This window comes from Loxodonta africana, chromosome 3, assembly GCF_030014295.1.
Source record: "Loxodonta africana isolate mLoxAfr1 chromosome 3, mLoxAfr1.hap2, whole genome shotgun sequence".
Classification (NCBI taxonomy): domain Eukaryota; kingdom Metazoa; phylum Chordata; class Mammalia; order Proboscidea; family Elephantidae; genus Loxodonta; species Loxodonta africana.
Window position 1 is genome coordinate 194,396,176 of NC_087344.1, and position 72,089 is coordinate 194,468,264.

A 72,089-nucleotide genomic window follows, 5' to 3' on the forward strand; every position below is an offset into this window, starting at 1 on the left:
ACCACAAATGTTCTTAATGGCATTTAGAGTGGTGAATCCTTTCCAGAAGGTTTTCAGTGAACTTTGCCCAGATCCATCAGAGGAATCACTATCTACGGCAGTTATAGCCTTATGAAATTTATTTCTTAAATGATAAGACTTGAAAGTCAAAATTATGCCTTCATTCATGAGCTCCAGAATGGATGTTGGGTTAGCACACATAAAAACAAATTAATCTGCTTGTACGCCTCCGTCAGAGCTCTTGAATGACCAGGTACATTGTCAATGAGCAGTAATATTTTGAAATGCATCCTTTTTCTGGGCGGTAGTTCTCAACAGTTGGCTTAAAATATTCAGTAAACCATGTTGTAAACAGATGTGTCACCATCCAGCCTTTGTTATTCCACTTATAGAGCATAGGCAGAGTAGATTTAGCATAATTCTTGAGGGCCTTAGGATTTTTGGAATGGTTAATTAGCACTGGCTTCGACTTAAAGCCACAGGCTGCACTAGCCCATAATGAGAGAGTCAGACTGTCCTTTGAAGCTTTGAAGCCTGGCATTGGCTTCTCATCCCTAGCTATGAAGGTCCTAGACGGCATCTTCTTTCAATAGAAGGCTGTTTCATCTACATTGAAAATCTGTTGTGTAGTGTAGCCACTGTCATATATTATCTCAGCTAGATCCTCTGGACAACTTGCTGCAGCTTCTACATCAGCACTTGCTTGCTTCACCTCGCACTTTTATGTTATGGAGACAGCTTCCTTCCTTAAACCTCATGAACTGCTAGCTTCAAATTTTCTCCAAATCAGCAATAAGGCTGTTTAAATTTATCATTCATGTGTTCACTGAAGTAGCACTTTTAATTTCCTTCAAGAATTTTTCCTTTGCATTCACAACTTGGCTAACTGTTTGGCACAAGAGGCCTAGCTTTCAGCCTATCTAGGCTTTTGAAGTGCCTTCCTCACTAGGCTTAACCATTTTTAGCTTTTGATTAAAGTGAGAGATGTGCAACTCTTCCTTTTACTTGAACACTTAGAGGCCATCGTAGGGTTATTAATTGGCCTAATTTCAATATTGTTGTGTCTCAGGGAATAGGGAGGCCCGAGGACAGGGAACAAGATGGGAACAGCCAGTCAGTGGAATAGTCAGAACACACACGACGTTTATCGATTAAGTTTGCCGCCTTATACGGGCAAAGTTCGCGCCCAAAACAATTACAATAGTAACATCAAAGATCACTGATCACAGATCACCATAACAGATAAAATAATAATAAAGTTTGAAATATTGTGAGAATTACCAAAGTGTGACACAGAGACGTGATGTGAGCACACACTGTTGGAAAAATGATGCTGATAGACTTGTTCGACACAAGGTTGCCACAAACTTTCAATTTGTAAAATATGCAGTATCTGCAAAATACAATAAAATGAGGTATACCTGTGTTTTCTTTGCCTATCTTGCAAAAACACCTTGTTAGCAACAGCACCCTGACAGCACTTTTCCTGAGTACATGTATTTTGACGGGTGCAGATGGTTACTTTGTCAAGATCCCTTGGGGCATATGGTTTCTCATTCTGGTTTTGACCACTGAGGAAAAGTAGCTGTTATTCTGGAATCCAGATTAAAGTTAGATAGCAAGGTCACCATATTTTGCCTCTGTTTCACTGCCTGCACCAAAAGTTTTCTTTTCCTGAGACAAAAGACAGGCCTGGTGATCTGCTTCTGGAAGGTCACAGCCACGAAAACTCTATGGAGTAGTTCTACTCTCCACACATGGGGTCACTATGAGTCGAAACTGACTCTAGGTCAACTAACAACAGCAAGAAGGAGAACCAGTCCTAGAGAGCAACCCAATTCAGATTGGAGTAGGGGGGGACATGACTGAAGAATGGTGTCCTTAAGACAAAAAGATAATAACTAACGATATATAAATAAATAAATGTGATAATTTGGAGAGATTACCTGGTATGTCTGATTACATTTGTGGAGAGAACATTTTACAGCTGTAGGGGAAAGTTTGAGGATGTATTAATTATAGGTACTTAGAAAGCTGTTGTTGTTGTTAGGTGCCATCGAGTCAGTTCCAACTCATAGCGACCCTATGCACGACAGAACGAAATACTACCCAGTCCTGCGCCATCCTTACAATCGTTGTTATGCTTGAGCTCCTTGTTGCACGCACTGTGTCAATCCACCTACTTGAGGGTCTTCCTCTTTTCCTCTGACCCTGTACTCTGCCAAGCGTGATGTCCTTCTCCAGAGACTGATCCCTCCTGACAATATGTCCAAAGTATGTAAGACACAGTCTCGCCATCCTGGCCTCTAAGGAGCATTCTGGCCACACTTCTTCCAACACAGATTTGTTTGTTCTTTTGGCAGTCCATGGTATATTCAATATTCTTCACCAACACCACAATTCAAAGGCATCGACTCTTCTTCGGTCTTCCTTATTCATTGTCCAGCTTTCACATGCATATGACGTGATTGAAAATACCATGGCTTGGGTCAGACACACCTTAGTCTTCAGGGTGACATCTTTGCTCTTCAACATTTTGAAGAGGTCCTTTGCAGCAGATTTGCCCAATGCAATGCATCTTTTGATTTCTTGACTGCTGCTTCCATGGCTGTTGATTGTGGATCCAAGTAAAATGAAATCCTTGACAACTTCAATCTTTTCTCCGTTTATCATGATGTTGCTTATTGGTCCACTTGTGAGGATTTTTCTTTTCTTTATGTTGAGGTGCAATCCATACTGAAGGCTGTGGTCATTGATCTTCATTGGTAAGTGCTTCAAGTCCTCTTCACTTTCAGCAAGCAAGGTTGTGTCATCTGCATAACGCATGTAATGAGTCTTCCTCCAATCCTGATGCCCCGTTCTTCTTCATATAGTCCAGCTTCTTGGATTATTTGTTCAGCATACAGATTAAATAGGTATGGTGAAAGAATGCAACCCTGCTGCACACCTTTCCTGACTTTAAACCAATCAGTACCCCCTTGTTCTGTCTGAACAACTGCCTCTTGAGCTATGTAAAGGTTCCTCATGAGCACAATTAAGTGATCTGGAATTCCCATTCTTCGCAGTGTTATCCATAGTTTGTTATGATCCACACAGTCGAATGCCTTTGCTTAGTCAATAAAACACAGGTAAACATCCTTCTGGTATTCTCTGCTTTCAGCCAGGATTCTCTGACATCAGCAATGATATCCCTGGTTCCACGTCCTCTTCTGAAACCGGCCCGAATTTCTGGCAGTTTCTGTCGATATACTGCTGCAGCTGTTTTTGAATGATCTTCAGCAAAATTTTGCTTGCGTGTGATATTAATGATATTGTTCTATAATTTCCACATTTGGTTGGATCACCTTTCTCGGGAATAGGCATAAATATGGATCTCTTCCAGTCAGTTGTCCAGGAAGCTGTCTTCCATATTTCTTCGCATAGACTAGTGAGCACCTCCAGAGCTGCATCTGTTTGTTGAAACATTTCAGTTGATATTCCATCAATTCCTGAATCCTTGTTTTTCGCCAATGCCTTCAGAGCAGCTTGGACTTCTTCCTTCAGTACCATTGGTTCCCGATCATATCCCACCTCTCAAAATGGTTGAATATTGACTAATTCTTTTTGGTATAATGACTCGTGTATTCCTTCCATCTTCTTTTGATGCTTCCTGCGTCGTTTAACATTTTCCCCATGGAATCCTTCACTACTGCAACTCGAGGCTTGAATTTTTTCTACAGTTCTTTAAGCTTGAGAAACACCGAGCGTGTTCTTTCTTTTTGGTTTTCCAGCTCTTTGTACATGTCATTATAACACTTTACTTAGTCTTCTCGAGCTGCCCTTTGAAATCCTCTGTTCAGCTCTTTTACTTCATCAATTCTTCCTTTTGCTTTAGCTGCTCAATGCTCAAGAGCAAGTTTCAGAGTCTCCTCTGACATCCATCTTGGTCTTTTCTTTCTTTCCCGTCTTTTCAATGACCTCTTGCTTTCTTCATGGATGATGTCCTTGATATCATTCCACAACTTGTCTGGTCTGCGATCACTAGTGTTCAATGTGTCAAATCTATTCTTCAGATGGTCTCTAAATTCAGGTGGGATATACTCAAGGTCATATTTTGGCTCTTGTGGACTTGCTCTGATTTTCTTCAGTTTCAGCTTGAACTTACATATGAGCAATTGATGGTCTGTTCCACAGTAGGCCCCTGGCCTTGTTCTGACTGATGATATTGAGCTTTTCCATCATCTCTTTCCACAGATGTAGTCAATTTGATTTCTGTGTGTTCCATCTGACAAGTGTATAGTCACCATTTATGTTGGTGAAAGAAGGTGTTTGCAATGAAGAAGTCGCTGCTCTTGCAAAATTCTCTCATTCGATCTCTGGCTTTGTTTCTATCACCAAGGCCATATTTTCCAAGTACCGATCCTTCTTTGTTTCCAACTTTCTCATTCCAATTGCCAGTAATTATCAATGCATCTTGATTGCATGTTCGATCAATTTCAGACTGCAGCAGCTGATAAAAATCTGTTTCTTCATCTTTGGCCCTAGTGGTTGATGTGTAAATTTGAATAATAGCCATATTAATTTGTCTTCCTTGTAAGGGTATGGATATTATCCCATCACTGACAGCATTGCACTTCAGGATAGATCTTGATACGTTCTTTTTCACGATGAATGCAACACCATTCCTCTTCAAGTTGTCATTCCCAGCATAGTAGACTATATGATTGTCGTATTCAAAATGGCCAATACCAGTCCATTTCAGCTCACTAATGCCTAGGATATTGACATTTATGTGTTCCATTTCATTTTTGACAATTTTCAGTTCTCCTAGATTCATACTTCATACATTACAGGTGCCATTTATTAATGGATGTTTGCAGCTGTTTCTTCTCATTTTGAGTCACGCCACATCAGCAAATGAAGATCCCGAAAGCTTTACTCCATCCACGTCATTAAGGTCGACTCTACTTTGAGGAGGCAGCTCTTCCCCAGTCATCTTTTGAGTGCTTTCCCACCTGGCAGGGCTCATCCTCCAGCACTATATCAGACAGTGTTCCGCCGCTATTCATGTTTTCGCTGGCTAATGCTTTTCAGAAGTAGACTGCCGGGTCCTTCTTCCTAGTCTGTCCTAGTCTGGAAGCTCAGCTTAAACCTGTCCTCCATGGGTTACCCTGCTGGTATCTGAATATCAGTGGCATAGCTTCTAGCATCACAGCAACACGCAAGCCCCCATAGTACGACAAACTGACAGACACATGGGGGACTTAGAAAGCTAAACAAATAAAAATATTCAATTACTAAAACGAGAAAACAAAAAGTTGCACAAGAAAAGATGTGCGTTTATAGGATGCTGCATGGCTCAGCAGTGAAAAATAATGTAAGTTCTAAAAATAGATTTCCTTTTTACTAGGAGGGTGAGAGAAGCATGCGTGTGCATGTTGGTCTTTATGTGCACACAGATGGCATAAGTGGGCTAGGAAGCCAAGAGATAATGTCTAAAATTTAGGGCTCAAGAACTAGCATTTCATGTTCATAAAATATAACAGAAATATAAAGGTGTATAACACAAGAAATAGGTAAAAGAACCAAAAGTGATTTCTTCTAAGAAGCAAGAATCATGGATGGAGAGAGAACGTTTCTTTGTTTTCCATAATGTAGTACTACTGCCCATTTTTAATTCTGTATTTGGTTCATTTACCAAAAATAAAATTAAGAAGTCAGCACAACTGGACTAAACCAAAAGCTAAGACGTTTCCTGAATACAGCCAAATACTTCAAGGGAGAGAGTAGCAGGGGCAGGGGTCTAGGGGCCATGGTTTCAGAGTTCATCTAGGTCAATTGGCATAACAAAATATATTAAGAAAACATTTTGCATCCCGTTTTGGTGAGTGGCATCTGGGGTAGGTAAAAAAGCTAGTAAGCAGCCATCTAAGATGCATCAGTTGGTCTCGACCCACCTGGAGCAAAGAAGAATGAAGAACACCAAAGACACAAGGAAAATATGAGCTCAAGAGTCAGAAAGGGCCACATAAGCCAGAGACTCTATCAGCCTGAGACCTAAAGAACTAGATGGTGCTCGGCTACCACAAATGACTGCCATGACAGGGAACAAAACAGAGAATCCCTGATGGAGCAGGAGAAAAGTGCAATGGGGACCTCAAATTCTAGTAAAAAGGCTACACTTAATGGTCTGACTGAGACTGCAGAGACCCCAGAAGACATGGCCCCTGGACTCTCTGTTAGCCCAAAACTAAAACCATTCTGGAAGCCAACTCTTCAGGTAAAGTTTAGACTGGGCTATAAGATACAATGATACTGGTGAGGAGTGTGATTCCTAGCTCAAGTAGACACATGACACTATGTGGGCAGCTCCTGTCTGGAGGCAAGAAGGCAGAGGGGCACAGGAGCTTGTTAAATGGGCAAGGGAAATACAGGGTGGAGAGAAGGAGTGTGTTGTCACATTGTAGGGAAACCAACTAGTGTCACATAGCAATATATGTATAAGCTTTTGTATAAGAAATTGACTTGAATTGTAAACTTTCACTTGAAGCACAACAAAAAAAGTTAAATTTTAGCAATTAACAGTAACTGCTTGATGAATGGAACTCCAGTGGTACAGTGGTTAAGAGCTCGGCTGCTAACCAAAAGGTTGGCAGTTGGAATCCACCAGCTTCTTCTTGGAAACCCTATGGGGCAGTTCCACTCTGTCCTACAGGGTTCCTATGAGTCAGAATTGACTGGACAGCAATTTTTCTTTTTTTTTAGTTTTGGCTTGATGAACAGATATAGTATCTATAACTTTCTAACTAGAAGCTGGAACGAATAAATTAATCAAACAAAAGGCTGGCTAAGAAACAGCAAAGTTTAGTAAATGGAAACTGAGATGAGGTGGATCACTTTTGTGTGGCCTTTCTCACCATTGTCTTGTAACTCCCACCTAAGTGATTGGGTAAACTGTGCAAATAGGGTAATTGTGATCCACCAAGGGGATTACTCAGTTTTGCCATTCTGCTGTGCTTGAAATGAGCCATCCCAGAGGCAGCAAAGAGGGGATCCCATCATAATTAAGGAAGAATAGCTAGAAGTGAAGTGTGTCCTTTGGACCTGGGATGTCTGCACTGAGAATCTCCTGGAACTAGGACACAGAGAGAGAGTACTGTAACATTGAAGACTGTGAGAAGCAGTGGCAAAATAATGGTGTCAGGAGAGGCCTACAGAAGATGGCAGAGTAGCCTTTCCAGGCTACAGAGAAAGCTGAGTGCCTTTGAGCAGATGCTGGGGTGGCGGGAGGGAGGGGGAAGGAGAGGCATCCCTATGAGTACAGCTGGGAATAGGCTGTCCTGATGGAAGAGCTGCATCCTGAGCTTTCCTGAACCTGAATTGTAACCTGTTACTCCCCTAATGAACCCCATAATTGTGAGTATTGTCTGTGAGTTCTGTGTGGCCATTGCAATGAACCATCAAACCCATCAGAGAAGTAGAGAGTGTGAGGGACGGTTCATGTCAGAATTTGTAAAGATGGCAGAGAGAGGAGACATGTCTGACCTCTGTCTCATAGGAATCAGTCTTGGGCTGTTGATCTTTATTCTCCTTCCCCCTTGTGAAGGTAGAGAAGTCAGATACAGCCCCTATGTCATTTTTACAGAAAGTATAAAATAAGATAGCTATAAAAAAAAAAAACCCCACTGCCAGCAAGTCGATCCCAACTCATAGTGACCCAATAGGACAAAGTAGAACTGCCCCATAGAGTTTCCAAAGAGCACTTAGTGGATTCAAACTGCTGACCTTTTGGTTAGCAGCCATAGCACTTAACGACTACGCCACCAAGGTTTCCAAGGTGGCAGTAATACCCAACGATTTGCTCAACCATAAACATGAATGGTTAAAGCTAAGCAATTGAAACACATAGGCTCTCAGACTGAATTTTCATACTCTTATACTATACTATTTATAAAATAAGATAATGTGAAAGGTAGAAAATAAAGAACTTGAAAGGTATATCTAGGCAAATGCTAACAAAAAGAAAGTTTGTGTAACATTACTAGTATCAGAAAAATATTTAAAATGAAAACTGCTAAAGGACTCATAAACAAAATAAATCACTAGGAAGATATTTTATTAATGAATTCATAAAGTCCTAACAGCATAACTTCAAATGCATTATGCAAAAACTGATAAAACTACAGAGAGAAATTGAAAACACCCAATCATAGTAGGAGGTATTAGTACATTTCTCTCAGAGGCTGACTAATAATCAATAAATTAATAAAGCTTTAAATGGTTATAATGACACAGTTAACAAGCCTGATCTAAAACTCCAATGTCCATACAGAGACTGTTCACTCTTTTGGCCCTGAGACATACATCAACAAATTCGGAAACATTCGTACAACATAAATCATCTTCATGGACCACAATGCAATAAAGCAAGAAATGAACTGGGAAAAAAAGTAGCCAAACCCTTCTTCATTATCCTTCCTCCTAGACCTGAATATTTCCTTAACAAAAACTTACACAGCACTTACTATATAACCCAGAAAAACCCAGTTCTGTCAAGTCAATTCTGACTCATAGAGACCCTATAGGACAGAGTAGAACTGCCCAATAGAGCTTCCAAGGAGCACCTGGCGGATTTGAACTGCCAGCCCTTTGGTTAGCAGCCGTAGCACTTAACCACTATGCCACCAGGGTTTCCACTTACCATATACCAGCCATTATTCTAAGCACTTTTAAATTTTACTTATTTAGGCTTTACAATAACTATTTAAAGTAGGAATAAGGAAATTGAGGCACAGAGAGATTAAGCAATTTGCCCAATGTCACATAGCTAGTAAGCAACACCAAACCAAAAACCTAACCAGAGCCTACCTTTGTGCCACCCAGGAACCTTAAAGAAAACACAGAACAATAAGAAAGCTAAACCTTTGACAACTATCATCAAGAAAAATCACAGGGACATAATGAACAAAATCAGGTAGAAAAAAAGCATTTGAGCACTGACGCAGATAAAAAAGGATTATAAAACATACCTTGAACATCTTTATACTAATCTATTTTTTTAAGTATATAAGATGGACAAATTCCAAGAAAAATATTAGTTGTCATCATTAGATCAAGAAGAAACAGAAAATTCACTTCAATAATAACCTTAAAAAATAGAACTAGTAGTCAAAAACCTACTCTTTCAAAAAACAAACAACAAAGAGACACCGGGCTCACAGCACAGAAAAAATGTGAAATGTCCCCAGTAAATTTTCGCTACTAATTGCAAACTTTTGGTACTGAAAATAAAATAGGAATGGATCATTACAGGCTAATAATGGATAGAACTAGATGGTACCTGGCTACCACCAATGACTGCCCTGAAAAGGAACACAACAGAGAATTCCTGCTGGAGCAGGAAAACAGTGGGACAGAGACCTCAAATTCTCACATAAAGACCAGACTTAATAGTCTGACTGAGACTAGAGGGACCGTAGAGGTTGTGGTCCCTGAACACTTTGTTAGCCCAAGACCAAAACCATTCCTGAAGCCAACTCTTCAGACAGGGATTGGACTGGACTGTAAGACTGAGCTCAAGCATAACAACGATTGTGAGGATGGTGCAGGAGCAGGCAGTGTTTCGTTCTGTTGTGCCTAGGGTCGCTATGAGTCGGAACCGACTCAACAGCACCTAACAACAACAACAACATAAGACAGAAAATGATACTGGTGAGGAATGAGCTTCTTGGTTCAAGTAGACACATGAGACTATGTGGGCTAAGAATAGAAGAAAAAATTAGTAAATTGAATTCAGTAGTGCATAAAATGACCAAGTGGGTTTTTTTCTTAGAAATGTATGAATAAGTCAACATTAGAATAACCTACCAAAGTAATTCACCACCTTAACCAATTAACAAATAAGAAGCATATAATTATATCAATGGGTCCAGAAAAGGAGCTAGCTGAAAATGTAGCAGCTCATTCATGATAAACTTGCAAACGACCAGAAATAGAAGGAAATTTCCTTAATCTCATGACAGGTATCTGCCAGAGATCTAAAGCAAGCATCATATTTAATGGTAAATGAACTGTGAGAAGCATTGAAATTAAATCTAGGAAAGGACAAAAATGCCTCTATAACTGTTAGTATTCAATATTGTATTATAGTTCATGGTTAGATGCAATAAAAAAAATAAATAACGGAGATAAAAAACCAGAATGGAAAAGACAAAACTACCCAAAATGTAAAGATGATGTAATTAGTGATATATTTTTCTCCCTTTTCAGAAAAAAAATACATCCACTCCAGATTTTTTAGTCTTTTTCAGCCTAAACTCATGTTATGTCAGATAAATATACAATAAGAATCAGTTATTTTTTTAAAAAAAGGATCAGTTATTTTTCAGTTCACAATTTCAATATCTGGGTTTCCTTTCCTTTCTCTTGGCTTTCAACTCCGTTCTATTTCTATTTCTAATTTCAAAGAGCTACATATTTAAATAAAGCTCCCAGAGAAACTCTGAAAAATGGACATCGACAAATAAGACCAAAGACTAACTGAGTATATTAAGGTCTTGATAAGATATGCTGCCCAAATTTTAGACCTCCCTTAGCTGCTCCACAAGGATTTTGAATAATTCTAACCAGGTTACCTACTGGCCATTCCCTAGCAATGATAAATATCCTGTATATCTAGCTCTCACTTGTGGGACTCAGAATCTTAATGGCTTATGAGCTCTAGTATTTCCAGTTTCTCTTGGGTAAATGTTGAAAGATATTATGTTGAATTAAACCAAATCCCCAGCAATGGTCCCATGCTTGTCAGTCTTTCCCAGTTCACTGGCTTTGTCAGAGACACTACAATAAAGTGCTTTGATTTGGGGTATTCGTTTCTCAGTAGGCTAGTGCTTAGAATGGTAACCTTTCTTACTTTTGGAGTCTCTAAGAGAAAGCCACAAACGAGGCAACAGAACAAGGAATTACTGAAAAGCCCAAGACCCAGGGGAACCTGATATGTAATTCTTCTTCAACCTTGGGAATGGCCCATTATGGGCTCACATTATGAAAGGTAAACAAAAGGAGAATGTGGGAATGACTCCAATGAGTGCCTTCCTCCTGATTAAAAGGTTTTCAGCTTTTCCAAGGCAATTAATATGTGCAAAGCCAGCAGAACTGGAATGGAGTACAGATGTGATGTTCTCGGTTTCTACAATAGACTTGGTATGTGGGAGGTGCTCAATAAGCATTTGTTGAAGGAATCAGTCAACGAATGAGTTACAACTCCTGGACCATTGGAACTGGAAGGGGCCACAGACAGATCCAAGTCGCTCATGTGCTCCGAGCTTGAGTGACTTGGCTAGTGAAGCTGTACCCTTAAACGTGGTAAGGTTCTCAGGCCCTCTCTGCAAAGGTGGTCATGAGGCAGGAGCTGCTCTATCCACCGAGCAGAGCAGGACCGTGTCCTGATGCAAAGGCTTTGCTCCTGTGGGAAACCCCAAATAGTCAAAGTACTATCTATATAATTGGTTTGATGAGCCCTTTTTATAATGAAGTCCTCAGACATCATGGTGCTTGGGTCTTGCTGGTGCTGCCTTGGTGACAGTCACTGTGGCTTTGGGGAGAGAGACCCAGGTGTCCTGGAACACAGGAGAATGGTCCCCTCTGGCAGCCTGCTATCCAGACTTAAAGAGGCAGGGCTGTGGGTGGGGGAAGCACAGAGGAGCCAGGCTGCTTTCTGTGCCTGTGAGTTATTCCCACTTCTGAAGAAATAGGGAGATAAATGGACAGAACCTGATGGATTCTATGCCTTTCTTCTTGTCTTCCCTCTTTGGATGATTGTCTGTGTGCTGTGTCATCCACGGCACAAGGGGAGTCCTAAGAATCACCTCTTTGCGCACCCAAGCCTCACTCTTGAATTCCGAATGAACCTCTGCCTTGCCCAGTGAGACGTAAGTCACATTTCATGAATCAGTGAAGCAGGGATTCTTGTCTCTGACTAGATGTGGCCTCATGACCCTGGCTTCATGGGATACCATTTTCTCTTTTTCTTTTCTCTCCTGGGAATAATGTTAAGTAGAAGAAGAAAAAAAAAAAAAGAATATACAACTGTGCCACAAAGCTTAGGGAACAAAAAGCATTATAAATAAAGAAAAAAACTTTCAGAAACGTTTATCTGGCCACTAGCCCTGGAGCCTCTCAGGCAGATATTTCAAGGGGGCTAATCGGTTAATTTATCTAAAAATATAGTCTCCACGTGTGGAATCACGTCGAGTGCGTCAGGAGAACTGGGAACATCCAGTCCTGTCTGCCCTCTCCGTGACATGTATTGTTCGTAGTGCCTGGAGGCAAGAAATGGAACATACGACTTTGATTGAATAAACCTAATCCCCATGCCTATCTTTGTACTGGGAAAAGCATATTCCTGGAACGCAGACTTCCCCTCCACCTCCTCCTTTTCTCTGCCCCAGATCTCAGCCAGAGACCAGGAAGGTGACAGTCAGAGAATGGCAGGCTGAGGATTCCTGCGGAATTGCTGCAGCTCCAGGTGTGGGAGGGGTGCTGAAAATGATTTATCTATTCCAGCCAACATCCAGAAGTCCTACCTAGTCCTTGGGATTATCTTCCCTGCTTTAATATTGTGTTTCCTCCCCTGCTATCTCCTCCTTCTTCTCATTCCTACAAACGATGGAAGAGCATCCTCTCAGCAGCAAGGAGCTACACAAACGTTAGTTAGATGAAGACTACTCTAGTCTTCAATTCAGGCTTGGGAGAGGAGAAGTGTCAGGGAATTACCTTAATTCTTTCTGTTCTATGTGAAGCATAAAAGATAAAAAACACTGAAGTAAAATACTCTTATTTTGTTAAAATCTATGTTCATTTTTATTAATGGCAATCATTTATGGACAGCATACTCTATGCCAGGTTGTCTGCTAAATGCCTTACAGACCTTGTCACATGTAATCCCCCTACCAGTCCTCTGAAGTAGATATTAGTATCATCTCCATGTTACAGGTGAAGAAACTGAAGCCTAGAAAGAAGAAAAGGGAACATTGCCAAGGCCACATATGAAGTAATGGATCTTGGATTTGAATACAAAGGTGTTTGATTCCAGACCACAATCACCCCAATCCCTACACACTTCAGGATCTAGAGCTAGAAGGAGATTGGGTGTGGACTTTCTAAGCGGTAAGGATTGGAGATATTAACCACAACAATCATGAGAGAGAGTGTGTGTGTGCACACGTGTGTGATGTTGTTTTTAGGTGCCTTCCTGTCAGCTCCTACTCATAGAGATCTCATGTACTGCTAAAGGAAACATTGCCCAGTCCTGTGTCATCCTCACAATCATTATTACGCTTGAGCCCATTGCTGTAGCCACTGTGTCAACCCTTCTGAATGAGGATCTTCCTCTTTTCCGCTGACCCTCTGCTTTACCAAACATAATGTCATTCTCCAGTGACTGGTCTCTCCTGATGACACATCCAAAGTAAGTGAAATGAAATCTTGTCATTCCTGCTTCTAAGGAGACTTCTGGCCGTACATCCTCCGGAACAGATTTGTTGGGTTTTTTTGGCAGCCCGTGGTATATTCAATATTCTTCTCCTAACCACAATTGCAAATGTGTCAATTCTTCTTCTGTCTTCCTTTTTTATCATCCAGCTTTCGAATGCATAGGAGGCAACAGAAAAGACCATGATGCGGTCAGGTGCACTTTAGTCATCAAAGTGACATCCTTGCTTTTTAAAGCTTTGAAGTGTTTGGGTCAAACTAATACACAAGTAGAGTCCAGGTTATGGAGAGTGGGAATGGTTAGGACAGATGAAGGGAAGAAAGCAAAAATTTAATGTATTGTTTGGGTGTTGTGTAACAATAATTGTGCTAGGCAATTTACATACAGTAATTCCTATAATCTCTATAGCAACCCTATGCGGTAGACGTTATTTCTCTATCTTTTAGATGAGCAAATGGAGTCAAGTGAATTGAGCAAGGAAAACCAGGCATCTCTCCATTTAAACTGGGGTTAAATCCAGAAATTCCTGTAAATTTAAATATGTTGTTGGTTTTATCACTGTTTTCTTATAGCTGCTGGTATTTCATTCTCTGAAGAAGTTTCAGAGACTCGATTGTGCTTTACTAGAGACTAGAAAATAGAAGCAAAAACTACCCTCCACACAGAAGGAGGGAAACTCAGGTATTAAGTAGTTGGGGGCCATACGAAGGAAGAAAGACTGAAAAAAAGAGAGTTGTCTCAAGATGGCAGAATGTCCTGGGTCCACATGCTAGACTCTGCTCCATTGAGCACAGCGGTCTCTCCTCTCGCTGCCTTAGTCCATACATTGGCCATCTTGAATTTGAACTGTGAGGGGGGACGGTGTTTTATATTATGATTTACCAAGTGGGAGCCCTTCTGAGCAGAGCTAGAGCTGGCCTCGTACCTCCCAGGAGAGTGCCTCACACAGAGCTCTGCCCCTGGATTGGACTAATTCACTATTTAGGAATGTCCCGTGGCACTCGGTCTCTGATGATGATATGATGGCTCATTACTGGTCTAAACCAGGTGAGTTGGGGAAGAATTTCAGGGCTCTGCACACTCAGTTTAGTGCCTTCTCTGATCTGTATCTACTTCTGACCCATCTGGTTACTGTTTCCACTACCCAGTTTTATATGATTACTCTGTTTCCCACCCTCACTGTATCTGACACCAATGCCAGGACACTGAGGACTTTTGAGAGGTGGCTCTGAGCACTTGGCCAATTTCCGAATGCTGAGAGTTTCTGAAACCCAGAACTACACTCTTTCTGGTCCCTCCTACACATGGTTGATGATAACCCTAAAACAATCTATTTTTTTCAGGTTGGATGCTCAACCTTCCCATTTCATCTCTTTCAGACACAGATTCTCCCCAATGCCAAGACACAATTTCACAGCAGTTACAGAGTTTACCTTTGAAGGTTTCTCCATTTTTGGGTGGCAGCATCGGCTCATTCTTTTTTTGGTCTTCCTGGCCTTGTACCTGTTCACCCTTGCCAGCAATGCTGTCATCTTGATGGTTATTCACCTCAGCCACCAACTTCACACACCTATGTACTTCTTCCTGAGTGTGCTGTCCATTTCTGAGACCTGTTACACTGTGCCCATCATCCCCCGCATGCTGTCTAGTCTCCTTAGCCCACAAAAAGCCATCTCCATTCCTGAGTGTGCCACTCAGCTCTTCTTCTATCTCATGTTTGGTGTCAGTAATTGTTTCCTGCTCACAGCCATGGGATACGACCGCTATGTGGCGATCTGCAACCCCCTACAGTATTCAGTCATCATGGGCAAAAAGGCTTGTATATATTTGGCAAGTGGATCCTGGAGCATTGGTCTAAGCACAGCCATCATCCAGGTATCTTCTGTGTTCAGCCTGCCTTTCTGCAATGCCAACATCATTTCCCACTTCTTTTGTGATATTCGGCCCCTAATGAAGCTCGCCTGTGCTGACACCACCATTAAGGAGTTTATTACTTTGCTTATCAGTCTATGTGTTCTTGTTCTTCCCATGGTCTTGATCTTCATCTCCTATGTCTTGATTGTCACCACCATCCTCAAGATTGCATCAGCTGAGGGCAGGAAAAAGGCCTTTGCCACTTGTGCCTCACACCTCACAGTGGTCACTGTCCACTATGGTTGTACCTCCTTCATCTACCTAAAACCCAAACCCCACAATTCCCTGCAAGACAGACTTATCTCTGTGACTTACACTGTCATCACACCCCTGCTAAACCCTGTTGTGTACAGCCTGAGGAACAAAGAGGTCAAAGATGCCTTGCTCAGAGCTTTGGGCAGAAAATCCCTCTCTTAGGAGTTGGTCAGTCTCAGTAACGATAAAATAAAAAGAATTTGGTTAGATGTCAAGGTTAGGGAGCCAGTCAGATAAGAGGCAGTGTGAGGGCCCTAAATGCTTGATCTGGAAAGAATCTGGGGATGAGAGGTATTGAGTGAAACAAGGGACAAAAATTTAATAAAAGAGGAGATGGATGGGTTTGCCAAACTTGATGGGTGTATTTACCAAGCTTGATAAAAATCAAATAAGATAATGCATACCCAGGTACTGTTCTATATTGTCAGGCATTAATCCTGCTACCCTTGTCATAGGTATTATAAACCAGTAGGGAGGGTGAGAAGAATATGTTGTATCTTATCCTAAGAATTTATGTAATGTGGATCTGGACTCAGCCTGAAAATCAGGGCACTGAATATGACAGGTTCTCCATTGTCTACACACAATACTTCCAATGCCATATTTTACACAATTAAAGAAATTAGTCCATTAATTATTCAGTTGATGCCCATTACTATACATATAGACCCTAGACAGCTATGTCAGACAGCCTCTGATGGCCAATTTACAAGCTGGTTGAGAAGTTTAAATATTGAGCAGCTTGCATAAAAATTTTAAACATGACTTCCTGTATACAAAAGAAGAGCCCACATATTTCATACCCTTCCCCAACCTCCCTCTGCCTCCATCCTACCTTTGCTGAACTATTACAGCCCTCCCTTGGTTGGAAGGGGGCTTCCTTGGAGGTGATAGACACCCCCCATCAAGGGACCATCCACAGCCAAGACTAACACAGAAAGTACAAAAGGCCACTGCCTCCTTGCCTCAAGATGGGATAACTTTAGGGTGCAATTCTGGAGACCTCCATAGGATCAGACTGAAGTTAGGCTCCCACTAAGACCAGATCCTTGCTCATCTCTTTTCCCTGCCCCATTCTGCTTTCCTTACTCCCTTTTCCCTAAAAGTACTTCCCCAACCAATCACTTGCATCCAGATCCCTGTCTCAGGCTTTGCTTCTAGGGAACCCAACCTAAGGGCGTTTGTATCTATAAAAAATTTATGGGAAAATCACTCAGGATCCACTCTTTGAATACTCTCTCTGCATCTGTCACACCTAGAACAGAAGCTGGTATATAATTAATGCTCGATAATTATTTATTGAAAGAAAAGAAGGAGGGAAGCAAGAGGCAGAGGAAGAGAGCTAAGACAGGTATGAGCACCTAAAATGCAATTAGTGTCAGCTGACAGCCTCTCTCCCTCTTTACATCTTACTTAGTTAGTTTCAGGCTATTTGACCTCACTTGTGATACCCTCTTTTGGTACAATTGATGAATGCATCCTAGATACCAGGCATTATTTTAAGCACTTTACTCATTTAATTCTCACTGTAATTATGTGGGGTAGGTATGTTTTTATCTTTACTTTACAGATGAAGAAACTGAGGACCCCCAAAAAGCTGACTTTCCCAAGATCATACAGCTTATAAGTGGCAGAATCAGGCAATCTAGCTCCAAAGTCTGTAGTTGCATTATAAACTCATGATGATTATTTTGACCAGATTTCTCCTTGAAAATAATTAAAGACTAGGAGAAGAAGGAGCCCCCCAAATTGTGGATTTACCCGTATCTCAAATCCTGTTAAGGTTGTCCTTAGGCTTTGGAAATCAGTCCAAAATTTAAGGTATTATATATTTAATATGCATTATTCCTTGAATATCTTGGTGCATCTTTTCTCCACTCAGCACAGCCCCCAAAAAGAAAGGCAAACAGAAAGTCTAAGGTGGGCCAAAGGCTTCTATATCTGTTCTCTTTCCCACTTTCTTGTTCATTCTGACTCCCTTCTAAGAACCTATGACATTGAAATATAAGATATTTGTTTTTGTTGTTGTTGTTATTAGGTGCCGTCGAGTTGGTTCTGACTCACAGTGACCCTAGAAAACAGTGACCTTATGTCCCACAAAATGAAACACCACCTGGTACGGTGCCATCCTCACAATTGTTGCTATGTTTGAGCCCATCATTGCAGCCACTGTATCAATCCAACTCATCGAGGTTCTTCCTCTTTTTCATTGACCCTCTACCTTAACGAGCATGATATGCTTCTCCAAGGACTGGTCCCTCCTGATTATATGTTCAAAGTACGTGAGACAAAGTCTCTCTATCCTCTCTCCCAAGAAACACTCTTGTCTTCTTCCAAGACAGGCTTGTTCTTTCTTCTGGCAGTCCCTGGTATATTCAATATTCCTCCCCAACACCATAATTCAAAGGTGTCAGTACTTCTTCAGTCTTCTTTGTTCACTGTCCAGCTTTCACCTACATATGAGGCAATTGAAAATGCCATAGCTTTTGTCAGGCATACCTTAGTCCTCAAAGTGACATCTTTACTTTTCAACACTTCAAAGAGGTCTTCTGTAGCAGATCTGCCCAATGCAATGCATTGTTTGATTTCTTGACTGCTGCTTTCATGGGCAGTAAAATGAAATCCTTGAAAATTTCAACCTTTTCTCCATTTATCAAGATGTTGCTTATTGATCCAGTTGTGAGCATTTTTATTTTCTTCATGTTGAGGTGTAATCCATACTGAAGACTGTAGTCTTTGATTTTCATCAGTAAGTGCTTCAAGTACTCTTCATTTTCAGAAAGCAAGGTTGTGCTATCTACATATCATAGTTGTTAATGAGTCTTCCTCTAATCCTGATGCCATGTTCCTCTTCATGTAGTCCAGTTTCTTGGATTATTTGCTCAGCATACAGATTGAACAAATATGGCGAAAGGACACAGCCCTGATGCACACCTTTCCTGATCTGAAACCACGCAGTATCCCCTGGTTCTGTTCAAACAACTGCCTCTTGGTCTATGTACAGGTTCAACATGAGCACAACTACATGTGCTGGAGTTCCCATTCTTTGCAATGTCATCCAAAATTTGTTATGATCCACACACTCAAATGCCTTTCCATAGTCAGTAAAACACAGGTAAACATCTTTTTGGAATTCTCTACTTTCTGCCAGGATCCATCTGACATCAGCAATGATATCATTGGTTCCAAGTCCTATTCTGAATCTGGATTGAATTTTTGGCAGTTTCCTGTTGATGTACTGCTGCAACTGCTTTTGAGTGATCTTCAGCAAAATTGTACTTAAGTGTGATATTAGTGATTTTTTTCAATAGTTTCCTCGTTCTGTTGGATCACTTTTCTTTGGAATTGGCACAAATATGGGTCTCTTCCAGTCATTTGACCAGGTAACTGTCTTCCAAATTTCTTGGCATGAGCATCTCCAGCGCTGCATCTGTTTGTTGAAACAGCTCAATCGGTATTCCGTCAATTCCTGGAGCTTTGTGTTTCACCAGTGCCTTCGGTGCAGCTTGGACTTCCTTCAGTGCCATGTGTTCATCATATTCTACCTCCTGAAATGGCTGAACATTCACCAATTATTTTTGATACAGTGACTCTGTATTCCTTCCATCTTTTTTTGATGCTTCCTGTGTCTTTCAATATTTTGCCCATAGAAATTTCCAATGTTGCAACTTGAGGCTTTAACTTTTTTTTTTTTTTCGGTTCTTTCAGCTTGGGAAATGTTGAGCATGTTCTTTCCTTTGGCTTTCTAACTCCAGGTCTTTGTACATTTCATTATAATACTTTGTCTTCTCAAGCAGTTGTTTGAACTCTTCTGTTCAGCTCTTTTACTTCATAATTTCTTCCTTTCACTTTAGCTATTTGATGTTCAAGAGCAAGCTTTGGAGTTTCTTCTGACATCCATTTTAGTCTCTACTTCCTTTCTTGTCTTTTCCATAACCATTTGCTTTCTTTATGTATGATATCCTTGATGTCATCCCACAACTAGTCTGATCTTTCATCATTAGTGGTCCGTGTGTCAAATTTATTGTTGAGATGGTCTCTAAACACAGGTGGAACATACACAAGGTTGTACTTTGGCTATTATGGACTTGTTTTAATTTTCTTCAGCTTCAACTGGAACTTGCCTATGAGCAATTGATGGTCTGTTCCGCACTCAGCCCTGGCCTTGTCCTGACTGATGATATTGAGTTTTTCCAACATCTCTGAAACCCTGGTGGCATAGTAGCTAAGTACTATGGCCGTTAACCAAGAGGTTGGCAGTTTGAATCCACCAGACATTCCTTGGAAACTCTACGGGGCAGTTCTACTCTGTCCTATAGGGTAGCTATGAGTTGGAATCGATTCAACAGCGTGGGCTTATTTTTTTGTTTTGTTTTGTTTTTGGTCTTTCCAGAGATGCAGTCAGCTTGATTCCCGTGTTTTCCATCTGGTGAGGTCCACGTGTATAGTCACAATTTATGTTGTTGAAAAAAGATATTTCCAATGAATAAGTCATTGGTCTTGCAAAATCCTATCCCGTGATCTCTGGTGCCATTTCTATCACCAAGGCATTATTTTCAACTAAGGATCCTTCTTCTTTGTCTCTAGCTTTTGAATTCTGATCATTAGTAATTATCAAAGCATCTTAAATGCATGTTTGATCGATTTTAGATACTGCAGAAGTTGGTAAAAATCTTCAATTTCTTCATTTTTGGCATTAGTACCCATTGCTGTCAAGTTGATTCCGACTCGTAGTTACCCTATAAGAAAGAATAGAACTGCCTCCTAGGGTTTCCAAGGAGCAGCTGATGGATTTGAACTTCGGTTAGAGCCTGAGCTCTTAACCACTGTGCTACCAGGGCCCCTTGGCATTAATGATTGGTGCACAAAATTGAATAATAGTTGTATTAATTGATCTTCCTTCTAGACTTATGGATATTATGCTATCACTGATAGCATTGTACTTCAGGATAGATCTCGATTTGTTCTTTTTGACAATGAATGTGACATCACTCCTCTTCTATTCCTAGCATAGTATGCCATGGGATTGTCTAATTCAAAATGGCCAATACCAATCCATTTCAGCTCACTAATGCCTAGGATATTGATGTTTATGTGTTCCATTTCATTTTCAATGACTTCCAATTTTCCTAGATTCATACTTCATACATTTTACACCCCAGTAATTAATGGATGTTTACACCAGTTTCTTCTTAATTTGTGTCACACTACATGAGCAAATGATGACCCTGAAAACTTGACTCCATCCGTGTCATTAAGGGTGACTCTGCTTTGAGGAGTCAGCTCTTCCCAGTAGTATTTTGAGTGCCTTCCAACCTGAGGGGCTTATCTTCCAGCTATCTCTGACAATGTTCCACTGTTATTCATAAGATTTTCACTGGCCAATTTTTTCAGGAGTAGAACTCCATGTCCTTCCTAGACTATCTTAGCCTGGAAGCTCCACTGACACCTGCCCACTATGGGCAACCCTGCTGATATTTGAAATAGTGTTGGCATAGCTTCCAGCATCACGGCACAACAAAAAGCCATCACAGTACAAAAGCTGGTAGACAAGTGGTGAAGGAGATACTTAAGCAATGTTATATTATAGGTAGTGCATAGGCTTAGGAGCCAGAGAGACATTGTCCCAATCTTAGGCCCACCTTTATGAACTGTGTGTCCTATAGAAAGTTACTTAACCTCCCTAGCCTTCATCCCCTATCTGCACAGTGGGACTGATATTTTCTACTTGCCAGGGTTATGGTGAAGTCTCAACAAGGCTATGAACATAACTTTCCTTGGCACATGGGCAGCAGCAATAGCTGTTAGCATCCCTTTCATTCTCTTCTGCCTTCCCCTCCCTCCACACACACATTGCTCTGTACATCACTCTTCAGTCAACATCAAGTCACTCTTGGTTTTGGCAGAGAGCCCTCATTAACAACAGGGTTCTCGAGAGCTTATTTTCTCAATGACTTTTCCCCATAGTTCCCATTCCTATGTTTCAGTAAAAGGAAACTATTTTCCCAGACAGAATTTCTTCCTGGCTGCACTGCCATGGGTTAACAAGCCACCCAGCTGCTGTTTGTATTTCTACCCCAGATTTCCTTCCTCTACGCTCTACCCACCTACTGGGCCACTACAGCATCATTCCCTTTTTACCCTTAGTTGTCTCAGAGTCACTACAAGGAGTCCCAGAATTCATATATGTATCAATGCTCATATGCCAGGTGAATAAATACTTACACAAACATGTGCTGCTAATTTTAAATGTCACAATTCATTTGAAATCACTTAATTTATTGTTCTCTTTCTCATAACTCACTTTTTCTACCAATAGGTACAAGTAACACAACCATTATTGAGTGGGGATCCATGAAATATTTTGAAATTTAAAAGGATTTTTCACACAGAACAACTGCAGACCCCAGCACTAAGTGACAGGAATCGGGTGGGGAATGCGCGTAGGACTAGACATAACTTTAGAAATAGTATTGACCTCTGTTAAACCTGTTGTGAGCTCTATCGAGGACTCTGGGAGACTCCTACTGGCAACTCCAAAGCATCATTAGGGGTTTTGAACTTGGGACCCTAAACTAAATCAGATGCCGTGGATGAACAACTTGTACCTGGGACCCAGATAAAGCAGTCTTCAAAATTAGGGGAGTTTACAACTGGTTTTGCTAGCTGTTTAGGTAGCTTTCTTCCTATAGTCACCTTGCAGCTGTTCATTCCCATCTACCACCAGATTCCAATCTGTTTATTGTTGATGGCAGAGTCAGGTTCTCACACATCTATCATCTGTAAAATGGGAATAATAGTACTGACTTCATAGGGTGATTGGAGGATTAAGTGAGGCAAAAATTTCCCCAAGTGCTTAACAAATGTTCATTGACTCTGAAGTTGAATACTTCTCCTTTTTCACCAGGCATCACATTTTTATGCCACCTAGCTGGTGCCCCGTTTCCAAAATCTTCCTAATTTGTCCCAAAGCTATGTCACTGTAGTAAATGGAGGTATTTTGCCCAGCTACCCCTTTTTTATTGCAATTCCATGGCCACCAAGTGTATCTAATAATGGACCATTAATATAGAGATAATTTCCTCTGATTCATCTGTTACAATATAAAGCTCTGCGTATTTGTGAATAATCAGGGAATTGACATGAATGAACCTGCTGAGAATACTTATGAGATGATTAGCTCTTTCCCCTCCCTTGATCCACACATTGATTCAGTTACAAGCTCTGTTGATTCTCTTCAAATGTCTCTCACATCTGTCCCTCCTCTCTGAGCCCGCTGCCACCCCTCAAGATCAATCCCAATTAACTACAGCCTGGCCGGTTACATCAGCAGCCTAGCTGGTCTCTTCTTACCAATCTCAAATACATCTTCCCCCTGCTTCCAGATCGATCTGCCAAATCCCGGTGCTGAGAATGCCTTTTTCCAGAAGAGAAGCAAAAGTCCCAGGTAAATAGGAAAAGAGTACAAGGTGGCTGTGGTAAAGAAGTTCATCTCCTTAAGGGGCCAGTTGCTAAGGGACTTTGAAGCCCAGTAACAGGAGGGTAAAATGAGAATCACTTGAGAGGCTCTTGATAGTGGTAAAATCTAAATACTCTAAAATATTTTATAACCTGTATCACTTTATCTCCACAATGTGATTTTCTGTAATTAACTTGAGTCTATTCAGAAATTATCTCCTTCTTGTGCCACTTACATGTGGTATTCATCTCAGCTTATTAAGGTGACCTAAATAGTTTGTGCCCGACTGCTAACCTAAGAGCTGGCGGTTTGAACCCACCCAGTGGCACTGTGGAGAAAAAGTCCTGGTGATCTGCTTCTATCAAAATTACAGCCAAGAAAACCTCTGTAAAACATGGGGACCATAGTCAGAATTGACTCAACAGTAACTAATAATCACAACAGTCACTTGCAACTAAATGCTTAGCTCCTCAAACATTGTTTCAGTATTTCATTCATGTCTGTATTCCCAGCATCTAGCACAGCGCCTGGCACATGCTTCGTGTTTGAAAAATGAATGGACCCCAATAAGCAATACATGTGAAAGTATGCAAAAATGCTAGAGAAGCAACAAACTGATTATTGAAAAGTCTCTAGGGAGAAGTAAGTTTTGATTTAGATCTTGGTGGACTAGCAGAAGTTTGCCAAATGAAGAAGGGAAGGTAATGCCGAGCAAAGGGAACAGAGTGTTCAAAAGCTCATCTCTGTTTCCTAGACCGAGAACAGAATCACTGGTCTAAGGACTGTGCCATTCCAACACAATACGCCACAGGGCTGAAAAACAGGCAGCGTGAACTGTCCTCTGTAGAACCTTGGCTAGATTTGACTACTTTTATTTCAAAGAGGTAAACCTTGGTGGCATAGTGGTTAAGTGCTACGGCTGCTAACCAAAGCATCAGCAGTTCGAATCTGCCAGGCGCTCCTTGGAAACTCTATAGGGCAGTTCTACTCTGTCCTATAGGGTTGCTATAGGGTCACTATGAGTCCGAATTGACTTGACGGCACTTGGTTTGGTTTTTGGTATTCCAAAGAGAAAGCCAGTTTCTCCTGTTTCTAGGGAAAGGGCCTACCTATACTCCCTTAGATTCAAATGGTATAGGACTAAGCTTAAGCTGCCTACCATTATAACTATGGATTTCCAAGGCACATCTATTAAAATGGAAACACATACACAACTGCTTATTCAAACAAGTTAAACTGAACTAAAAATAAAGTAAAATAAAAGCAGCTTCATTTGTTGCAATTCTGTTTTGACATAAAAACTTCTCCCAGAGGGCTAAACCTGAATTAGATAAAGGAACCCTACACGTAACGAGGCCCCCAGGTACCTTCTGTCTGCATCCTTCCAGCCCCAGGTTGACTGTCAGGATGTCTTCAGGGAATGACACCCAAGAGTCCAACTGGCTGCTCCTTAGAGAATGTCTTCTCTGGCTTCAAAGACTTCATCCAAATGAGCTGTCAATGATGCCTCTGTCTCCGAAACCTGACCACATCCCTACTGTGTTTATTGACTGCTCACTCAGTCACAGCCCCTGCCATAAGTCCTCTTGGACACCTTGCTGTTTCCTGCACTGGCACGTTGTGGCCAAGGAGACACCATTTCTGTCTTCACTCCTCGGCCTCCTCCAGCCTAGATTTCCTGTTGTGCCACGGTCCTAGGCAGAGACATGTAAGTGCTCCTTAGGAAAGGAAATTAAATCAGCTTATTACCCATGGGCTATCTTTAACTGATTATAACATAACAACTCTTATCACATCTGGGTGGAAGTCTTCATGAGGATGTGTTTGCTCTTGCCTCCCTTGATTTCCTTTGAAGAATTATAAGCTCCCTAGAGTAGAAGATGCTAACCAGGTCGTAACCTCCATTCTTCTACCTCAAAATGGATTTCAGCCAGATCAGATGGCATTCTAGTCCAGTGTCTCTCAATAGAGATTACACTGGTATTTGAAACAGAACAATTCTTCCTTGGGTGGGACTGCCCTGTATATTCCAGAACACTTAGTGTCATTAATTACCAGGAACATCTGCACCTGTCATTGTAGCAATCACAATCACTGACCCACAGTTTCTGTTTCATCCTAGATGTGCCATACCCCCCTATGGCTGGACCACTGCCTAGCTTATGTTCAAAGGCCTCATGGAAGATAAATGTCTTTGCCATATATCTTAGTGCCAAATGATTTTCCCTGCTGGGGAATATTTTCTATTGCAGCTTTACTCTCTTTTAGTATTCTTAGCGTAAATGATTAATAGCTGTTCACCAACTTCTTTTAAATAAATTTTTATAAACTTAAAGGAGGTTTTCCATACCTTCTAACCTTCATCAAAGATACGATTTATTTTATGCAAAAGTCTTTTTCTAAATATGCATAAGAAAATCAGAATTTAATTTAAAGACACTACAGGAGCTTACTGTTTAAAAGGACAAAAATGTGAAATATTACATAAATTGGAGCGTTCCCCATTGCTCGACACAATGATATATCTTTAGTAAAACTCTGGCCTTTGTATTCAGGTTCTGTTTTTGCTTTAGGTGAGGGACACTTGAATTTGCTGCATCTTCCCTGCTATATTTGTTTACCTCTGCAGAGTAAGTGTATGCCTACTCGCAAAATTGTACTGGCTGTAATTTACCTTCTAGTTTGGGGAAGGTAAGATGTAGTGCAGTTTATAACATTCGTGAATCAGTGTTGTGAACTGTCAGCAGACTTCCATCATTCAGACAGCACTGGCGAGAGGATGGATGTTGGGTAAGGTTTGTCTTTTCCTTCTTAAAAACAAGCTGAACCTTTCTGAATCTGCTCTGTTTCTACTTCCTAAAAGATGTACAAGGGGATGATTCATAGTCTTGAAAGAAAAGATGCCTCCAGTCAATTCTTAAACAAATTGTTTTCAAGCATCTAATTCATGCATAATCCTGAGCTGGTAAGGGATGCAAAGAGGTAAAATGTATTATAAAGTCACTGAGTGGTTGTGTGAGGGCAGTGTAGTGCTAATGCGGATAGAAAATAAATATGAGAACATCAGAGTACAGTATGGTTTCATGGTAGGCTGAAAACTTGAATTGATCTTTGAAGAATAAGGAAATTTTAAATAAGAGGAGGAAATGAGGAAGAACACCCCAGATGGGAAGAAAATTGCGTGTACAGTGAGAATGAGCGTGGTTATGCGGTGAGAAAAAAGAGGCTTATGTAACCCTGGAATGGACAAGAAATTGCAATAGATGGCTGCAGAATAAAATATTTTAAATAAAGTTAAGTAAACCCAGGGATTGACTGTAATCCACTGGGAAATGTTTCCCCAGGTTTATAGATGAGAACTAAGTTCAATCAATCTCAGAAACGTGCTTAAACTCCCTTGCTGAAATCATGTAACTCTTTTATTCTTCTACATTACAGTCTTGGTGACCACTCAATGAAGAGAGAAAACCACACTTTCATCCTTGAATTTGTTTTCCAAGGTTTTTCCAGGTTCTGTGAGCACCAACTCACCCTCTTTTTGGTGTTTCTTACATTGTACATCTTAACCCTGGCAGGCAATATCATCATTGTGACCATTATCCAGATTGATCCTCATCTTCACACCCCCATGTATTTCTTCCTGGGCATGCTGTCCACTTCAGAGACTGTATATACACTAGTCATTCTCCCAAGGATGCTTTCCAGCCTCGTGGGTATGAGCCAGTCCATCTCATTAGCAGGTTGTGCCACGCTGATGTTCTTTTTTGTAACCTTTGGCATCACTAACTGCTTCCTGCTCACAGCAATGGGATATAACCGCTATGTGGCCACCTGCAATCCCCTGAGGTACACAGTTAGCATGAACAAGAGGATGTGTGCCCAGTTGGTATGGGGGGCATGCAGCATTGGGATGATTGTAGCAATGACACAGGTGACATCTGTATTCAGGTTACCTTTCTGTGCTACAAAGGTGGCCCATTTCTTCTGTGACATCCGACCTGTGATGAAGCTCTCCTGCATTGACACCACCATCAATGAGATCCTGACTTTTATCATCAGTATTTTGGTACTTGTCGTACCTATGGGTCTAGTTTTCATCTCTTATGTCCTCATTATCTCTACAATCCTCAAGATTGCTTCAGTCGAGGGCCAGAAGAAGGCCTTTGCCACCTGTGCCTCCCACCTCACTGTGGTCATTGTCCACTATGGCTGCGTCTCCATTGCCTACCTCAAGCCCAAGTCAGAGAACACCAGAGATCAGGATCACTTGATTTCAGTGACTTACACTGTCATCACCCCCCTACTGAACCCTGTGGTATATACCCTGAGGAATAAAGAGGTCAAGGATGCTCTGTGCAGGGCTATTGGTAGAAAATTCTTCTGACAATTTGGGAAGTGTTCTTCTGAGGATCTTAGCATCCACTCTACACAGAAATATGAGTATTACAGCCACATATCCTTGGGAAGATAAGGCTGGTAAAGACCTGCCCTTTAAGTAGGAGGTGAAGAGCAGAACAGCAAGATCATCAAACCAGGAGTCTGAACACTTTAAATAAAGGCCTTAGTTGAAGAACTGACTTTGTTTATGTGGATAAGTAAATGAAGAGATCAGGTCGTAGCATGGGCTAAAGATTTTCCACTGCCTTTTAATTTCCTTTTGGGTCTCCACCTAATGAAAGCAACAGTAATCCCCTTTGGGAAAACAGAATCCAGTGCACATTTCAAAAATTTTCCCCCACATCCCTTTCTTCCTACTTAAGACCACAAGTGTTTCTCTATCCTGTCTTTATTAGAACCTGTCTAAATATGCTGTATCAGGTGTTAAATCACTATGCAGATAGGGAGTGTGTTCCCGGGATTTATAGCCCAGGGGAACTAGACTTCTTCTTCTGGAATCTGTAGCTTCAATTCATCCCAAATTCTAGCTAAACTGCTGGTTAATGGCAGTGACCATAGACAGTTCAATTAGAGATCCTGGCAAAAAAAATTTTTTGGGGGGGGGGCAAAACCAGATCTTGTCAGCTATAGGAACAGCCTCTTGAGGTCACATTTCTGGATCTTCCTAAGTCAGTTCATCTGCCAATAACTCAGAAAGCATGTAATGGGCAACCAGGGTGGAAGGCTGTGTGCTGGATCCTGGGGAAACAAACATTGCCTGACTCCAAAAGCTCAGAGTACAGTGACAAAGACAACAATATAAAAGTGTAATTGCAATACTTTATGATAAGTGGTATATACAAAAGATTAAAAGAGGACTAAGAAGAGAAAGACAGAGAGAAAGACAGACCAAGAGACACGGAGACCCTGTTTGAGATGTCAGAGAAGTCTTCAGAAAGGAGATCATTTGAGCTGGCTTTTTTTTTTTTTTTTAATAGATGGTTACTACTTTTTTTAATTTTTATTGTGTTTTAAGTGAAAGTTTACAAATCAGATCAGTCTCTCATGCTAAAATTTATATACACCTGGCTGTATACTCCTAATTACTCTCTCTCTAATGAGACAGCACACTCCTTCCCTCCACTCTCTATTTTTGTGTCCATTCGGCCAGCTTCTGACCCTCTCTGCTCTCTCATCTCCCCTCCAGACAGGAGATGCCCACATAGTCTCATGTGCCTACTTGATCCAAGAAGCTCATTCTTCACCAGTATCATTTTCTATCCAGTCCAGTCCAATCCCTGTCTGAAGAGTTGGCTTTGGGAATGGTTCCTGTCTTGAGCTAACAGCAGGTCTGGGGACCATGACCTCCGGTGTCCTTCTAGTCTCAGTCAGACCATTAAGTCTGGTCTTTTCACAAGAATTTGGTATCTGCATCCCACTGCTTTCCTACTCCTCCAGGGGTTCTCTGTTGTGGTCCCTGTCAGGGCAGTCATCAGTTGTAGCCAGGTCCCATCTAGTTCTTCTGGTCTCAGGCTGCTGTAGTCTCTGGTTTATGTGGTCCTTTCTGTCTCTTGGGCTCATAATTACCTTGTGTCTTTGGTGTTCTTCATTCTCCTTTGCCATTTGAGCTAGCTTTAAAACACTGATGAGTCACTGTCCTATGGACAAGTTGGAGGAAAAGAATTCCAAAGAAAAGGAACAATGCATTCAAAGGTATGAAAGCAAGAGGAAATGTAAAATGATTCAGTATACTGAGTCCAGGTTATGAGGGGGAAAATGAAAGGAAATAAGATGAGAATGGTAGGCTGAGGTAAGATTGTAAAGGTCTTGTATGCTAAACCAAAGAATTTCGGTCTTAAATTTTAGATAACAAGAATCACCTAAGACTCAGGAAAATTAGGATTTGGTTTATGAGGTGTCCTTGGCATGTGAATTCTTGGCATCCTTATTGTCCCTACTTGGCTCCACTGAGACCTCAAAGAAGCTGTATGGATATACAGACTACAAGCCAAGAAAATCCTGGCGAAAAGGGAATATGACTAGGGTGTTTTGAGGAAGTTCACAGAAATAACTTTGTATTTATGATGAAGCTGAATCAGACAATCAAATAGAGCATGGAGCAGAGATAGACCAAGAAGTATTATATAGATTTGGTATTTTGAAGTTCAGATGATTGCCCAGTGAAGGATCAGCTAGAGAATCAAAGACTTGCTGGCAAGTCAATGACTATCATGGACCTCAGACCTAGTGGCACCATAGCACCTTCACACGCCTTCCATTATAATCAAGGGATGTGTGCATTAATCAGAGAAGCCTTACCTTCAAAAGAGGGTCAGAGACCCGAAGGGCACATGCATCCACACTTCAGACCATATCACAGCTACAGGACCTCTGTCAGGATTGACAGAGGCAATAGCAAAAATCAAACCATTCCTAAAGTTTTCTAAGAACATAAGATGAATAAAGTAATTAAAACCAAGCTGTTAAATGGCAAAGGAAAATTGAATAATTAAAAAGGAAGTATTATAGGCAAAGGGTTTGACAGTCATTCAATCAACATTAATGGAGTCTTTAATACATATCATAAACTGTACTAGACATGGAAAATGCCAAAATAAACTCCATAATGTGCCCTTCATGGAGTTCCCAGTCACACAGGGGAGAAAGGCATATGCAGAACTCACCATAATGCAACGTGAAAGAGAAATGGGCAAAGAGTGCTTAATATTTAATCATAAAGAAGAAGCCCTTGGGATATTTTTTCCTGATCTATATAAAGCTAAATCTCATCAAGCAGAGAAAGAACCTTGAATGCCAGAGTTCATTGAAATAAATGTGTGTTACCTAGACAATCCTGCTCTCTTGATCTATGTGTGGGGCCATCTCCTGGAGCTGAGAGCTATGTTTGTTTCTGAGGGACATCACTCAGACCATCTTAAAGCTGTGAACTTCTAGTACATTTATCAATGAATTTTCTCAGAAATCTTGTTTGAATGAACATCTTAACAGCCAGACATCATGCAATCAAACCTTTTCAACAGCTTTTCTTACTCCATCAAGGTACTGACCACAGAAGTTTTTTCACCTGCTGAAAGGTCTCAATCTCTTACAGAATAATTGGCTGGTTAAAAATGATCCAAGAGGAATCTGGCCACTTCCCCAGGATTATTTTGAAAACAACTTACAAGGAGTATCATTTAATGGTAAAAACCTTTTCTGTACTTGTGGCCCCTTGTCCAAAATTACTCTCCCAACCATTATTTCCCTAGGTTCTCAGAATGATCCAAAGAGGGAGGCAGGAACACTGATCTCCATTGTACAGATGATAATGCAAAGATAAAGAGGTGAAGGTAGAACTTGAACTTATGCTAACTAACTGGGCTGGTGTTTTCTGTTTATACAGAGTATATCGCCAAGGGCATCTCATACTAGAGAAATCAAGGTAAACAAAAACTTCAAATTCCTCAGGGCCTCAAACTTCCAAAACAAAATGAAGTCTCATTTCCAACCCTTTTTTGAGAGAAAGAAATCTGGGTCTTATGTGAAAGGGCCACCTAGGATCCTAACTTTAGCCAGTGGAGACCCCCAAGAAAGCACCTTTAGCAACAGGTCAAGCTGTAAAATCTTATTCATGCAGGAATCAGCTAAGATTTTACGTATCCACCTTCTCTAGTCTTAAATCAAGTCAGACAAAAACAGGGCTCCATGAACAAATCCGGCACATACTTAGTCCGCTTTAAGAATTCAGTAAACACTGAGAAATGTTATGTCTGGAGGTAGGGCCTGGGAATAGAATGGTGAAAAATGCTAAGTTCGCATCCTCTAGACAAGGAGATGTTGTTGTTGCTGTTGTTGTTTGGTGCCGCCAAGTCAGTTCTGACCATTGCGACACTACGTACAACAGAATGAAACACTGCTGAGTCCTGCATCACCCTCACAATCGTTGTCATGCTGTAGCCCATTGTTGCAGCCTCCGTGTCAATCCGTCTCATTGAGGGAGGTAGATATATCTATATTTACAAATTTATTTATAATATTTGCAAACTGATTAGTGTTAAACTAGAGCATGACATGGGTAATGGGAACTGAGAAGGAAGACACATTTAGCTCTAATCAATGTTTTAAGTAATAAACAAAAGAAAACAATTTCAGCTTCTTGGCCAGCCAACCAATTCACTTGTCCTCAATTAGCAATAGAAGGTGAGGCTTTGTGGTAGGAAGATCTGAGGTCTCTACTGTTTTCCATACTCTTGTTTAGAAGAAAAACTCCAGCTACTCAAGCAGTAAACTCATTTCTGTAGGAGCCAGCTGAAATTTTAGAGAGCATGAATATCTGCATCAGCACCTCACCTACTGACTGCCTAGCAGGGGTTAGGCTAGAATACATCAGATCACTTCTTAATATCCCTATTGCTGATGGACATCTCCCTTGTCACCCCATGGATCCACCATAGACACAGATCTCGGAGACATCTGTAACCCTGAAGGAAAACCTCTGCACTTATAATCAAGGGATGTGGGAGAGAGCACAATGTAAACAAGGTCAACACCTCAACCGGGGATAGTGGTTACTGCTTTACCTCCAAAACCTCATGAAATTGGGAGTCATAGAATTTAAGTAACTCACAAAAAAATACAGAGCTAATAAGTGAGAGAGCCAGGGCTTGAATCCTAGTCTACTGGCTGCAAGTCTACCCTTTGCTCTATGTTGCAGCTGCAAGGTGTGACTGGTAGAAATAGACTCCAAAACGAAGTTCACCATAGGATCTCAGCATTCACAAAGGAGAGCGCTCCTCCTTTAAGAGAAGGGGATTTGGCAGAGTAAATAAAAGAATCTTCTCAATGGGGTTGAGAAAGAGAGGAATATTTTTTTTTCTTTGATTACGTAGTTGAGTTTACTAAAGACTAGCAGATAGATGCAACAGTGTCTAGGTGTCATCCTAGAAACTTCCATGGATCCTCAGGGTAGCTGCAGGATGGACTGTGCTCTCACCTAAGTCTGTGCTGTCATTTGTTCACTCATTCACCAGCTCCAGGCCACCTCATGTATTCCTGTTTGGCTTCTGGCTCCCCAGCATCAACAGCCCCCTACCCTTGCCCTGGGAATGAGCTCACTCTGGCCTCTTATGGTCTGTGAGTCCTTAACACAACTTGTCAGTAGTATCAGCATAGTTTATAAAACACTTTTATTTGATCCTCACCACATGCCTGTGATGGTGGCAGAGACAACACTTCATTCACTTTATCAATTAGGATAGTGAGGCTCAGAGGAGACAAGTAGTCTGTCAAGTCAGACAGCTGGTGAGTATTAGAATCCTGATTTAAGCCCAGTTAATTGCCCCAAATCTACCCTCTTTCATTCTTCCTCTTTTTTTTAAGATATGTCCCTTTCATTTATTCTGTGGCAAGTGAGTTTTAGCTCCAGTGTACCTCCATCCTCCTAAGCAACCCTTCTGGATTTAAATAGTTGCTGCTTTCCACAGGAATGGCAGCAAGTGACGTCTTCAGGCAGGCTGTTTTCCACTATCGTGGTTCAGTAAGAGGGGCATTTGCCACTTGGTTCCGTATTGTCTCAGCTTGCCTGAATATAAGGGCTCCCTTTTCCACTCCCCTGTCATTGCCCTCCAGTGTTCCAGCCTCTTCTGTTCTAGAGGTGTTAGGGTTGTTCTGAATCTTTCATAGATCATCTACACAGGTATTTTGGATGGGAGAATTACTAAGTTACTTTTTATGGATGATCAATGACCTCCCAGCTGGCTGCTGTCAATAAACCTTACTAAATAGCAACAAGGAGGATACCAAGCATAGCATTTGGGTGCCAGACTCCCAGGAGCCTCCCTGCATTGCTCAAACAAGACTGATCAGTGTTTCCTTGCTAATTTTACTCCTGTGCAGTTCCTCCCTTTGACCTCAGCTAGCTCAAGGATATCTATCTAGCCTTGTAAATTAAAAAAAAAAAAAAAAACACGCTCTCCAAGTGTGCATGCAAATCCTCCTATTTTATACCGTTTTGAACTTAAAAGTCAAGAATTTTCACTTTTTTCCCCTGAAGCCTTCTTAAAACCAAGCAATAGTTTAGCTTAACTAGTAAAAAAAAAAAAGTCTGCCTTGAGCATTATGCTCTTTTAAAAACTATATATGGGACCCCGTAGACACCAGCAACTTGAAAGACTGGATAGAAACCTTAGGGGCAGTGAGTTTATGTTAATGCAGGAGGAATAACTCAGAAAAGAAGGTTGAGAATCGTTGCACAACTTGAAGAATATAATCAAGGTCACTAAATTGTACACATAGAAACAGTTGCGTTGGTATGTGTCTTGCAATATATTCTCAACAATAACAACAAAATAAATAAAATTTTTGAAAAAGAATTTTCACTTTTTTCTCTAATTCTTTGACATTCTCACTTTAACCAAAGTTTTTGGAGGAGTTGGTGATTGATGACTAATTCTAAAAACAGAAGGTGGGAGTGTGGGGAGAGGAAAGACTCAGGGTAAAATATAAGATGGAATGGAGGGATGGCAGGAAAGAATACTAAAATACACTTTACTAATTTCTCTAGTCTTTCACTTGTTCTGCAACCTGTTGATTTAGAATGTTTATAGCACAGAACAATTTAGACTCTAAGCCTTCTCTTACTGGGCCATTTTAGCTAAACTTCTTATTTCTGATTAAAATAGGAATAGATGGATGCAACAGTTAGTGTTCACTCTGTACAAAATTCCTCAAAGATTTAACCAGAAGAGAAAGTTAACATTATCCAAAACACTGGACTAATACCCAGTGTAAGACACTTCCAGTTTCAGCTCCAACATATAAAGAATTTGAAAGTTGTTAACCTACCCTTAAAACAAGAAAAAGTGGGACAAACAAAAAAATCAACAAATCATTTTGGCCCATCGGAGAACTGAAGTCATAGGCCAAACCACAGTCTGGATAGCTAAAGTGGCAGGTGCATCCAGAGAGATAAGACTAGAATTGTCTGGAACAGGAGACACTAGAACCCGTAACTGGTAGGAACACTTAAATGGTAATTTCAACAATTTCCTGGAGGATGATTATGGACTAGCTTGAGAGTGAGAAACTCCTGTGAACTCCAGTCTTAGAGAGGTCCCCACACTATCATGAACCTTACCTCTAGGAATTCCATCAGGTTATCACAGAAAAGATTTGAATCAGATCACCTCATGGTTCTGTCAGGATAAGGGGAAAAGCAGTCATTGTGAAATACATCCAGAGGTTTCTTCATGACAAATGCAAACAGGGAAAACAACTTTGCCAGTGCCATATTCCAGCTAAGGGAATGGAATACTTTCACTCCGGTAGCTTCCAGCTTCTTTTCTCAACTAAGGGGAAAAAATACATAGTCAACAAGGCTCAGGGCTTCAAGGAAATAAATTGGGAATGCTGCAGTCAGGGCTGCAACATTTACAATCACACACCAACAGGATTCCAATATAACAGTAGATAACAGCTGAGAGATCTGAAACACATAGACGCTCTCTAAGGAAGAGTTCTTAGGGCAAATCAACGTCAATGGGGAGATAAGAACAAAGACACTATGGGATTGTAGGCCTCTGGCACCTACAGCAAACATTAAACAAGCCCAAATTCTGGACAGATCAACATAAATCTTAACATTAAAGGTCCATTTACCTCAATTCCAATTATTCAACACAACATATATGACTTCCAACAAAAAATTACAAGGCATGCCAAAAGGCAAAAAAATACACAGTCTGAAAAGACAAAGCAAACATCAGAACCAGATGTTGGAGTTATCAGAGAATTTAAAATAATTATGAGCAATACGTTCAGGGCTTTAAAGGAAAAAGTAGACAACAAGCAACACCAGGTGAGTAATGCAAGAAAAAAGAAGGAAACACTAAAAAAGTTCAAAAGAAAATACTAGAAGTCAAAAACAATGCAACAGAAATAAAGATTGCCTTCTATGGGCTTGTCAATAGAGTCATCACGTCTGAGGAAAAAAAATCAGTGAGCTTGAAGATATAGGCAAATAGACACCTCCCAAATTGAAATGCAAACATAGAATAATAATAAAAAAGACCATCAAAGAATTATGGGACAAACAAAAAAATAAGTGGGACAAACAAAAAAATCAACAAATCATTTTGGCCCATCGGAGAACTGAAGTCATAGGCCAAACCACAGTCTGGATAGCTAAAGTGGCAGGTGCATCCAGAGAGATAAGACTAGAATATGCATAAATGTAATAACAGAAAGAGAAGAGAGAATGGGGCAGAAGAAATACTGGAAGTGATAATGATTGAGAACTTTCCAAAATTAATGACAAATATCAAACCATGGATCTGGGAATCTCAGAGAACACCAAACAGGACAAATAATGAAAAACAAACAAAGAAAAAGCCCACACATCGGCATATCATATTCCAACATCCAAAAACCTAGGATGATGAATAAGTTCTGACAGAAGCAAAGGAAAAATAAGTGACCTATAGAGAAACAAGGATAAGAATTGCAGCCGACTTCTCATCAAAAACAATTCAATCAAGAAAAGAGTAAAACAAAATATTTAAAGTGTTGAAAGAAACAAAACACAAACCTAAATTCTGTATCCATCATTATTGTTTTTCAAAAGTGAAGGAGAAATAAAGACTTTCTCAGACCAACGAAACAGGGAATTCATCACCAGCAGACCTTCATGCAAGAAATATCAAAAAAAAAAAAAAAAAAGGTTTTCAGGGAGAAGGAAAATACAGGTCAGAAATGTGGGTCAAAAGAGAAGGAATAAATGGAGTGCCAAATAAAATATTTTATTTTTCTTATTCTTAATTGATCTGAAAGACAGCTTTTTTTAAAAAAAAGCAATAATTGTAAATGTATTGGCTAATGATAGCTTATAGATCAATGAAATGAAAGACAGCAATATCAGAGCTACAAGAGGGAAGAATAGGAACACTCTATTACTAGGTACCTGTACTACCACGAGGGAAACCCTGGTAGCATAGTGGTTAAGTGCTACGGCTGCTAATCAAAGGGTCGGCAGTTCAAATCCACCAGGCGTTCCTTGGAAACCCTATGGGGCAGTTCTACTCTGTCCAATAGAGTCGCTATGAGTCGGAACTGAGTCCACAGCACTGGGTTTGGTTTCTGGTTTTGGTACTACTATGGATACCCTGGTGGTGTAGTGGTTAAGAGCTATGGCTGCTAACCAAAAAGGTCGGCAGTTTTAGCGTAATTTGAAAGTGGACTCAGATTAAAAATGTATATTGTAAACTCCAGAGCAACTATTGTATTTTAAAAAGAAGTATAACAGATGTCGTAAGAGAAGAGATAAAGTGGAATCATATAAACCAAAACCAAACCCACTGCCGTCGAGTCAATTTCTACTCATAGTGACCCTGTAGGACAGAGTAGAACTGCCTCATAGGGTTTCCGAGGCCGTAAGTCTTTACAGAAGCAGACAGCTACATATTTCTCTTGCAGAGCTGCTGGTGGGTTGGAATCATCAACTATTCAGTAAGCATCCCAGTGCTTAACCACTGCACCACCATATAAAAATGCTAAATTAAAACCAGAGAAAGCACAAACAAGAAGGGTGGGAGGTAAACAAAGAAGAAATGCAAGGGATAGAAAACAGTATTAAATATTTTAGATATTAATCCAACTGTATCAATAAGCCGGAAACCCTGGTGGCGTAGTGGTTAAGTGCTACGGCTGCTAACCAAAAGGTCAGCAGTTCAAATCTGCCAGGCTCTGCTTGGAAACTCTATGGGGCAGTTCTACTCTGTCCTATAGGGTCGCTATGAGTCAGAATCGACTCGACGGCAGTGGGTTTGGTTTTGTGTGTGTGTGTGTGTGTTTTTTTTTTTTTTTTTGGTTTATATCAATAAGCACTTTAAATGTGAATGATCTAAATACAACTAAAGGCAGATTACAGAAGTAGACAAAAACAAGACTCACCTATATATTGTTTGCAAGAAATCCACTCAGATAGTTTAAAAGTAAAGGGATAGAGAAATATATACCATGCTTTGCTGGCGGCGTTGTTAAGTGCTATAGAGTAGATTCCAACTCATAGCGACCTATGTACCATAGAATGAAACATTGCCCAGTCCTGTGCCCTTATCTCAGTCATTGCTATGTTTTAGTTTTGTTGCAGTCCATCTCCTTGAGAGCCTTCCTCTTTTTCTCTGACCCTCTACCTTAACAACCATGATGTCCTTTTCCAGGGACTAATTCCTCTTTATAACATGTCCAACGTACGTGAGATGAAGCCTGGCCATCCTCGTTTCCAAGGAGCACTTTGGTTGTGCTTCTTCAAGACAAGACTTGTTCATTCTTCTGGCAGTCTGTGGCAAATTCAATATTCTTCACCCACACCATCGTTCAAAGGCATCGATTCCTCTTTGGTCTTCCTTATTCATTGTCCAGCTTTCACATGCATATGAGGCGAATGAAAATATCACAGCTTGGGTCACTCTTCCCTTAGTCATCAAGGTAACATCTCTGCTTTTCAACACTTTAAAGAGGTCTTTTGCAGCCAATTTACCCAATACAACACTTCATTTGATTTCTTGACTTGCTTCTATGGGTGTTGATTGTGGAGCCAAGTAAAATGAAATCCTTGACAACTTCAATCTTTTCTCTGCTTATCATGATGTTGCTTTCTTTATGTTGAGGTGTAATCCATACTTAAGGCTGTAGTCTTTGATATTCATCAGTAAGTACTTCAAGTCTTCACTTTCAGCAAGCAAGGTTGTGTCATCTGCATATCGCAGTTTGTTAATGAGTTTTCCACCAATTCAAATGCCACATTTTTTTCATATAGCCCAGCTTCTCCGATTATTTGCTTAGCACACAGATTGAATAAGTATGGTGAAAGGATACAGCCCTAACACACAACTTTCCTGATTTTAAACCACGAAGTAACCATTTGTTCTGTTCAAATGACTGCCTCTCAGTCTGTGCCCAAGTTCCTCAAAAGCACGAGGGAGTGTTCTGGAATTCCCATTCTTTGCAATGTTATCCATAATTTGTTATGATCCACACAGTTGGATGCCTTTGCATAGACAATAAAACACAGGTAAACACCTTTCTGGTATTTTCTGCTTTCAGCCAAGATCCATCTGACATCAGTGATAATATCCTTCGTCCCACAGCCTCTTCTGAATCCAGTTTGAATTTCTGGCAATTCCCAGTCCATGTACTGCCGCATCCACTTTTGACTTATCTTCAGGAAAATTTTACATGAGTGTGATATTAGTGATATTGTTTGATAATTTCTGCATTCTGCAAGATCACCTTTTTTTGGAATGGACACAAATATGGGTCTCTTCCAGTCAGTTGTCTGTCTTCCAACTGTCTTCCAAATTTCTTGGTATAGATGAGTGAGCACCTCCAGCGCTGCATCCATTTGTTGAAACATCTCAGTTGATATTCTATCAATTCCTGGAGCCTTGTTTTTCACCAGTGCTTACAGTGCAGCCTGGATTTCATCCTTCAGTACCATGGGTGCTTTATTATATTCTGCCTCTTAAAATGGCTGAATGTCGACCAATTCTTTTTGGGACAGTGACTCTGTGTATTCTTTCCACCTTCCTGTGCTTCCTTATGCTTCCTGTGTTGTTCAATATTTTGCCCATAGAATCCTTCAAAATTGCAACTCCAGGGTTGAATTTTTTCTTCAGTTCTTTCAGCTTGAGAATTGCCCAGTGTGTTCTTTTCTTTTGGCTTTCTAACTCTAGGTCTTTGCACATTTCATTATAATTTTTTACTTTGTCTTCTTAAGCCATCCTTCAAAATCTTCTGTCCAGCTCTTTTATTTCATTCCTTCCTTTTGCTTTAGCTACTCTACATACAAGAGCAAGATTTGTGCTGCGTTAGCTAATGGGACCCTCGTTACGTATCTCTCCTCGCTCTCTGTTCTCCGTCAGTTTCTTATCCCATTCGGTGCTTGGCTGAGTTCTCTATCTCTACATTTGGCACTTCAGGTCCCAGGGATGATGTTTGTATCTGTTTTACTTAGTTTTTTGGGTCTTTGCTGTGGAGGGACGGCATGGTGCTTCTGTCTATAGCTCCATATTGGCCTGAAAGGCTATCAGTGCTTCTTGATTGAATGTTTGATCAATGAAAGACTGCAGAATAAGGTAAAAATCTTCAATCTCTTCATCTTTGGCATTAGGGATTGGTGGGTAAATTTGAATAATAGTACCAGCTAGTCTTCCTTCCTATTACAGACAGCATTGTACTTCAGGATAGATCGTGAGATGTTCTTTTTAACAATGAATGTGACTCTATTCCTTTTCAATTCATCATTCCAGGCATAGCACACTATATGATTATCTGATTCAAAATGGCCAATATCAGTCCATTTTAGCTCACTAATGCCTAGGATATTGATCTTTATCCATTCCATTTCATTTTCGAAAACTTCCAATGTTCCTAAATTCATACTTCATATATTCCACATTCTGATTATTAATGGTTGTTCTCAGCTGTCTCTTCTCATTCTCAGCCATGCCATATCAGTAAATGAAGGTCCTGAAAGCTTTACTCCATACACTTCACTCAGGTGGACTCTACTTTGAGGAGGCAGCTCTTCCCCAGTCGTATTTTGAGTGCCTTCCAACCTGAGGGGCTCATCTTCTGGCACTGTCCCACCATTCCACATATCAGACAATTGTTCTGCTTCTTTTCACCAGTGAATTTTTTTCAGAAGTAGACCACCAGGTCATTCTCCCTAGTCTGTCTTTGTCTGGAAGCTCTGCTGAAACATGTCCGCCATGGATGACTCTGCTGGCATTTAAAATACTGGTGGCATGGTTTCTATCATCTCAGCATCATGCAAGCCACCACAGTATGACAAACTGACAGACACGTGCTGAATATGCGTTCTAACACTAAGCAAAAGGAAGTTGTGATGGCATGTTAATTTCAGACAAGGTAAACTTTAGAGTAAGGAAAATTATCAAGGATAAAAAAGTGCATTACATAATGAGAAAGGCATCAGTTGTCCAAAAATACATAACTATCTTAAACATATATGTACCTAACAAAAGGGCATCAAAATAGTTGAGGGAAAAACTGATAGAACTGAAAGAAAAAGTAAACAAATAAATTTAACGCCCCTCTTTTTTTTTTTCTGTCAGTAATTGATAGACAAAAAAAAAAAAAAAATTTTTTTTTTTTTAAGCTAGCACAAATTCAGTAAGGATTCAGAGAAACTGAATAGAATTTCAATCAACTTTATCTGATTGATATTTATAGAATACTCCAACAAAGGTAGAATATACATTCTTCTCAAGCTCACATGAAACATTCAATAATAGACAACATTCTGGGGCTAAAAACACATCTTTATGATTTTCAAAAATAGAAATCATAGGCCACCATGAAATTAAACTACAAATCAGAGGTCACAATGAAATTAAACTACAAATTAATATCAGAAAGATAGTTGGAATATTTCTAAATATTCAGAAGTTTCTAAATAGCCTATGGGTCAAAAAAGGAGTCTAAAGAGAAATTAACAATACATATGTTTTGAACTGAAATAGAAATGACAATCCAACTTATCAAAATGTGTGGGATCAAGAGAAAACAGTGGCTGGAGAGAAATTTATAACATTAATTGCATATATTAGAAAAGGGAAAAGATCTATTATGAATAACCTAAGCTTACAGCTTAACAAATTAGAGAGAGAAGACCAAATTAAGGCTAAATTGAGCAGAAGAAAAGAAATATTAAAAATTAGAACAGAAATTAATAAAATTGAAAACATGAAAACAAAAGATAAAACCAACAAAATGAAAAGCTGGTTATTAAGATCAATAAAATTGATAAATCTATAACCAGGTTAACCATAAAAAAAATCAGAAAAGACAAAAATTACCAATATCAGAAATAAAACAGAGGTCATCACCACTAACCCATCAACATTAAAAGGCTCATAAAATACTACAAAAAACTCTATGCCCACGAATTTTGTAACTAGAAGAAATGTATCAATTCCTTGAAAGACACAAAGTATAACTCATATAAGAAGTACATAACCTGAATATACTTTTATCTATTAAATAAATAACTTTCCAAGAAAGAAAGTATAGGAGCCCTGGTGGTGGAGTGGTTAAAGAGCTCAGCTGCCAACCAAAAGCTTGGCAGTTTGAACCCAACTACCACTCCATGGGAGAAAGATTTGTCAGTCCGCTTCTGTAAATGTTTACAGCCTTGGAAACCCTATGGGACAGTTCTACTCTGTCCTATAGGGTCACTATGAGCTGGAATCAACTCTATGGCAATGGGTTTGGATTTTTTTGTTTGGCTTAAGAAAGAAAGTACCAGGCCAAAACAGTTTAACAGGCAAATTTCCTCAAATATTTAAGGAAGAAATAAAACCCATTAACATCCAGTAGATTGCAGCTCATAATTACTCCATAGGACAGTGTGGAACTGTCCCATAGGGTTTCTAAGGAGCAACTGGTAGATTCGAACTACCAGCCTTTTGGTTAGCAGCTGTAGCTCTTAACCACTGTACCACCAGGGCTCATTGTGTCAGATGGCTTTTCGTTATCTCCATCACTTACTGGGAAACCCTGGTGGTGTAGCGGTTAAGTGCTGTGATTGCTACCCAAAAGGTTGGCAGTTCAAATCCACCAGGGGCAGTTCTACTCTGATACCGACTTGATGGCAATGGGTTTGGTGTTTTGATTTGGTTTATTTCTTACTGACATCTCCCTTGTCTTGCCCTTGTCCTGCCCCAGGGTAGAAGTAAATCTCTGAGACATCTGTATATGTTTGTAAAGTTATTTGTGGTATTCCCTAGTAATCCTTTCAGTATTTGTAGGATCTGTAGTAATACTGTTCTGTTCCTGATACAGTGAAACCTGTGAGAGCCAGAACTTGACGGGATTACCTTGTTTTTCCACATCTTGAAAGCTTTCTGTCTTTGACAGTGCAGCAGTCTTCCCACTTTTTCTATCACTCATTTTATTGGACAATGTTTGAGTTTTCTTTTTTTGACAGGTTTCCTCCTTACACAAGTTTTGGCTTTCGCAAATTTTACTCTATTAATGATTTGTGTTTTCTGTTCTTTTTTTCTTTGTCTTCTTAGATGTTTGTTCGTTTTATTGATCTTTTCAAAGAACCGACTATTTCATTAATTTTTTAAATTGTTTTCTGTTGTCAAAGTCATGGATTGCTGCCTTTATCTTTGTTATCTCCTTTCTTCTACTTGCTTTGGGTTTATTTTGCTCTGCTTTTTCTAGGTTTTTTTGGTAAGAACTTGGCTTATTGATTTGAGACTTTTCCTGTTTTCTTATGTATGCATTTAGTGCCCAAAAAACTTCCCTGTCAGCACTGTTTTACCTGCGCCCCGATAAATGCGGAATGTTGTATTTTCATTTTCATTCACTTAAATGTATTCTTTGTTCCTCTTGAAACTTCCTCTTCAACTCATGGGATTGTCTAGAAGTATGTCGTTTATTTTCCAAGTATTTGGGGGCGTTTTTCTGCTGTCTTCTGCTATTGATGACTAGGTCATTCTATCGTAGTCAGAAAACACATTCTTTTAAATTTGTTGAAGGTTGTTTTATGGCCAGAATATAATCTATTTTGGTATAAGTTTCATGGTACAAGCTTAAAAACAAGTGTATTCTGTCGTTGCTGGGTGGAGTGTTATATAAACGTCAATTAGGTCCTGTTCATTGATGGTGTTGAGGCTTTGTTTACTTGTTTTGTTTTAGTTTTAGTTTCTTTGCTGATTTTCTATCAATCGTTGGGAGATTGGTGTTAAAGTCTGATATGAATATATGTGAATATTCTTTATTTGATTAATGTTTGCAGGCTATTATTTTCCATTCTTTTCTACCTATCTATATCATATTTGCAGTGGGTTTTTTGTAGACAATGTATAGGTGGCTCATGTTTTTAAACTACTCTGCCAATCTTTGTCTTTTAATAGGTGTATTTAGACAGCTTACTTTTTTTTTTATTGTGCTGTAAGTGAAAGTTTACAGTTCAAGTCAGTTTCTCATACAAAATCTTATACATACATTGTTATGTGGCCCTAGTTGCTCCCTACAATGTGACAGCACACTCCTTCTCTCCACCCTGTATTTCCTGTGCCCGTTCAACCAGCTCCTGTTCCCCTCTGCCTTCTCATCTTGCCTTCAAACAGGAGCTGCCCACATAGGCCATATGTCTACTTGAGCTAAGAAGCACACTCCTCACGAGCAACATTTTATGTGTTATAGTCCAGTCTCATCTTTCCCTGAAGAGTTGACTTCCAGAATGGTTTTAGTTTTGGGTGAACAGAAAGTCAAGGGACCACAGCCTCTGGAGTCCCTCCAGTCTCAGTCAGATCATTAAGTCTGGTCTTTTTACTAGAATTTGAGGTCTGCATCCCATTTTCCTCCTGCTCCATCAGGGATTCTCTGTTGTGTTCTCTGTCAGGGCAGTCGTTGGAAGCAGCCAGGCACCATCTAGTTCTTCTGGTCTCAGGCTGATAGAGTCTTTGGCTTATGTGCCCCTTTCTGTCTCTTGGGCTCATAACTACCTTGTGTCTTTGGTGTTCTTCATTCTTGTTTGCTCCAGGTAGGTTGAGACCAATTGATACATCTTAGATGGCTGTGGACAACTTACATTTAATGTAATTATTGCTATGTTAGAGATTAAGTCTACTATTTTTTCGTTTTCTGTTTTTCATTTCTCTGTTTTCTTTTTGTGACGTCCTGTGGGCTACTTGAACATTGGTATTCCATTTTTATTTATTTAATGTTTTGAGTGTACCTCTTTATACAGCTTTTTTAGTGGTTGATCTAAATATTACAGGTGGTCCCTGACTTATGACAGGGTTTCACTCTAATGAGCACATCATAAGTCAGTTCTGACATAAATTGGATACTTTTTTTTTAGTTTTCATTATTATTGCCTTTTATTATCAGTATCTTTATAAATCTAATATTTGAACATCTGTGAGTGAACATTGAGACTGATAACATCAGCAAAGTATGCACTGCAATATTGTATGTAGTTCATATTACTAATGATAAGATGTGCAAAAAAAAAAAAAAACAGCCTAAGTGTGGTTCTTCATAAGTTAAATATGCTTTAAGTCAGGGACTACTTGTACATTATATATACATAACTTATCACAGTCCAGTGGTATCATAATTTTACTAGTTTGAGTAAAGAATAGAAGCCTTCCTTTATGTTCCTTTGCCCCTTCATTTATAATTGTCTTAAATATTTTCTTTACAAACATTTAGCGTTGCATTGACTCTTACAGTACTAAAAAAATAAAATAAAACCGAGACATTGCCATCAAGTCAATTCCAACTAATAGCGACCTTACAGGACAGAGTAGAACTGCCCCGTGGGGTTTCCAAAACTGAAATCTTTATGGAAACAGACAGCCACATCTTTCTCCCTCGGAGCAGCTAGGGGGTTTGAACCACGAGACCTTTCAGTTAGCAGCTGAGCATTTTAAACACTGCTCCACCAGGTCTCCTTTATAGTACTAAGGATTATAATATTTCCTTTAGCCATCAAACAAGAAAATTCAAAAAGATAAGACTATTGTATTTACCCATGTTTCTGCTTTCCATATTCTTTCTTTCACCCTGGTATTCCAAGGTTCTTTATTTTATTGTTTGCTTTCTGAGAAAAATTTCTTTAGCCACTCTTTTAAGGTAGGTCTGTTGTCAACAAATTTTCTTAGTTTCTCTTACTAGATATACAATTCTGAGTTCTTTTCTTTCAGCACTTGAAAAATGTGTCACTTCTTTCTAGCCTTCATAGTTTCTGGTGGAAAATTTGCCATCATTTGAATTGCTTTTCATCTGTAGGTAGTTGTTTCTATCTCACTATCTTCAACATTTTTTTTTCATTGTCTTTAGTTTTCAAGAAGTTTGACTATGACGTGTTTTGGTGTGAATTTCTTTGGGTTTGTCTTCTTTTGGGTTCTCTCAGTTTCTTGAATAAGTAACTTTGTTTCTTTTGCTAAATTTGGGAAAGTAGCATTAATTCTTCAAACACTTTTTTTAGCCCTAATCAGTTTTGGAAGAATTGTAATATTTACTATGTTGAGTGTTCCAATTCAGGAACACAGTTTTGGATTCTGCATTTTTAAGTCTTCCTTGATTTGTTTGATCAGTGTTTTGTAGTTTTCAGAATACAAACGCTTTATATATTTTATTGGACTAATATCCAAATATCATTAATATCTGAATATCACACACAAGCAAAATTCTGCTGAAGATCATTCAAAAACGGCTGCAACAGTATATCGACAGGGAACTTGCAGAAATTCAGGCTGGTTTCGGGAGAGGATGTGGAACAAGAGATATCATTGCTGATGTCAGATGGATCCTGGCTGAAAGCAGAGGACACCAGAAGGACGTTTACTGTGTTTTATTGATTATGCAAAGGCATTCGACTGTGTGGATCATAACAAATTATGGATAACATTGCAAAGAATGGGAATTCCAGAACACTTAATAGTGCTCATGAGGAACCTTTACATAGATCAAGAGGCAGTCGTTCGGACAGAACAAGGGGATACTGATTGGTTTAAAGTCAGGAAAGGTGTGCGTCAGGGTTGTATTTTTTCACCATACCTATTCAATCTGTATGCTGAGTAAATAATCCAAGAAACTGGACTATAGAAAGAAGAATGGAGCATCGGGATTGGAGGGGACTCACTAACAACCTGCATTATGCAGATGACACAGCCTTGCTTGCTGAAAGTGAAGAGGACTTGAAGCACTTCCTAATGAAGATCAAAGACCACAGCCTTCAGTATGGATTGCACCTCAACAGAAAGAAAACAAAAATCCTCGCAACTGGACCAATGAGCAACATCATGATAAATGGAGAAAAGATGGAAGTTGTCAAAGATTTCATTTTACTTGGATCCATTTATATATATATATATAATCAACAGCCATGGAAGTGGCAGTCAAGAAATCAAAAGACGCTTTGCACTGGGTAAATCTGCTGCAAAGGGCCTCTTTAAAGTGTTGAAGAGCAAAGATACCACCTTGAAGACTAAGGTGCACCTAACCCAAGCCATGGTATTTTCAACCATATCATATGCATGTGAAAGCAAGACAATGAATAAGTAAGACCGAAGAAGAGTTGACGCCTTTGAATTGTGGTTTTGGCAAAGAATACTGAATATACCACCGACAGCCAAAAGAACAGACAAATCTGTCTTAGAAGAAGTACAACTGGAGTGCTCCTTAGAAGCAAGGATGGCGAGACTGCGTCTTACATACTTTGGACATGTTGTCAGGAGGGATCAGTCCCTGGAGAAGGACATCATGCTTGGCACAGTACAGGGTCAGAGGAAAAGAGGAAGGTCCTCAAGGAGATGGATTGACACAGTGGCTGCAACAACAAGCTCAAGCATAACAACGATTGTAAGGATGGCGCAGGACCAGGCAGTGTTTCGTTCTGTTTTGCATAGGGGTGCTGTGTGTCAGAAGCGACTTGACGGCACCTAACAACAACAACTACAATATCTAAAATTTTATTTTTGGCACTATTGTATTCTTTCTCTAATTTTTGTATCCAACAGTTTATTTTTAGTTTATAGAAATACAATTGATTTTTGTATTTAATCTCATATTCTACAACTTTGATAAACTTACTCGTAAGTTCCAGAAGACTTCTGTAGATTCTTTGGGACTAGATTCCCAGGGTACTTTTATAGATTAGTGACAATCTCATCAAACAGGTTCACATACTCAAGTTGTACCAAACATACTTAAAAGTTTCTAAAATCTGAAGCAAGTTTTCTTTAATAGTCACCCCTACTTTGACAAAATTGGATTATCTTTTTTAGAATTTATTTTACTTTAAATTACAAGTATATCATTTTCAAAAGTACATTTGTTCAAATTAAGTATATTCACTAATTCTTGTGTAAATTCACTGTTATTAACATATAATTCAAATAGGGAATTGTTTAAATTGAAAAAACCAAAAACCAAACCCAGTGCCCTCAAGTCAATTCCTACTCATAGCGACCCTATCGGTCAGAGGAGAACTGCCCCATAGAGTTTCCAAGAAGTGCCTGGCGGATTCGAACTGCCAACCCTTTGGTTAGCAGCTGTAACACTTAACCTCTACACCACCAGGGCTTCCTTAATTTGAAAAGCATCTCTAAATTTGTCAATCTCCGTAAAGTATTCTTCAAATTATTCTTGTGGTTTATACAGACAATTTACGATCTATTCTCATTAACAAGTAAAATTCCTGCATTCATGTTATAAAAATTCTATAAAATCATAATTTCTTGTTTGTATCATTAAAATCGCAGTTTCTTGTCTTTTACGTATATGAGGTGGTACTTTCTGGAGCCTTTGAGACTGGATGAACCCCCAAAATTATTACCCTGAGATAATCTTTAAATCTTAAACCAAAAATATCCCCTGAAGTCTTCTTTAAACCAAATAATAGCCTAGCTTAGTAAAGAATGCCTGCCTCAAGCATTGTGCTTTTTTGAAGAACTATCAGGGATTAAACTGACAACAACAACTTGAAAGAATAGATACGAAACTGAGCGGCAGTGAGTTTATGTTAACTGGGGAGAAACATTCAAAAAAGGAAGGTGAGAATGGTTGCATAACTTGAAGAACATAATCAATGTCACTGAATTGTACATGCAGAAATTTTTTAATTGGTGTATGCTCTGCTGTGTATATTCTCAACAACAACAAAAAAAGAAAAATAAATTATTAAAACAGGAAAAAAACTGTTTTAGCATAAATTCTGTATAGCTAGGTCTCAAGTAAGCATTCCTTTTCTTAAAAGCTTCACATTTACTTCATTCATATGCAATGTGATACCAATGAGAAAATATAAAAAAGAATAAAAACCACACAGGGATCTTTTATGTTTGATTATTGAATATTTAAAAACCCTGGTGGTGTAGTGGTTAAGAGCTACAGCTACTAACCAAAAATGTCAGTTGTTCAAATCCACCAGGTGTTCCCTGGAAACTATGGGGCAGTTCTACTCTGTCGCTATGAGTCGGAATCAAGTGAAGAGCAACGGGTTTGGGTTTTTGGGTGTTTTTTTTAATTGACTATTTGGCCAGCAAAAAGTCTTCAATTACAGTTAACAACATAATAAATCTTTGAACACTCCTCCATGACTCAACCAAAACTCATAAGGTCATTAAATTCAATATTTTCTGTTTCAACAGTTCCTCAAACTGGTGATGAATCCAAGTATTTGCTTATACTACAAAACAATTTTAACAACCTTAATCATGACATCTTTCATATGGTGTGGTTCAGAACACTGAGTATAAATATTTTTAAAATGTATCATATAGTGGAAAAACAATAAAGAAAACATTCATCTCTTATTTTAAAATTCTAATAAATCTAGATTTTTGACCTAGCATCACTGATGCATCATTTTTCATGACAGAAACAATTTTCTTTGATCTATCTGAAATTCTTCTTTGGATATAAAAGATTTAAAAATATCCGTGCTGTATTTTAGGCTGTGAACTGACAAAAATTTTGAATAAATTTGGAAGTCCTTTGAGACAAAATGAACCCAAAGTATTAATTATGCAGTCTCTTTTGTATCAAGGATCCCTGGTGACATGATGGTTAGGCGCTCAGCTGAAAACTCCAAGTTTGGCAGTTGGAACTCACCAGCCATTCTGTGGGAGAATAACATGGCAGCCTGCTTCCGTAAAGATTTACAGCCTTGAAAATCCTGTGGGGCAGTTCTACTGTGTCCATATGGTTTGGTCTCATATCACATGACTAATTTAAAGCAAAATAAAATTACTTGCAAATTTTCAACTTTAAGAATAACAAATGATGGTAAGGACCTGGAGATACTGCATCATTGGTGGGTGTGCAACATGGTACAAACACTGTGGGAAACAGCTTGGTGACCCCTCAAAAAACTGAACATAGAACTTACATATGACCCAGCATTTCTACTTCTAGTTATATAACCAAGAGATCTGAAAGCAGCAATGAACAGATATATGTACACCAACATTCCATTCATTGCAGCACTATTCACAATAGTCAAAAGGTAAAAACCTAATTCTCCAGTGGATTAATGGATGCACACAATATGGTATTTACATACAATGGAATACTCCTTAGCCTGAGAAATGAAGTCCTGATCCATGCTACAACATGGATAAACCTGGAAAATCTTATGCTCAATGAAATAAGCCAATCACAAAAGGACAAATACCATATGATCTCACTTACATGAAATAACACAAATAGGTAAATGTGTAGAGACTAAAGTTTATTAGTGGTTACCAGGGACAAGAGGAAGGGAGAAGAGGGAGTCAATGTGTAGGAAACAGTGAGTATTGTTTATGGTGATGGAAAATTTGGCATTGATTATGGGTGGTAGTTTCAGAACATACTTAATGTAACTGATATCAGTATGGTATACCTGAAAAATGTTGAAATGGCAAATGTTGTGTTATATATATTTTTATAACAGTAAAAAAAAAATCAGTTGATTTTTGGTCTTGTTAGAAAAGTTTTGAATGCTATGGGCAATTGTTTGGTGACTTAGCTGAAGACCTTGCTCCCTTTGTAAAGTATAATTTTTAGGATTTTTCCTCATCATTTTCTAAAAACTTTCCTTAACTGAAATATTAACTTCTTTTACCAACTCTCTACCTAAAAACAATTTCTTTTTTGTGCAAACATCCAAGTCGTTTCATTGCTCATAGAAGTTACAAGTTCAGATCCTGTAAAAATAATTTCAAATGTTTCTTGCCTTTTAATTCCGATTTTGGCAACTATATTCAGTGATTCTTTTGTGCTGAGAGAAAAATTCTTATCAAATTCATTATGTATTTTTTGAAAACACCTCTTAATATTTTCCACTTCAACATCCTTAAAATACCTTTAAATAGTAAAAAAACAGCCTTTTCATTTTAATCTGCCACAGCAAATTGTTACTGTTATTTGTTGGGAATTTGCAATGTACCTTCACGCAGTCTGTTTTCCTTACTGTGTGCATCCTACATCCAGCTTCTACATCTCCATTTGATTTTGTATCTACATGTCTTCATTTTAAATTTTAAAAATTGTCTGTTTTTATTTTCCTGAACTAGAAGAAAACAGTTTATTTGTATCATGTTAAAAATAATAAGTATTTCCATTTAATTTCTCATAAATTACACAGGTATCACTATAATTCATGCTGTCTGCATAAACCATTCAAATGAGCACATTACTATGTTATGTTGACGCATAAAAAAATCTTCTAAGTAATCAATCCTTTGATATTGACTAGATCAGTGAAGTTTTTATGTCATTTTCTAAATGATAGATGTGCCCAACATGAGCATTCCAGTACACCAGTGATATTTTATGGCACACACGATTACAGTGAAGTGTACTCCTACAAAACAATTAAGGTGTGTTTAAAGAAAAAATATTTTATACTGTATCAGCTTTTAAATTTCTATTTAAATTAATTAAAATTATATAAAATAAAATTCAGTTACACATTCACACTAACCACATCTCAAGCACTCAATAGCCACATGTGACTAGTGGCTTCAATATTTGACTGCACAGGTATACATTGATATATTGGGGCTCTGGTGGCACAGTGGTGAAGTGCTCGGCTGCTGACCAAAAGCTTGGCAGCTCCAATCCACTAGCCGCTCCTTGAAAACCCTGTGGAGCAGTTCTATTCTGTCCTTATAGGGTTTCTGTAAGTCAGAATTGATTGGATGGCAAAGGGCTTTTTTGGGTTTTTTTTGGTTTTATTCTACATTACTGTTGTTAAAAATAATCAAAAGTCAAAGAAATTGAAACATAAAGATTATTCTGAACAGTTATCTTATACGTCCATAGAAGGACCATTTTGATTCCAAAAAAAAAAAAAAAGCAAAATCCTGGAAGTAAACCAGGTGCAAAGAGGCTTATAAAGAGAAGACAAAAAAAAGAAAAGAAAAACACCTCCATTGAGTTGATTCTGACTCATAGTGACTCTCTAGGACAGGGTAGAACTGCCCCACAGTGTTTCCAAGGCTGTAAATCTTACAGAAGCAGACTGCCACGTCTTTCTTCTGCACGTTGGCTGGTGGGTTCAGAACTGCCGACCTTTCACTTAGCAGCTGAGAACTATAACCACTGCAGGCTCCTATAAAGAGACCAAACCAAACCAAACCCACTGCCGTCGAGTCCATTCCGATTCATAGCAACCCTATAGGACAGACCAGAACTGCCCCATAGAGTTTCCAAGGAGCGCTTGGGGGAGAGGGAGAAATACAGTAGATCACCCACTGGGTAGGTGATTGAGCTCTGCCCTCCCCCTTTTGCTGAGACCAACTGATAATAATCAGGCCCCAGGATGGCCTCTGGTCCTCCACCCAGTCATCCCTTTTGAAATACAAATTAAGTAATTCTGGCTTCAAACAGGAAAGAAAAGATTTACAATTTCAGGTTAAAAAAAAAAAAAAAAGCCTCTGGCAGGCTTAATTTTTGTCAGGAATTTCTTTACAATGAACATTTGGTTTTGTGAATAAAAAACCTTAAAATCAAAGAAAGATGTCTGTTGCTAATTTTTCTCTTTGACACTGTTAATATTCCCGACTAAACTTTCTAAAACTTATTTGAAAACATGCTCTTTATGACTGTATAATATTTTATTATATGACAGCTGGGCTATTTTTACTTTCGCCATTTTAAATAATTTTTCATGAATAATCTCAGCATAAAAAAAAGATTGAATTCTTGATAATTTCCTAGAAGTGCAATTATATGTGCCACATGTAGAAGTATTTTTGCATAATTAACACAGATTGGGAAATTTTTCACCAGAAAGATATATTAATTACCTGTCAGCCAGTAGTATATAAGAGTCCAACACTAGACCAATGGCATTTTTTTAACCTTTGAAAGCTGATTTAAAAAAAAAAAAAAGACATTTAGGAACAACTGACACTTTACTGTTTTCAAGCTAGCTATTCTAATCCATTAATTTGCCTGGTTTTTGAAAAATAAGCTAACTACCCCATTCTAATTATTTTCACTTTAGAATTTGTTCACTACGAGGTATGGAAATCTCATTTATCTCTCTTTCAAAATTTTTGTTTGTTGTTACTGGCTGTTTGTACTTCCATTAAGAACCACTGTGATGCACTGGCTAAGCGCTCGGCTGCTTGCAGTTTGAACCACCAGCCACTCTGAAGGAGAAAGATGTGGCAGTCTGCTCCCCTAAAGATTTACAGCCTTGGAAACCCTATGGGCAGTTCCACACTGTCCAATAGGGTCACTATGAGTCAGAATTGACTCGACGGCAGTGGGTTTTGTTTTTGTGTGTGTGTGTGCTTCCATGTGATTTTTAGTAATTTGCCAAGTTCTCAAAAAATAAATGATAATTTTCATTGAAATTATATTAATTGGAAAGAACTAATATAACTGTAATATGGATTATTCCCATTCAGGAATATGGCATGTTTCTTTCAAGATTCTCCACCCCAGCCTCTCCCCTCGATGTCTCTGTGTGTTTTATCGCATTTTCATTTTGTTCTACATGCTTGCTTATTTCTGGGCATCTTAGCAACACTCAAGCTCCATCCTGACTTCCACTGTGTCTCCACAGTCTTCTCAAAAAGTGGAGAAACTTCCCCAATCTGTGTTGCTCTTATTACCTGGGAGCAGACAAACTTGCTTATGCCTAACAGAGCCCTCAGGAAACCAACTTGTCCTGTGCCTCCCTTTCAGACTTCAATCCGGACTCAAACAGAAAGCCTGCTGTCCCTCTCCACCCCCTTCCTTCACCTCCTCAGCCCCTGTACAAATTCATTCACAAATTTCCCTTCACATACACATTGTCTTATTCAAATGCATTCCTGAGGACCTGTGACTCTGACATGTCTAAACCCCAGTGGAAGCACAACTTACCCTCAAACTGGGACCCACATACTACACTCAGAATATTTTTCCATGTTTTCAAAATGTCACCAATAATGAGGTGACTGGAACGTGAACCAAAATGATGAGAAAATCGTAAAAACCAAGCCTGTTGCCCTCCAGTCCATTCCGGCTCATGGCAACCCTATAGGACAGGGTAGAACAGCCCCACAGGGTTTTCAACAAGTGGTAGATTCAAACTGCTGGCCTTTTGGTTAACAGCCAAGCTCTTAACCACTGTGCAACCGGGGCTCCAAAGTGATGACAGTAGGAATGAAAAGAAAATGTTTTTACAAGAGCTGAATCAGAATTTGATCCCATATTTGGTATGAGGCATAAGGAAAAGAGTAGAATGAATAATAATCATAATAATTCTGAATGACTGGAAGAAGTATGCGATGACTCATCAAAATATGTGGGTCTGAGTTCAGTTGTAAATACATTGCGTTTGACATGGTTATAAAGCCTTTAAGGGGAAATACTCAGCAAAAGTTGAAAATGTGGGTAAGAACCTCTGAGGATACAAAATGGGGAGTTATCAATATAAGGTGAAAAGTTAAGCTGTGAGAATGAATGATTTCTCTGAGGGAGAGTTTAGAGAGAGAAAATCAAAGGGCTGAGGATTGAGCCTGGAAATTAATGAGCAACATTCAAGTGGCTGACTGTGGAGACCAGGTAAGGAAAGGTGTCAAAGTAAACAGAAAAGGGCTAATTGAGAAGGGGCAAGGAGCTTTTTCTGCTGCCAGCGTTAAATTAATTTTTGCTTTAATGTACTGAGTTTTTTTGGTTGTCTGTTTTGTTTTGTTGGCTGTTGTTTTGTCTGGTGTTGTTTGCTCTGCTAACTGACACTCAGTAGCATCACTATCTAATACCCTGGTCTGCTTCTTGAGTAAGGAGTAAAGTATGTTCTGCTATTTGTGGTCTGGAAAATGGAGAAGACTGAGGTGGTTCACTTCTACAGCCTCCAACTCCATGGAGTTACAAGGAGTGCATTTTTTACATTATTTAGGTAAGATTTTATACAAAACATCACACTTTGCTTTTTCACTTATTAGAGTGAAGCCTTTTTTCTATAAAATTACAGACTTCATAAACAAAATAAAGGCTACAAAATATTCCATTGTATGTATGCCCAATATTTTATTCACTCATTAACCAGTTTTCAGCATCTAGATTGCCACCTAATTTTCCACAGTACTGGAAAAAAAAAAATTATAGAGAATTGTGGCTTCTAATTTTTTAAATAATTGAATTTTTACTGATTTTTTTTTTTAAAAACATTTAATATGAACACCAATTTCAGTGAAATGCAAAAAAGATGACGTTTCACTGGCTCTTATATGCTTAGCTCCTCCCTGTGTGTGAAACTCCCACACTGCACAAAAAGAGTTCAAAGATTTTCTTTTTCTGGATAATGAATACAGACCTAGACTTAATCTTTATCTTTCAGTTTATTAACCCCAAATCTCTCTTCTAATAACTATTTCTTTTCCCTTGAAAAATTCTCCTAATTACTTTCAATTATTCTGGCCATAAAGTTCATTGCGTTTTAGTTCTTTGTAGGTATCCTGGTGGTGTAGTGGTTAAGTTACAGCTGCTAACCTAAAGGTTAGCAGTTCATCAACCAGGCGCTCCTTGGAAACCCTATGGGGCAGTTCTACTCTGTCCTATAGGGCTGCTATGAGTCAGAATGGGTTTGTTTGTTTGTTTTTTTGGTTTGTAAAATGATAGAGGAGAATACGTATCTTTATTTCGTTGAACTATTCATACCGATGTTAAGATAAAGTTTTATCTTACGGCTTTTCTGATGTTTCCTGTTGATACTTGATTATAGTGAAATGTGTACACTGGGGCTGAGAAACATAGAATCCAAGCCACATAGTCATTACGCTGGGTTATAAATTTGTTGACCAACAGCTTGTAAAAGTTTTGTCAGAAAATTCAATTTTTACAAACAATCTGAGTATAATATGGTTTCAAAGTAGAGCCATATAGCATTTTCTCTGCAAACAGCTTCTCCTGTGTCTCCTTCTATGACTTATTAGAGTCCTACTTTTGCTTTCCTTACCTCTCTTTGCTTCCAAAGTTACAGGGCAGATCTGCAGTTTGGCCCTTTTGTAGAACCACTGGACTAGAAGGTACAAGGGAATGATATAGTAAGCTTTTGTTTTATAAATGAGGTAACTAAAGAAAAAAAAAATGAGGTAACTATGACTTGAAATTTTTGAGGAACCTGTCCAACATCGTGCAGCTAGCTAGTCCATGGCTAATTTGAGACTAGTGTATTTTACAAGGAGCCCTGGTGGCACAGTGGTTTAAATGGTCGGCTGCCAACTGAATGGTCCCATGGGTCAGACCCATCAGCCATCTTTCCCTGGAAAAAGATGTGGCATTCTGCTTCTGTAAAGATTATAGCCTTGGCAACCCTATGGGACACTTTTACTCTGTCTCATAAGGTTGCTATGAGCTGGAATTGACTGGATGGCAGTGGGTTTTGGGATCTAGAGGAGAATGCTGGTGGCCCAATGGTTAAGCACTTGGCTGCTAACTGAAAGGTCAGAGGTTTGAACCCATGAGTGGCTCCAAGGGAGAAAAGACCTGGAGATCTGCTCCTGTAAAGATTACAGCCTAGGAATCTCTATGGGGCAGCTATACGCTGTCGTGCAGCTATGAGTTGGAATTGACTCAACAGCACACCACAAGAAAACAATGCTTCAATGATGACTGCTGGACTTCAGGGCAGTGTGGAAGAGTATGGAGTATGGATATGGCAGTTCATTGATGGGAGTTAGAATATTGTGTGGTTTGGGGAAATTCCTTAATCTTTCTGAGCCTGTTTCCTTAGTATAATGTGGAAATAATAAGATCCAACTCTTGGGTTGTTACGAGAATTATAATGCACTAATTGTATATAAAACACCTAGAGTTGTACCTTGCTAATAAATGGTAATGATTTTTATTATTATTTTCAAGGTATGCTCTAGCCTCAACGTATTTTATAGTAGCGTGATACTAAATATAACATTGGTCATATTTTTATGAAATCATTTTCTTAGTGGAGGTGGACATACTAGTGATAAATTTTAGAGGATTGAAAGAGCTAGAAAGAGCCAACAAGTATTGCCTTATGTACCTAAACTCGGGACTAATTAACACAGCTCCAGAAATGAACCATGACATTTTTGTGACTTTAAACCAGGAAACTTGTACTCAAGGGGAGAATATTAAGGATACTTGCAGGAAGGTAAGGGTGGGGGGGGGGCAGTGAGGTAGGAGTTGGCCTCTGTCTTTGAACTGATGGATTGCTCCCTATAAGGTAACACCTGCCATATTGAAACTAAGAATTGAAACAAACAAACAAAACCTGTTGCGGTCAAGTGGACTCTGACTCATAGTGGCCCTATAGGACGCAGTAGAACTACCCCACAGGGTTTCCAAGGAGTGGTTGGTGAATTCGAACTGCCGACCTTTTTGTTAGCAGCCAAGCTCCAAAAATTGGAAAGGAAGGTGCAAATTGCAGGTAAGCTGTATCAGCCAAAGTGTGGCTAGAGGATCTTATGCTAAGGAGATTTGGGACTTGGTAAAACTCTTTATTACATTTACCAAATGTCTTAGCATTGAAAACCTTTACTTTCTAAACTTTTCCGACTTATCCTGTGTAATGAAATGAAGAAAATTATATTCTCCAAAATTCCTCTTAGGGAGACTGTATTTATTCAAAAGAAATGACTTTCTTTGGAGAATGAGACTCTAAGGAAAGCTCAAGTAACACAATACAGCAATTAAATTGTTCTACCTAATAAAAGGATGAGGAATTTTAACAACAGAGAATCCTGGAGAGAAAGAAAGGCGCCAGAGAGGCAGGAGGATAGTGGGGAGTGGGAGGGGGAGTAGGAGAGAGAGAGAGCCCTTATGAGTGGCAGAGAAGGGAATTTGGAAAAGATTGGAAATGCCTAATGGAGAGGGCAATAGTGGGCTATTTGCTTTGAATGTGCAGTATAATCTCTTTCCTCTGTTTTCTCTAAAAGATCTTGAAGAAAGACATTTTTATTGCTCGTTGGTGCTTTTATGGATTCCTTTTCAGACCCAAAGAGGAGCTGAGTTCTGTGTTCAGGTTAGTACGAGGAATAAACAGTATGTTCCAGGGATTCATAAGTTAAAGGACAGGAGGGAAGAGCTAATATCTGAGTCAGGCATATTCATATTTCTTTATGATTTTTCATGATATCTCTAATGAAGCTCTTTTTAAATACTTCATCTCTACTGTAATATGGAAAATTAAGACCAGAGAAACAGAAGAACTTAGAGTTTGGGAGTCAGAGACTCAGAAGGTAAAGTTCAGGAAAGAGTTCTACAGCCTTCCCAACAGAATGCAGACTCTGGAGACTTCCAAGCTTACCCCTTGGAGAATTTTATACTTTCCTTATAGAAGGCAGAGCTCTCCAATATAAATATAATGCAAGCCACATGTGTAATTTTGAATTTTCTACTAGCCAAATTTCAAAAGTAAAAATAAACAGGTAAAATTAATTTTAAGAATATATTTTATTTAATGCAATATTTCTAAAATATTATCATTTCAACAATGTTATCATTATAAAAATTATCAATGAGATATTTTACTTTGTTTTTCATACTAAGTCATTGAAATCCAGTGTGTATTTTACTCTTACAGCACGGTTCCATTCAGACTGGCAACATTTCAAGTGTTCAGTAGCCACATGTGGATAGTGGCTACCATGTTGGACAGCACAGATCTAAGGTGTGACTTCCATATGCAGTTATATCACAGACAAGAAGAGTTAATTTCCAACTGGACCCATGGACAAGTGGACAGTAGATTCATGTCTGGAATATTAATTGTATAGCATTTGAGTCTGTAAAATAGATATTCTTGAATTATGGGTAAAAAAATAATTTAAGCAAGAGGACCCAACAGTTGTTGAGTATAACTACATGCAACTACTGAAATAGGCACTTCAAAATATTATCGCATTTAATCCTTTCAAAAAACATCTAGATCTTTATTGAGGTTGACATAGCAGATTGATGCCCAGTATCCCCTTGACTTTTCTTCTAATTTGCCTTTCTGGAGAGCAGCAAGAAGAAAGCAAACAACTGTATTTCCTAAACTCTGTTGAAACTAGCATTCTCCATGTGACCTAGGTTCAGCCAATCAGATACACATATGTGCGATTTAGAGGCTGGAAGTGAGGTGGAGACTGCATATCTTCCATTTTTTTTCCATTTCTACCAGCAAAAGCACCAGGAATGATTTTTCAGCAATAGCATTAAACAGAGGTGCCATTGTCCAGTCTCTACGTCTGGGTGTTGAGAAGCAGTGCCCTGGACATCCATTTTTCTGGGGCAAGTCAGAGCAGATGCAGTATGGCTCTAAAGGCAGCAGCAATAATAGCAGCTTTTTTTTTCTAATCATGTGGCATTTTAATTGTTGTGGATTTCTGATAATGGCTGTAGTGGTGTAGGTTCTGAAACAATCTACATCCCGATTATAAAAGAAACAGGAGTCATGATTCCTATCATGAAAGGTCATGACTCGGTTCTCCAATGTGACTGCAGGAGTTGTTCCTGAATGCTCAAGCTAGATTCTTTTTTTCGCCTCTCCCAGAGATTCCATAGGCCAGTCCCACAGAACATCACATTGATCCACACAACAGTGGCATCATCCTATGGTGAAGGGTGGACAAGAGATGGATAGCACATTGGAGGGCTTGGTAAGACATATGTACTCCAGAAGGAGGAAAATAAACTCTGAAGATTCAGAAATCTGCCATTTCAGTTTTAGGGGTCCAATGGACAGAGGCCATCTATGCCATCTCCTCCAAAGTAAACAACAAATTGCTGCATCTTGCATCCCCTACCACAATGAAGGAACCAAAACACTGGTAGGCTTCTTTGAGTTCTGGAGGGAATAGAATCCAGACCTAGGTATAATACTCTGGCCGCTACATTACCAGGAATATCAAGGCATCTTGTCATGGATTCTTTCAAATCCCTTCTCTTAACCTAAATTTCTCTTTATATCTTCTCTCCTCTCTTTCTCTGTCAGTGACCTCCTCTCTGGGGAAGAAGATCTGCACTCGTGGTCAACACTAATCTCTCCATCTGTAACTGAAGACAAGCAATGTAGTGGTGTTCTCAACTGCCAAGAAAAAAATATGCATTTCTGCCTCCAGGGAACACTCATTTTCACAGAGCAGAAATCAGAAACTGCTGATGCTTCATAAAAGAAGACAGATAAATCTCAATGCCACATTGCAAAAGGACATGTTCAGTAAAGTGTTCATTAATTCATCATTTAGTGAGTGCCTGTTTATGTGCTCAGTATTAGCAGTGATAGTAGCAAGATAGCCAAGACCCAAATCTTCAACCAGCTCTCTACGGCTGTAGATTCTTAATGGAGTATATTTCGCACAGATAGCAGTCCTGGAAAAAGCATGCATTTGTCCCAGAATAAATTATGGTGTCTTAGTTTGATGACCTGGACTGGTTCACATATGTGGCCCGAGATATCCTTTGACCAGTCTAACTTAAGGCCTAGACTTAAAGCTTAGGATGACCTCTTTGGCTTTTTCCACTGAATCTGCTCCAAGAGTTTGGCCAGCTGGATGCTTCAATAAAAGGTAAGAGGAAAAGGCATAAATATGATCCTAAGAGTAAAAGCCTGTTTCCCTAAAGCCTAGAGTAGAGCTGACCCAAGGAGATCACTTCAAGTTTTCCCCTGTGCCATTTCAAGTATTGTTGGTCCTTTCTAGCATAGGGTTGCTTCGAAGCCAGAGAAAGTAGGTTATTATTGCTGCATCAATCCCATTTTGAAATCAGAGGAGAAGCAGCAATAATCCCAACTGACAAACTTCTTGACAAAACATATCTAACCTCTCTGATCCATCTGTTAAAAGCTACACCTACTTTTCCTCCTCTTCTCTTCCCAACACTAACACTCAATAATAGCTCCCCAAGAAACCTAAGAACTTATCTTGTTTTATTCTAAAGCTGATAGTCTCTTCTGTTGTCAAGTGTTTGTACTGTTTTTCATAACCTGTCAAAAAAATAAGTGGTAACTGTATAATAAATAACCGAGAAATTGATGTTACATAAAGTCCAGCATGTTCTATGTCCAAGCATAATAGAATTTAAATTCAGTTAATACTCTTGCCATTGTTGTCTGGGTAAACTCTGAAGAGTTGCCTCCACTTACAGTCATCACCCACTTAACAATTGCAGCTCCTGTCTCCCCCTTCCTCCCGTAGTAACTTCCTATTTCCGAAATTGTGATTTCCTGTCATTGTTGAAACAATAAGAACTTTGGGAGCTATGGTGATGAACTCTTAGAAAATCTTCATATACTTCACAATTGGATGGATTATCCTCTTTCTCATATCAAGATCAGGTCTGCTACTTGTTCAGAACTCAAATCCAGCACTATAAACATTAAAACGATTCCTTCAAGTGTACGATAATGTATAATTTGCAATGTATTCTTAGACACAACGTCTACTCAGACCCTTAAACAACATCGTGAAGTGGTATAGCTGAAACTATTAACTCCATTTTGTAGAGGAGAAATGTGATACAAATTTTTGTGGATTTTCCAAACTCAAAATTCTGCCTTCACTGGTAACTGCCTTTACCCCAAATGCATTTGGTCTGGTCCTCAAAATTTACCCTTGTATAATGCAGCCATATCCCTGGTCTAAACTGGTTGAATTGAGAAAGTTTGTCTGCTTCCAACTGGATTATTCTGATTCCCCTATTTAGGAATATGAAACTGAGATAGATATAGAGATTGGGGAGAGCAATGTAGGGCAGAAAGTAAGATAACAGAAAGAGACAAGATGTGATGGGGAACAATGAAAAGGAGTTGTCTATGTAGATGGGACTTATTATGGATTGAATTGTTTTCCCCAAACTATGTATTGTAATCTCTAACCTCTATGCCTGTGGTTATAGTCCCATTTGGGAATGGGTTGTCTTTGTTATGTCGATGAAGCAGGATTAGTATAGGGTATATCTTAATTTAATCCCTTTTGAAATATAAAACTGATTAAACACAAACTAGCAACCAGTGATGGGGGGAGAAAGATGCCAAGCCCAGGAGCAGAAACCCAGAAGAGATGTAGACCTTCCTCTAGAGCCGACAGACAGAGAAACCCTTTCCCTAGAGCCGGCGCTCTGAATTTGGACTTCTAGCTTCCGTTCCTCAGCCCATCAGCCAGGCGTCTGACCTGCTGGACCAAATGTTGCAAAGCTCTTTGACTCTGCCAATAAGTGCCTGGGAGCACCCTACTCCACTGGGAAGGCTCAGCTTAAAGGCATTCAGCTCTCTCACTCTGTCATGGGTCTGTCTGTCAGCAAGCCTCTCTCTACCAACGAGAGCCCACAGGCACCCCACTCCTCCAGGAAGGGTCCTGCCTGAAGGAACTCAGCTCTCTCACTCTGCTGGTCTCCTGGTTATGCAGTTGCCAGTTCTTTGCTGTGTTTGCCTCTGCTTTTCACCATTTTGCATCATCTCTGTTGCTATAGCTCTCTGTCTACTGGGTCTGGGAGGTTCTCAGTGTAGGGATCCAGAGGACACGCTCCACTACCAGCTCTTCTTTCTTGGTGGTAGTGAGGTCCCTCCCTCTTCCGCCTCTGGGATGGCTCAGTTTAAGCCTAGTGGGATGGCAAAACTGATCAATTCCCTCATTAGGTTTCCATACACCTTATTTGCATGGCCCCACCCCCAACAAGGGTACCATGCACCTTATTTGTATTATTAGCAAGCTGTCCAATCCCCTTGCTTGGTCACAAGCACCTTATTTTCATAGTCCCACCCAGTTATTTGGTGGGAGTTCCAAGACTGTGGTGAGAAAGCTCATAAAAAGCAATCCATTGCACCACAGAGCTACCTAGGGCTGGAGATTTGCCAGATGAGTGCAATGAAGGAACAGAGAAACAAAGAAGTTTGGACTCAATGCAGGAAAGAGGCTATAAGGAGGGACCATGGAATCTAAGCTGGGTAAGGAAATAAGTGAGGGGGTAAGGAACAATGTTAGGATCAATAAAATGCAAGTCCTAGTAGGATCAAAGATTTGTTCCCATCAGGTATTGGAGGGGAAGAGTTGAAAAGGTAGGCAATGGTTGTCAGCGAGATTACAGAACAGATACAGTTCTTGGTAGTGGAAGGATCTAGTGTACGACCATAGAAATGGGTGGTCAAGGTACAGTAGAGAATATAATCACTGGGGGTAAAGAGAAAAACTGAGGGCCAGGATTATAGAACAATAGTCTATATGGCTATCAAAATCACGAAGATTTATGAGAGTAACACTAGACACAGTGATAGTAATCTAGGAGTGGAAGTAGTCAAGGGATGGTAGAGAGTAACAAAGGGTGTCTACGAATGACTACAACTAAAAGGGGTCCAGGCAGTGTAGTCTGTTAACAGGAGCTTAAGATCTGAGAGATCTTTAAAGAGAAAGGAAAGAAAATGCACTGGAAGCTACTACACCCCCAAGCCCAATTATACAAAGGGAGCAGGAGAGAAAGAAAATGTCCCCCATATGAGAAGGCTGTAGAAGAAGCAGTGTCCTTGGAGAGAGTCGAGTTTTAGTGTGAGCAAGAAGGTAAAGAAAACATTTAAGAGAAGAGACGAAGGTCATGAGGGATTTTGCCAGTGATGAGCCATGGGTTCCCCAGGGTAAGGGTTTGGGAGTTGGGAGTGGTGGGAGAATGAATTAGACTGTGAATAAAGATGATGTAAGTCATGAAGGATGATTTCATGTAGTTGATATGAATATGTGGAAAGCCCCTCAAACACTTTCTGGTAGAGATTAAATGCCCTGTAAGTTTTATTATTTATATTATGTTACTAAACTAGTAAACCAGCTGCCATTGAGTCTATCCTGACTCACGGAAACCCCATGTGTGTCAGAGTAGAACTGTGCTTCAAAGGGCTTTCAAGCGCTGGTTTTTCGCAAGTAGATTTTGAGGCCTTTCTTCCAAGGCACCTCTGGGTGGAGTCAAACCTGCAACTTTTCAGTTAGCAGCTGAGCATGTTAACTTGTTTTCACAACCCAAGAATTCTATTATGTTGCTATTAATACTGCATATTAATGCTATTAGTAATATTATAGTAACTGACAAAAAAGAGGGAAGTGAGACATGATGGAATTAGTCACAATAAATTCTGGGGCTGCTTCTATTGATAAATTTGTGATTTGATGGGAAGAGGTAAGGGTAGAGAGCTTCACAAAAGCATGTAGAGTTCTGGTCTTGTATTAAAGACAGTAAAGTATGGGTCCTGGAAAAGGGAATGAAAAACACTGGATCATCCAAATCCTATGAAGTTAAAGAGAAACTATTAAGAAACAATAAATACATAAACCTCTGGGGGAAAATAATGTCTTCAGTGGACCAGAAATTTGGGGAAATTCCTGAAAGCTAGGACAGCGGTGAGTTCTGTCAGGTGGCTGTTACTTATGTCCACAAATTCTTTAATACTCTTTCCTCATTTCTGTCCCCTTGCATGTGGCCTATACTCAGTGACTTGCTTCTAACACAATACAGTGTAGCAAAAGTGATGGCATGTGACTTCCAAGAACAGGGCATAAAAGGCATTTGGACCTTCTCTTTTCTCTTTGTCTTGGATCACTGGTTCTGGCAGAGGCCAACTGCCCTGTCATGAGGATAGCAAGCACTTATGGAGAGGCACATGTGGAAGGAACTGAGGCTTTTTGCCAACAACTTGCTCTAACTCACCAGCCATGTGCATGGGCCACTTTGGAAGTAGATCTTCCAGTCCCAGTCAAGCCTTCAGATGACCTCAGCCCAGGCTAATACCTTGACCTTATGAGAGACTCTGAGCCAGAACCACCCAGCAAAGCCACTACCAGTTTCCTGACCCACAGAAACTGTGTGAGATAATAAATGTTTATTGTTCGCTTTAAGCTACCAAGTTTATGGCAATTTGTTATGCAGCATTAGAGAGCAAATACATATTTTTGAGCTTTACTGTTGGACTGGACTCACATATTTTTTAATAGAAATTTTTCTCATCCCCTTATTCTATTTTGGGGGCATGGCACATTACCCTCTACACCCTTCTTAAACTGAGTGCATACCAATTTAGATGCAGATGGGAATAGGTTGGGAGTAGAAATCTTTTCCTTCTCCCCCTTCCTGAGCCTTAACTAACAGATATCTCATCCTGAAGCAAGCCATGTACCAAGTTCAAATGGAAGTTCGAGCAGCCGTTTTTTGTCTGTTTCTTTGCACCCCTAAAAGCACGGAAAGTAAACAGATGTTTTCCTATAGTAATGCACAGGGGTTACTAAGAAGCAGTCACTCTTGGTAGTGTAAAGATCTGATTGTCTCTAGATGTTTGACCCTGAGGCCATATCACCCAGGGCTCTTCTGTTGTTTTTGTTTTATTTCGATTATAATTTATCGAATTTTCCTTCCAAACTGCAAAAGCAATACCTGCTTCTTGCAACAATAAAACAACTGCCAGTCTATAAAGTAATAGCCAACAGTTTTCCCCTTCTTCCCCATTCCCGAGGTAATCAATGTTAACAATGTGTTCTCTATCCTTTTACCACATTCTCTATGCTCATGGACAAATAGATACATATTTTCCTTTGTTTCTTTTGTTTTTTTACCTGTATTACACTGTATTTATTACTCAGTGATATGCATTTTTCACTTAAAATACATTGTAAGTATCACTCCAGATTAATACAAATGGATTCAACCATTGTTTTATGTAGCTGCATAATATTCCGTAGTATGGATGGGCTATGATTTATTGAACCACTCTCCTATTGCTGGTTGTTTTCAGTATTTACCCTTAAAATACAGTGCAATAACCATCCTTTCAAATATACTTTCACATACTGGGACCTATTTCTTTAGACCTTATTTCTCGGTGATTTGTGAGTCAGTGGGTATATTGTAAACTTTATAATAATGTTCCAGGTAACTGTTGAAAATGTTTGTAGCCTTTCACAGTTATAACGCCAGTGTATATGCATTCCTGTTTCTCCATATTCTTGACAGGGCTGAAGAGTGTTAAGCTTGTGCAAGATTGGGGTGAAAATGATATCCCAATAATTTTTTTTTATTTATTTTTTAGTATTTTGTTGTATTTTAGATGAAAGTTTACATAAGAAATTCGGTTCCCATTTAACAATTTCTACACAGCTTGTTCCACGACATTGGTTACATTTTTCATAATGTGTTAACATTCTTGTTATATCCATTCTTTTTGTTCTCTTTCCACTGATCTAGCTTCTCTGCCCCTCCTTAGCTTCTTATCTTTGTTTTAGGGCAAATGTTGACCATTTGATTTCATATTGTTGATTATTTAAGGGAGCGCAGTATTCATGGGTGGTATGGTTTGTTTTATAATCCAGTCTGTTATTTGGATGAAAGGTGACTACCAAGAGTGGCTTCAGTTTCAAGTTCAAAGGGTATCTTAGGGTGATAGTCTGTATTGGTCCAGTATGTCTGGCAAAAGAATTTAAGGTTCGTTCTACATTTTCCCCCTTTCTGGCCAAGACCTTCTATCGTGTCCTTAGGGAGAACCGTCAGTAGTGGTAGCCAGGCACCATTTAGTTTCTTCTGGTCTCAGGCTAGATGAGGCTGTGGTTCATGTGGGCTATTAGTCTGGTGGACTAGTTTCTTCTTCGAGTCTTTGGTTTCCTTCATTCTCTTTTGATCCAGACCAGTAGAGACCAATAGGTGGTCACTCACAAGTTTTTGAGACCCCAGACGCTACACAACAAACCAGGATGTAAAACACTATCTTTACGAATGGTATTATGCCTACTGATAAAGTTATACCACGAGACTATGGTCCCAAGCTTTCAAACCCAATAAACCTACCCCACGAAGTATTTGGTTGTGTCTAAATAGCATCTATAATGGTGCCCCCCTATGGTTTATTATATATATGAATATATATGCAGTGCACATAAACATGTATGTATATACGCCTACAGAAACACCTGTATATTCACACCCATATTCTCACACGTGCCTTCCTATACATATATATGCATACATGTCTACCTATGTGTCTTAGGCTGAGTTCTCTAGAGAAGCAAAACCAGTAAAGCATACAAATATAGAGAGAGAGATTTACATCAAAGAAATGGCTCACACAATTGTAGAGGCTGAAACCCCAAATCTGTGGATTAGAATAGAGGCTTCTCCCGATTCACATAGCCACAGGGGGTGGTGAATCCAAGATCAGCAGATCTGAAAGCAGGGCCCTTGCTCACAGGCTATAAAGATTCACAGATCCCAAGATCAGCAGATAAGCTGATAGCTCAAGTCCCAAGAACCAGAGGTCGGATGAATAGTAGGCAGCTGCAGGATCCGGAGCAAGCAAAAAGCCAGAAAGTCTGCTTATATTTGGATGCAGGCCACACCCCAAGGAAACTCCCTTTCAACCGATTGGTTACTCACAGCAGATTCCATCATGGAAGTGTTCATAGACAAACACTGAGAATCATGGCCCAGCCAAGATGACACATAATCTTAACCACCACACTATGCAACCACGCACTTATTTTTTGGTTAAAAAAAAAAAATTATTGGTAATTTTTTATTACCAATACTGTTTTGACTTGCATCCCTCTATTAGTTATGTTGACCATCTTTTCATGTGTTTTGGGACATTGACCATTCTTTTGGTCTTTGCTAGACTTGCTGAAGGAAATAATGAGAGAAGGTGGGTGTTTTATATACCTAAGGCTTCCAACACAGGCTTTTAAGACACAGTTAGAGTCTTTCTGGAATAGGAAGACATGTTCCACTCAGTGGCTGAAGAACAGACGGTCTGCTCCTTTGTCTTGAATTATGCTCCCAAAAATTATTAGCCACCTCTTCCTAAGCTCAGCTGGACTCCTGCCTTTGAAAGTCAATCCAGGCCCCTATCTTGATAGTTTTCTCCTGCTCTTCAGCTTCAGTTATGGGGTTAGCTGTCCCTGGCACAAAGGTCCTCAGAAGTTCCGTGGTTCTCAACTTAGTGTCTACACCAAACACCAACTGAGAGAGGCCTGGGAATGTCCTCCATACATTCTCTCTATCTGACCACACACTGCTCTGCTCTCTTATACAGGCTTCCCAGTCCTGGCAAGTGGTCCCCTATATTTCAGGTACCTGGAGTTCCAAATTGGGGGAATGGGGCAGAGTTCCTGGCCTTGACATTTCCCACAGTTGTCAAATGTTCCCCTTCAATCACCTTCAGTTAGAGACCCACACTCTGAATGCTAGACTCTCTTCTATCTCTCCAATCTTCTACTCGTCCCTGGAATGGAAAGGGGGAAGGGTTTCTTTATACTTGTTGCCATCAAATTGATTCCAACTCATAGCAATCCTATGGGACAGAGTAGAACTGCCCCATAAGGTTCCCAAAACTGTAAATCTTTATGGAAGCAGACTGCCACATCTTTCTCCCATGGATCAACTGGTGGATTTGAACCACTGATCTTTCAGTTTACAGCCAAGCACTTAACCACCGTGCCACCAGGGCTCCTGTGTCTTTATACTTTCCCCGTTTTATCTGTTCTTTCTACTATCAGGCATCAATCCTCAAAGATTTGCTACTGAAGGTAGAAATAGCTTTTTCTCTGCACTATGGTAAAACTTTAAGCTTATTTTACCCTAGGTCTTATTGTTGATATGTCAGGTGGCAGGGAGGACTTCTAACAGAATTTAGCAAATTCTTTCTTAGCACAACAATTTGACTTACATCATTATTCACCTGTTATATCATCTCATTACATCAAAAGTCAAATATGATCTTGGTCTCCCTTCTTGCATTTCTTCTACAGCATTTACAAGCCTTCTTCCCCACCCTACCCCCATCACAGTGGACCCACAGGCCAACTAGGCAACGGACATAGACTTTGCATGACAAAAGAGAAAAGCACATTAATATTTTTTAACAAACTTTATATTATGTCCACTATGTGCCAGACACTATTCTAATCAATTACACATATTAGCTCATTTAATCCTCACAACAAGCCTATGGAGTAGATATGAATACCATTCCCACAGATGAGGACACTGAGGAATAGAAAAGTTAAAAACTGGACCAAAGTTACACCTCTGCAAGTGACTGAGCCAGGCAGTCTTACTTCAGCATCTTTACAACTAATCACTACTGTATGCTGCCATTACATTCACTATGAATAGTGCTTGTGGAATTTTTGTGCAATGCAGCAACGCTGTTGCAGCCCCAAATCAGAGCCACCTGGGCTAACCAAAGGTGTAAGCTCATCACTGTGTGACCACTCTGGGTGCAGCTCCCTGGAATGGCAGTCTAGCAGCTTCATGCTGGTGGGGCTGTCAGGGAAGGTGTCAGTACAAATAGAAGGTAAGACATGCCAAGTGGGGCTGGACAGGAGGTCACAAAGCACCTGCATCTTCCATGCATTGTTTGAAAGGCATCCAGGTCTCTTCCCTAAAGACACCTGATAGATTAGGCCTCTGTGACCCAACCACAAAGAATGGCCTCAATTTGGAGCATATGGTAGTAAACCGTAAATTTCTGGAGAATGTGGGGATACAAAGGGAGGGCACTTATGCTGTGGACTGCTTTGCCCCCTGGGTCTGACCAGTATGGCTATGCCAGATGACATCAGCTCCAGTTTCTGCTCACCAGGGAGGTAGAGAGCAGCATTTGGCCCACACTTCATATTTAATCTATTTATTTATTTAATAATAAAAATTATTTATTTTTTTCATATTTAATCTATGAGCCAATGTCCATGGTCTGTTAGAAGGCAGGTGGTCCAGGGAGGCAGCTCTGATCACCACAGTTGATGAGCTCAGGGAGAAAAAGAGACAGCGTGTGTGTGTGTGCATGCATTGAGGGGACAGGGATAGGGTGCTAGAAGAACGAGGTAGTTAGGGCATTTGTTTTCAGTTATTTCCCAGTAAATAAGAAATTCAAACACAATTAAAGAAGAATCTATAAACGAGAGGATTCTGGTATTCTTACATGAGCTGGGTGAAAGGGAAGCAGCAGAGGGCCATACCATGCCCATGTTTTGGGGAATATTCTAGAAAGATTACTAGATTGGAGAAGATGATGTAATAGACAATACTATATATCTCTTAATGACATATTTGAGTCTCAAGGGTCTAATGCATTTACAACCGAGGTTTTATTTTGTTTTGTTTTTTCCAGTCGCCATCAAGTTGATTCTGATTCATGACAATCCCGTGTGTGTCAGAGTAGAACTGTGCTCCATAGGGTTTTCAGTGGTTGGCTTTTCTGAAGTAGATCACCAGACCATTCTTCTGAGGCACCTTTAGGTGGACTCAAGCCTTCAACTTTTTGGCTAGCAGCCCAGAAGTTTAAATGTTTTCACCACCCAAAGATACCACAATTGAGGTGGTATATGAGAAATCTGGAAATTTGAGAGTGTGCTTGGTTTATATGACACTAAACAAAGGGATAAATATTGACCAATACATCATTTCCCAAGTTCAGAATATCCAAGAACATTTGGTAGGAAGTCAGAAGTTTTCAGTGTTACCAGGTGGAAACCCCAGGTTCTTGCTTGGCATGGTTTGTATTTGGCCAATAAACAAGAGATGGAGGTGAGAGAACAGGAAAGGCACATTTATCTCATTGTACGAGGAAATGGAGTCATCTGGAGCTGCTGCTGCCAAGACTGCTCCCCAAGGGCGGGTAGGCAAGTTACTTTTAAAGGGGTTTACAAGTAGGGAGTTAATACAAGTTATGCCAGTAACATTATTATTCATACTACCCAAGTGCAATGGGGTCTACATAAAACCTCCAAGCAAAGCTGAAGGAGGGGGGCAGGTGAGGGGAAGAAGCCCAGCAAAGGAAACAGGATTTTTAATACAACACTGTGGGGGCTCTGTCTCACTCCTTCCATTTCTTTTCGGACATTGCTCATTCAGGACCAGTGTCTATTTTGAACTATAGCCTGGATCAGAATTGTTTGGCATATTTTCAGGTAGGGGTAAATATTGGACCTAGGCTTTTCATTGTGGCTACTGACTTCTTGTTGGTTTATAACTATTTACTAAACATTAAAAGAAAAAGAGTGGCTTTTATGCCCTGTTTATGTGAATGTTTCCCTAAAAGATTTTTATTGTCTTAGCTATTGCCTTTATACCTCAGGGCCCAGTTGATGTGCCTTTATGAGTCTTAGTGAGTCTAACATCAGCGGATCACGTTCTTAATGCTCAAGGAAAAACAATAATGGCTCCAATATTATCTTCTAAATCATTTTTTTTCTTTTGATTGGAGATTGGAGCTAACACATTGATGATTAATACCTGGACTTAGTCAAGCCCTTAGAAGGCAGCCATGGCAGGCTCTTTAAACTCACAGTGCTGGTTTCCACCAGATACCACCTGGTTCTTCACCAGGATCTTAAGTAAGAGAGATGTCCTCGTCAATCACATTGCCAAAACGAACAGACTTAACGTACATCAATATTTTAGCCCAAGGCCTTCTTTTGCCTTATAAATGCATAATACAATAGAAGATAAGCTTTATTATGCCCAATACTATCAGGATACAGACTAAGAACATTACTATCCCTTGCAGTAGTGATCTAGCCCATGTACTTATTCCTGATGGTGACCAACCAAATAAATCTGGTATTTGCAAGGGTGTTACAGTGTGTAACCAAGCAGCTTGCTGTCTAATTCTGTGTATATCCTGTTCTACTTCTTCTGGGATATTTATCCAAATGCAATTAGGAGTATTTGCTACAGCACAGACTACTTTCTTGGCCTAATAAAAAGTCTAAGGCTATTTTGTTATCTCATGTCACCTTAGCTAATGAGGTCAGAGATTATTGTTGTGTTTTTATCCCTCTAGCAACTTCATCTGCTATTTGTCCCATAGTGATTGATAAATTTCTTAAAGATCTCTCCAATTCAAATATACCATAAGTAGGAATTAAAGCTCTTAGAAATGACCAACCCCACCCTGATTGTTGAACCAATGGGCTTTCTTCTGACTCTCATTTTATAATGGGTAGTAAATTAACACTACCATTCCAGTATTTACTAGCATCATTACCATGAATATGTAAAGGTAATCCTAAAGTTCCCAAAGTGCATTGTCCATGCATTCACTAGGAATCTGTACAAGAGATTGCCCACATAAATTCACTGCCAATTGGAAAGGAATCATCTAAACTAGTGTAGTTGGATCTACACACAAAAACATATCCACAAGGAGCACACAAAGTTTGTCTAGAGGAAACAAAAGGTACAGAAAAATTCACATGTAATAACCAAATTTTCATTAAAGAACACAGGATTAGCAAGATAATACAGGAGGGACCTTTCCTGTTGGAGGTCTTCAGTTAATCTGTTTAAAACATACCAAGTGTTCTCCTCAAGGGCAAGCTGTTCCTCCTTGGTTTAGCTATTAACAGCCATGGGTCACTTTCTCAGAAGTGTCATAAAACTGTGTTTTTTTTTTTTCTTTTTTAAGAGAACTAATAAGAATTTTAATGCTGTTCTATTTTGTAAAATCATAACTCAAATTAATTTCAGACACTTCTCTGGCTATGATATTTACAACTTTGCTACATTTAGCAATAAGAACTTCAAATTCAAGAATTACAATATCTAAGCTCATTAGTTAAATCATTCAGAAGAAAGGAAAATGGTTTCTAATATTCAGAA

The 72,089-nt window shown here is 39.5% G+C and overlaps 2 protein-coding genes across 2 annotated transcripts; both read left to right on the forward strand.

Annotated features, from left to right (window-relative positions):
• Positions 1-14,772: 14,772 nt before the first annotated feature.
• LOC104846343 (olfactory receptor 10J4) lies at positions 14,773-15,802 on the forward strand. Its single transcript, XM_010595030.3, has one exon. It carries the CDS (start codon positions 14,783-14,785, stop codon positions 15,800-15,802), a length of 1,020 nt encoding a protein of 339 aa, XP_010593332.3. The 5' UTR covers positions 14,773-14,782.
• Positions 15,803-25,893: 10,091 nt separating this feature from the next.
• Positions 25,894-27,483, forward strand: LOC100671769 (olfactory receptor 10J1). Its single transcript, XM_003415175.4, has one exon. The coding sequence runs from the start codon at positions 26,554-26,556 to the stop codon at positions 27,481-27,483; it is 930 nt and encodes a 309-aa protein (XP_003415223.2). The 5' UTR covers positions 25,894-26,553.
• Positions 27,484-72,089: the final 44,606 nt, after the last annotated feature.

Bases quoted from the DNA above. Each gene is read 5' to 3' on its own strand.
- LOC104846343 (XM_010595030.3), top strand. From the start codon at position 14,783: ATGATAACCCTAAAACAATCTATTTTTTTCAGGTTGGATGCTCAACCT.
- LOC100671769 (XM_003415175.4), top strand. From the start codon at position 26,554: ATGAAGAGAGAAAACCACACTTTCATCCTTGAATTTGTTTTCCAAGGT.